The sequence below is a fragment of the Bombina bombina genome, chromosome 2 (assembly GCF_027579735.1).
Source record: "Bombina bombina isolate aBomBom1 chromosome 2, aBomBom1.pri, whole genome shotgun sequence".
Classification (NCBI taxonomy): Eukaryota; Metazoa; Chordata; class Amphibia; order Anura; family Bombinatoridae; genus Bombina; species Bombina bombina.
In genome coordinates, this window is record NC_069500.1 from 844,323,812 (window position 1) to 844,395,900 (window position 72,089).

Here is a 72,089-nt window from a genome sequence, read left to right on the forward strand (position 1 = left end):
AACCTCCTTAAGTAGTAGACAGAGGTGTTCTAGCTTAAGCCTGAAAGAAACTACCTCAGTATTAGTGAGAGGAATTACACTGTCCGAATCTGAGATTTCACCCTCAGATGCTACCGCGGTATCCTACTCTTAGGGTTCTGGGAGGGAGCATCTGCAATAGCAAAAACTCTGTCAGAAACATCTCTGGTTTTCCTCTTACGCTTTCCGTGCAACATTGGAAAAGCAGACAATGCATATGAAACTGCAGAAGACATAAGGGAAGCAATGTCCTGTAAAGTAACCCCGGCAGGAGTTATAGAGGAGGCGCAGGGCACTGCTTGTGAGGGCGGTAAACCTTGGGACGCTTAAGGAGAAAGCTGCAGCATAGATTGATCATTGGCATTAGACGTCTGAACAGCATCCTCTTTAGCAAATGATGGTTCAGTAAAATGTCTTTCCCTGTAGCTTAAAGTCAGGGGCTGACTGGCAACTTTTGGCCCAGGGGGCAAGTACAACCCAGAGGCCCATGGTGCAGCAACTCGACCCCCTGCCCGCCTCCTTCCCGAACCCGCCCCCCTATTCCCGTCCCCATGTAATTTAAAACAAACATGGCATAACCTCTTGTACATACTCATTAGGAACTAGTACATCAGAAAGTACATTAAAATAATGTGAATAATTGAAAGTTAAATTCCATGCTCTATCATGAAAAAAAAAACATTCACACAAACACACACACATTATATATATATATATACATTACATACATATATATATATATATATATATATATATATATTTCTTCTATAAGATACGACGAGTCCACGGATTCATCCTTTACTTGTGGGATATTATCGTCCTGCTAACAGGAAGTGGCAAAGAGCACCACAGCAGAGCTGTCTATATAGCTCCTCCCTTCTCTCCACCCCCAGTCATTCTCTTTGCCTACTCTAAGTACTAGGAAGGGTAAAGTGAAAGAGGTGATAAAATGATAGTTTTTATTTTCTTCAAGCAATAGTTTTTTATTTTAAATGGTACCGATGTGTACTATTTTCCCTCAGGCAGCAGATGGATGAAGACTTCTGCCTGGAGGCTGATGATCTTAGCAGTTGTTACTAAGATCCAGAGTAGTTCCCACAGAATGGCTGAGGAGTACTTAAGAAACTTCAGTGTGAGGAACGTTTTTCATGCTATAAGCAGTGAGGTATGTTCAGTCATTTTTTTCTGGAGAGACTGTGTTATTTCAGAATTGGCTGACAGTATCCCCATGAGGGAGAGGGTAAGCAGTAATAAAGAGGGGTATTACTGAGCTTGCATATATGGGCTATATAAAAATGGTTGACACTGATGTTTGAATGTTTGTGGGCAAACGTTTACATGTCTGGGAGTGCAGATAACGTTTTTAAAGGAAAGACGTTTTTTATGCTTTATTAAGAAGGGTACACATGGCTTCATTTCTGGGTTTATGAACCCACATGGCTAGGTTTTAGACCGCTCTGGTGCGGTTAATTTAGGCTGTGAGACATCGAGTGAGATGGGTGGGGCCTATTTTTGCGCAGCAGTTGTTTATCTCAAGCAAGCAGCAAACTCCAAATCCGGTGGGCCTTTGGGAGCTGTATTGGGCCAAATCGAAGGTTTAACCCAGTTTTACAGACCCCTGAGGGCAGGTAGGCACCACAGCAGGGCTGTGTCGAGGTGCAGGGGGTGTTTTTTTATTGAAATAAACGCTTTGTAATTTTCCGTTTTGTCTGGTAAGGGTTAAGTATTCCTTTCCTTGTGGGGCAAACTTAGCTGCAGAATTGGGATGCTTCTATCATAAAAGTGGGACAATTTTATTGTTTTCAAGCAGTTTTGGAAAAATTGTATGCTTTTTTTCTCTTAAAGGCGCAGTACCGTTTTTTTAAGATTGTTATTTTTGTGTTCTGTTTGTGGTCATTACTAGCCTGTTTAATATGTCTGACATTCTCATGCCTGAGATTCAGGTTTTGCCATCTACTTCTCCCCAAGTGTCACAACCTTTAACGCCCGCACAAGCGACGCCAAGTACTTCTAGTGCATTTAATTCTTTCACCCTGCAGGATATGGCTGCAGTTATGTCTACTACCCTCACAGAGGTATTATCTAAACTACCTGGTTTGCAGGGGAAGCTCAGTAGGTCCGGTATGAGAGTAAAGGCTGAGCCCTCTGACGCTTTATTAGCCATCTCCGATGTACCCTCACAATGTTCTGAATTGGGGGTAGGGGAATTGCTGTCTGTGGGAGAGCTTTCTGATTCAGGAAAGATGTTCCCTCAAACAGACTCAGATATGACGGCTTTTAAGTTTAAGCTTGAACACCTCCATGAGGTTTTAGCGACTCTAGATGATTGTGACCCTATTGTAATCCCACCTTAGAAATTGTGTAAAATGGATAGATATCTAGACGTTCCTACTTACACTAATGTTTTTCCAGTCCCTAAGAGGATTTCGGACATTGTTACTAAGGAATGGGATAGACCAGGCATTCCGTTCTCTCCCCCTCCTACTTTTAAGAAAATGTTTCCCATATCTGACACCATTCGGGATTCGTGGCAGACGGTCCCTAAGGTGGAGGGAGCTATTTCTACCCTAGCTAAGCGTACAACTATACCTATTGAGGACAGTTGTGCTTTCAAAGATCCTATGGATAAAAAATTAGAGGGTCTTCTAAAGAAAATATTTATTTATCAGGGTTTTCTTCTGCAACCTATAGCGTGCATTGTTCCTGTAACTACTGCAGCTGATTTCTGGTTTGAGGCTCTTGAGGAGGCTCTTAAGGTTGAGACCCCATTGGATGATATTTTAGATAGAATTAAGGCTCTCAAGCTAGCTAATTCTTTTATTACAGATGCCGCTTTTCAACTGGCTAAATTAGCGGCAAAGAATTCAGGTTTGGCCATTTTAGCGCATAGAGCGCTATGGCTTAAGTCCTGGTCTGCTGATGTGTCATCAAAATCTAAGCTATTAGCTATTCCTTTCAAGGGTAAGAACCTATTCGGGCCTGCACTGAAGGAGATCATTTCCGACATCACTGGAGGAAAAGGCCATGCCCTTCTTCAGGATAAGACAAATACAATGAGGGCCAAACAGAATAATTTTCATTCCTTTCGAAACTTCAACGGTGGTCTCGCTACCTCCTCCCCTACCACAAAGCAGGAAGGGAATTTTGCTCAATCCATGTCTGTCTGGAGACCTAACCAGACCTGGAATAAAGGTAAACAGGCCAAGAAGCCCGCTGCTGCTACCAAGACAGCATGAAGGGGCAGCCCCTGATCCGGGACTGGATCTAGTGGGGGGGGGGGAAGACTTTCTCTCTTCGCTTAGGCTTGGGCAAGAGACGTTCAAGATTCCTGGGCATTAGAAATTGTGGCCCAGGGGTATCTTCTAGAATTCAAAGATTCTCCTCCAAGGAGAACTTTCACGGTTGTCTGTAAACCAGACAAAAAGAGAGGCGTTCTTATGCTGTGTAGAAGACTTATATACTATGGGGGTAATCTGCCTAGTTCCAAAAGCAGAACAGGGGCAGGGGTTTCACTCCAATCTGTTCCTGGTTCCCAAAAAAGAGGGAACCTTCAGACCAATTTTAGATTTCAAGATCCTAAACAAATTTCTCAGAGTCCCATCCTTCAAGATGGAGACCATTCGGACAATTTTACCAATGATCCAGGAGGGTCAATATATGACCACCGTGGATTTGAAGGATGCGTATTTTCACATTCCTATCCACAAAGATCATCACCAGTTCCTCAGGTTCGCCTTCCTGGACAAGTATTACCAGTTTGTGGCTCTTCCTTTCTGGTTGGTAACAGCTCCCAGAATTTTCACAAAGGTGCTAGGGTCCCTTCTGGCGGTTCTAAGGCCATGGGGCATAGCAGTGGTGCCCTATCTGGACGATATCTTGATTCAGGCAACAACTTAACAACTAGCCAAATCTCACACAGATATCGTCTTGGCTTTTCTAAGATCTCACGGGTGGAAGGTGAACATAAAGAAGAGTTCACTTGTCCCTCTCACAAGAGTTCCATTCCTGGGAACTCTGATAGACTCGGTAGACATGAAAAATTTTTATTGGACTAATGGTAGTGGCAATGGACATAGTTCCATTTGCTCGCTTGCATCTCAGACCACTGCAACTATGCATGCTCAGACAGTGGAATAGGGACTATGCAAATTTATCTCCTCAGATAAATCTGGATGAAGAGACCAGAGACTCTCTTCTTTGGTGGTTGTCACAGGATCATCTGTCCCAGGGAATGTGTTTCCGCAGGCCAGCATGGGTCATAGTGACGATGGACGCCAGCCTTTTGTGCTGGGGTGCAGTCTGGAATTCCCTAAAGGCACAGGGTGTGTGGACTCAGGAGGAGGCTCTCCTTCCAATAAATATTCTAGAACTGAGAGCGATATTCAACACGCTTGAGGCGTGGCCTCAGCTGGCTTCAGCCAAATTCATAAGATTCCAGTCGGACAATATCACGACATAGCATATATCAATCATCAAGGGGGAACAAAGAATTCTCTAGCGATGATAGAGGTTTCCAAAATCATTCGATGGGGAGAGACTCACTCTTGCCATTTATCAGCAATCTATATCCCAGGAGTGGAGAACTGGGAAGCGGATTTTCTAAGTCAACAGGCTTTTCATCCGGGGGAGTGGGAGCTCCATCCAGAGCTGTTTGCACAATTGATTCGTCAATGGGGCACACCAGAATTGGATATGATGGCATCTCGTCAGAATGCTAAACTTCCTTGTTACGGGTCCAGATCAAGGGATCCCCAAGCAGTACTGATAGATGCTCTAGCAGTACCTTGGTCGTTCAACCTGGCTTATGTGTTTCCTCCTTTTCCTCTCCTTCCTTGTCTGATTGCCAGAATCAAACAGGAGAGGTCTTCACAAATTTTGATAGCACCTGCGTGGCCATGCAGGACTTGGTATGCAGACCTGGTGGAAATGTCATCTCTGCCACCGTGGAAACTGCCACTGAGACAGGACCTTCTCATTCATGTTCCGTTCCAGCATCCAAATCTAGTTTCTCTGCGGCTGACTGCCTGGAGATTGAACGCTTGATTTTATCTAAGCGGGGATTCTCTGAGTCGGTCATAGATACCTTGATTCAGGCTCAAAAGCCTGTCACTAGGAAAATTTTCCATAAGATATGGCGTAAATATCTTTATTGGTGCGAATCCAAAGGCTACTCATGGAGTAAGGTCAGGATTCCTAGGATTTTGTCCTTTCTCCAAGAAGGATTGGAGAAGGGGTTATCAGTTAGTTCCCTAAAGGGACAGATATCTGCTTTATCAATTTTACTGCACAAGTGTCTGGCAGATGTTCCAGACGTTCAGTCATTTTGTCAGGCTTTGGTTAGAATAAAACCTGTGTTTAAACCTATTGCACCGCCATGGAGTTTGAACTTAGTTCTTAAAGTTCTTCAAGGGGTTCCATTTGAACATATGCATTCCATAGATATTAAGCTTCTATCTTAGAAAGTTCTGTTTTTAGTTGCTATCTCTTCGGCTCAAAGAGTTTCTGAACTATCTGCATTGCAATGCGACTCGCCTTATCTTGTTTCCATTCTGATAAGGTGGTTTTGCGTACCAAACCTGGATTCCTTCCTAAGGTTGTTACTAATAAGAATATTAATCAGGAAATTGTTGTTCCTTCTCTGTGTCCTAACCCTTCTTCTAAGAAGGATCGTCTGTTACACAACTTGGACGTGGTTCGTGCTTTGAAGTTTTACTTGCACGTGACCAAAGATTTCCATCAAACATCTTCTCTGTTTGTTGTCTATTCTGGAAAACGTAGAGGTCAAAAAGCTACGGCTACCTCTCTTTCTTTTTGGCTGAAAAGCATCATCTGGTTGGCATACGAGACTGAAAGTTTTACAGCTCACTCTACTAGAGCGGTGGCTTCCACATGGGCTTTTAAAAACAATGCTTTTGTTGAACAGATTTGTAAGGCTGCAAATTGGTCTTCCCTTCATACCTTTTCCAAATTTTCCAAATTTGATACTTTTGCTTCTTCGGAGGCTGTTTTTGGGAGAAAAGTTCTTCAAGCAGTGGTGCCTTCTGTTTAGGCATCTGTCTTGTTCCTCCCGTCCATCCGTGTCCTGTAGCTTTGGTATTGTATCCCACAAGTAAAGGATGAATCCGTGGACTCGTCGTATCTTATAGAAGAAAAGTAAATTTATGCTTACCTGATAAATTGATTTCTTCTATGATACGACAAATCCACGGCCCGCCCTGTCATTTTAAGACAGATTATATTTTTTGATTTAAAACTTCAGTCACCTCTGCACCTTTTAGTTTCTCCTTTTTCTTCCTATACCTTCGGTCGAATGACTGGGGGGTGGAGTCAAGGGAGGAGCTATACAGACAGCTCTGCTGTGGTGCTCTTTGCCACTTCCTGTTAGCAGGAGGATAATATCCCACAGGTAAAGGATGAATCCGTGGACTCGTCTTACCTTTATAGAAGAAAACTAAATTTATACTTACCTAATAAATTGATTTCTTCTATGGTAAGATGAGTCCACGGCCCGCACTGTCATTTTAAGACAGATTTATCAGGTAAGCATAAATTTACTTATACACACATACAAATTTGCACACACACACTATATATATATATATATATATATATATACACACAGCAGGTATTGGCAGGTGCACTCTCACTAACACTTTAGTTCCAAATGCCAGGGTGCTAGAATATGGTGTAGAATATGGAAATCAGGAGACAGCACTCACTGGTCTTGAGAATACTGGATTTATTCAGTGACGTTTTGGGGAATTCACCCCTTCATCAGGGGTGTATTCCCCGAAACGTCACTGAATAAATCCAGTATTGTCAAGACCAGTGAGTGCTGTCTCCTGATTTCCATATATATACACACAAATATGCACACATACACTATACTGTATATATATATATATATATATATATATATATATATATATATATATATATATATATAAAGGCAAAGTTCAGTATCTGCACTCTCAGCACCTCTCCACAACTGCCAGGGTGCTCTCAGGAGTATGTAGCAGCAAATGATTACAAGCACTCTCTGGACTTCTGACAACAAATACAAATTTTATTATAGTAACGTTTCTGGACTAGCAGTGTCCCTTCTTCTGACCAGAAACGTTACTATAATAAAATTTGTATTTGTTGTCAGAAGTCCAGAGAGTGCTTGGAATCATTTGCTGCTATATATATATATATATATATATATATATATATATATATATATATATATATATATATATATATATATATATACATACACACACATACAGTACAAATATGCGCACACACAATATATATATATATATATATATATATACACACACACACACAAATATGCACACATACATGGAATTCCGCAGCGTATTTGTGGCGAGCCTGATTCGCCGTAGTTATCAAACCCTACAGACCGGGAAAAGTAGAATATAGTGACGTAACATACGATCCGCCGGACTCAGTCCGACACAGATCGATGGTTACATCACTACAGTTGTTCCGAACGCAAGTTCGGCACAATCTGACTACTTTTGCTAGTTATCAAAAAACTAGCAGGTACGCTCGCCACTATTCTGGCCCAGCGTACCTGGTTTTCAATGCCATAGGAATCAATGGGAGTCTGACAGCAGCAAAAATTCATGTTCGCTGCTGCCCGATATCCCATTGATTCCTATGGGAAATGTATACACCTAACACACTAACATGTACCCCGAGTTTCTGCCCTCCCTACACCGCCACAACTAAATAAAGTGTTTAACCCCTAAACCGCCACTCCCGAAGCCCGCCGCAACTAAATAAAATGTTTAACCCCTAAACCACCGCTCCCGGACCCCGCCGCCACCTACATTAAATTTATTAACCCCTAATCTGACCCCCCTACACCGCTGCCACCTACATTAAATTTATTAACCCCTAATCTCCCGCACCCAACGTCGCCGCCACTATATTAAATGTATTAACCCCTAAACCTAAGTCTAACCCTAACCCTAACACCCTCTAACTTAAAGATAATTTAAATTAATCTAAATAAATATTCTTATCATTAAATAAATTATTCCTATTTAAAACTAAATACTTTCCTATAAAATAAACTCTAATCTAGCTACAATATAACTAATAGTTACATTGTATCTAGCTTAGGGTTTATTTTTATTTTACAGGCAAGTTTGTATTTATTTTAACTAGGTGGAATAGTTATTAAATAGTTATTAACTGTTTAATAACTACCTAGTTAAAATAAAGACAAAAGTACCTGTAAAATAAATCCTAACCTAAGTTACAATTACACCTAACACTACACTATCATTAAATTAATTCCCTAAATTAAAATAAATTAATTACAATTAAATAAAATTAAAGTACAAAAAAACAAACAAACACTAAATTACAGAAAATAATAAAATCATTACACTAATTTTAAACTAATTACACCTAATCTAATCCCTCCCTCTAATAAAATAAAAAGCCCCTTAAAATAATAAAAAGCCGTACCTTATACTAAATTACAAATAGCCCTTAAAAGGGCATTGCCCCAAAGTAATAAGCTCTTTTACCTGTAAAAAAAAATACAATACCGCCCAACATTACAACTCACCACCCACACACCCAACCCTACTCTAAAACCCACCCAATCCCCCTTAATAAAACCTAACACTACCCCCTTGAAGATCACCCTACCTTGAGACGTCTTTACCCAACCGGGCAGAAGTGGTGCTCCAGACGGTCCGAAAGTTTGCATCCGATCCAGGCAGAAGAGATCCTCCAGACGGGCAGAAGTCTTCATCCAGACGGCATCTTCTATCTTCATCCATCCGGCAAGGAGCAGCTCCATCTTGAAGACATCCGACACGGAGCATCCATCCAGACCAACGACTACCTGAAAAAAGAATATTCCTTTAAATGACGTCATCCACGATGGCGTCCCTTAAATTCCGATTGGCTGATAGAATTCTATCAGCCAATCGGAATTAAGGTAAGAAAAATCCTATTGGCTGATGCAATCAGCCAATAGGATTGAGCTTGCATTCTATTGGCTATTCCAATCAACCAATAGAATGCAAGCTCAATCCTATTGGCTGATTGGATCCAGGGACGTGCAGTCATAGGAGGCAGGTGAGGCACTGCCGCACTTGCCATTTGGGGTACAAATTCAATTTAAATTGAAAAAATCTATTTTTTCCCCTGTATATTGCGCAATAGAGAGAGGCAGCATAGGAGTCGGCTTTCTCTCTATTGCAGCGCAATTGATTTGCACACTCTTTTAGTGAGCACCCTGTTACTAAGGCTCAGATTGGCTCAGTCAGCCTCCGTGATCGGCTTGCTCTAATTCTGCTCCTGTGCTGATGTTAGCACAAACATTTTTTTTAAGAATTCTGGATTTTACCATTATTAAAATACATAAATATTTGCATGATTTTTCTTATTTAATTTTTTTTATTCAGCTGAACTTTGCTGCTGTTTCACTTTCAGGCTGCTGACTGCCCAGTGGCTACAATGCTTTAGTTATAATGCAAAGGATCCATCCCAGTTCTTTTACAAAACAAACAAAAGGTAAAAATAAAAAAGTAAAATGACAGTAAAATAAAGAGTTGTACTGTTTCCTAGTGTGCAAGACCTAACCAAAACTCCTGCGCCATTGATTTAGCTTTTGGGTTAGTGTTATAGTCTCCCAACTCAAGTTCTCAGGACCCTTAAAGGGATATGTAACCCTATTATTAATTTTTCGTTGTTCTTTTGGTATCTTTAGCACTTGCTGATTGGTGGATAAATGTAGCTGCCAATCAGCAAATGCTACCCAGGGGTGCTGAACCCAAAAATGGGGCTTCTCCTAAGCTTACATTCCTGCTTTTTAAAATAAAGATACCAAGAGAATAAAGAAAAAATCATAATAGGAGTAAATTTGAACATTTCTTAAAATTGCTGCTCTATCTGAATAATGTACCTGTATGCATGTGTTGCAAATAATGCTAATTGTCCTTGTGCAACCTGCAAATTTAGTCGTATATTTAAGCTATATCTATAAGGTTCATATATGGGCTTCTTGGGCGTATCATAGCAAGTGCCTCATCAGCCTCTGACCTCACTGCATGTCACTGATTGAATCAGCCAATAGGATTTTTCCTACCTTAATTCTGATTGGCTGATAGAATTCTATCAGCCAATCGGAATTCAAGGGACGCCATCTTGGATGACGTCATTTAAAGGAATATTCATTCGTCGGGTAGTCGTCGGTCTGGATGGATAATCCGCGTCGGATGTCTTCAAGATGGACCTGCTCCGGATGGATGAAGGAAGAAGATGCCACCTGGATGAAGACTTCTGTCCATCTGGAGGTCCTCTTCTGCCCGGATAGGATTAAGACTTCTGCCCCTCTGGAGGACCACTTGTGCCCGGCTGGGTGAAGACGTCTCACGGTAGGGTGATCTTCAAGGGGTTAGTGTTAGGTTTTATTAAGGGGGGATTGGGTGGGTTTTAGAGTAGGGTTGGGTGTGTGGGCTTTAATGTTGGGGGTATTGTATTTTTTTTTACAGGTAATAGAGCTTATTACTTTGGGGCAATGCCCCCCAAAAGGCCCTTTTAAGGGCTAGTTGTAATTTAGTGTAGGGTAGGGATTTTTTTTATTTTGGGGGGCTTTTTTATTTTATTAGGGGGATTAGATTAGGTGTAATTAGTTTAAAAAACATGTAATAATTGTATTATTTTCTGTAATTTAGTGTTTGTTTGTTTTTGTACTTTAGTTAATTTTATTTAATTGTAATTCATTTATTTTAATTTAGGTAATTTATTTAATTATAGTGTAGTGTTAGGTGTAATTGTAACTTAGGTTAGGATTTATTTTGCAGATACTTTTGTATTTATTTTAGCTAGGTAGTTATTAAATAGTTAATAACTATTTAATAACTATTGTACCTAGTAAAAATAAAAATAAACCCTAAGCTAGATACAATGTAACTATTAGTTATATTGTAGCTATCTTTGGGTTTATTTTATAGGTATTTAGGTTTAAATAGGAATAATTTATTTAATCATAGGAATATTTATTTAGATGTATTTAAATTATATTTAAGTTAGGGGGTGTTAGGGTTAGACTTAGGTTTAGGGGTTAATAAATTGAATATAGTGGCGGCGACGTTGGTGGCGGGAGATTAGGAGTTAATAAATTTAATGTAGGTGGCGGCGGGGTCAGTGAGTGGCGGTTTATGGGTTAAACATTTTATTTAGTTGCGGTGGGCTCCAGGAGCGGCGGTATAGGGGGTAAACAGTTTAGTTTAGTGTGAGTGCTTAGTGACAGTATACCAAGAAAGCTGCAAATAAGCCGAAGAGCAGCGAGATCGATGACAGTTAGTTAACAACAGTCCGCTGCTCATGGCACCGTACTTGGTGCGTGGCTTTTTGACAGCTTTCTTGATAATTTTGGCGAACGTATTCAGGTCCGGGGCAGCAATGTTAGGCAAACTTAGGCGAGCGTATTGGTGCCGTTGAATGCAAGGAAATCGACGGCTTGGTAAGTAGGGGCCCATATTTTTTTTTTAAATTTATATAGCAAATCTAAAACCAACACAACATGATCATCATCCATCACTGTATAAGGTAAGTGGCGCATATCTGTTGTAAGTCCCACCCACCCCAAAACCATTGTACTAGTGATGTAGCAATCAATGTGTGGAACCACCACTGCAGCCTCCTCTGGGGGAATTGAGTTACAGTAAAAGCTGCAAAATAAATAATAAAACCACACTGCAGAGGCTCTTTTTCCTTACTACACATATATTTATTGGAAACGTCTCTCTCATTATATACAGTGATTCTGAACACCATCATTCAATCAGATAATTACCTTGGTTGTGTTAGTTTTAAACCTTGTGCTTGTTTAGCTGCTGATATAAAATCCTCTCATCATCAAAAAGAGATGTATATCATTATACTTAAGGATTACTTTCACCTAGATTGCTTAACAGACATTTATTTTTTTAAAACCAGGGGTATTGGTAGTAATCAAGAAGACACTTCAGGTCTCTAGGGTCAGCAGCAAGCGGCCAAGATTGCAAGAAATAAAGCCCATGGCATTGCTGCAGCCTGCCCAGTGCAGAAAAACAAATAGGCAGTAATTGAAATTGATTCAGATTTTCAGCCATTGCTAAGTAATTATAGAGCCTGATGAACCATCCAACCATTATGTAAATGCTATAATGTAATCCACTGGATTATTATATCGACTACTGCCTGCCTGGTGAATTATTGTGATCTGTGATGATCATGTCATCATGTTTGCTTTGCTAATTGCTTTTACATAACATTACTGTACTCACTCACCAGTGACAGTAGACAAACACCGACCTCCACCACCAGCCTAGCAGCAGCCTAAGTAATCTTGCTGCTTCTCAGCACTCCCTGACTCTGACTCTCACGAGTCACTGCAATCTTCCCGCATCACGTGGGCTGTACGCAGCTGCAATTATATGCTGCGCAGCTGCTGGGACTGACTCTCTGGGGAAGAAGATGGAAGTGATGAGTCAGGATGGAAGCGCTGAGCGGGAAATTTGGGGGCGGGCCGACAGTGGCACTGGTCTGATCTGATCATCTGCGAGTGACAGAGGAAATTAACACTCACCCCCCTGATCAGCCGGCCGGGCGGTATTTCTCTCAGACTGAGACGAGTCACTCACAAACCAAATGCTTGGAAGTCAAGCCAGGAATTAATCAATTTTAATTTAGCAGCCAGTCATAATAGCACATAAGCATTGTGCAAGCACACTGTGTCACTTATTATTTTTACTGTTTCAACATTAATTAACTGTCCCCTGCTCTGTTCAGCGGGCCAGCGGCGGCCCATTTTCACACTGCACAAAGAGGCCTGGGGGCAATTGCCCCTCCGCCCCCCGGCCCAGTCCGCCCCTGCTTAAAGTCCTCTCAATACATGAGGAACAAAAAGGGATTGGTGGTTCCACATTGGCATCAAAACATAAAGAACAAGTGACAGCTTGCAAAGACTCTTGGTCCATCTTAACTTTACAACAGGTCACAAAATTTCTAAATTTAAAAAAACAAAAAAAAAACCCTGATACTGTCTCTTTAAATGTTAAAACGTTCACTTTTTTACTTTTATTAGCGTATGTACTATAGATTTGGAATAGCCCTGCATAACACCTCTACACCTCAGCAGTACTTTGCTGAGGTTTTTACCTGTCTGGAGAAGCGACCCTCACTGCATAGAAAAAAATGGGACTCTGCAGGCTAAGACACGCATCTAAATTAGTTTCCAGAGATGCGCAGCAGAATACAAACAAGCGCTGTCTTACTAAGTGCACAGTTATGACAAACAGGAAAGGAGGCCAAAAAGAGCGCGCAATACTTTCCCCTAGAACCACCCATCGCGGACATGCCAAATTCAGCCATCTCCCGGTCGCCTGTATAATTAAAAGCGTCGGGAGATGGGAACCACCAATGGCCAATGTGTCCAGCCCCAGTGCCTGCTCCTTTACTGTCTAATAAAGTGCCCATATTCCCATGAGTCTCTTTATTACCCCATTATAAGTAAAGTGCCTCTGCCTCTGAGAACATTCCCCCAGATACTAAGTCAGCATTTACCTCCTCATCTGCCCGACAGTGAAGGCATCTCCCAGGTTTAAGAGGTCCTCTCCCTCCTATGGACCTGTGACAAAGGAAAAGACTGAGTAAGATCCCTCAGTTTTTTAGAAGTAGGGCAGCATCAATATGGGAGGCGCAGTGAGAATTATGTCCCACAAGTTCCTATCGCTCTATAGCCACCACTGCTCTACTGAAGAGACTGATATGGACTACGGCTACACCCTAGGACAAAGCAGCACAATCTTATACTACTTTAAAAATAATAAACTCTTGATTAAAGAATCTTTTTTCAACACCTAATTTACCATCTCCTTGCACTTAACGTAGGCAAAGAGAATGACTTTGTTGGGAGGGAAGGGAGGTGATATTTAACAGCTTTGCTGTGGTGCTCTTTGCTGCCTCCTGCAGGGCAGGAGTGGTATTCCCAATAGTAATTAGGATGATCTGTGGACTCACTGTGTCATTAAAAATAAATGGGGGTGTGGCTTTTGTACCAACCCCTATTTAAGAGTTTTGTATGTTCATTATCTGTACTGACATGATTAAGAACTGAGGTCCGAAACGTTGTTATTCTGTGCACCTTGGTGTTTCATTAAATTTCTGCATTTTTTGGATATGGTGAGTGCTGCTGTCTTTTGGACTGTCTCACGACACTACATATATCCAGAGGCCAAACTGACAAGGATTCTTGATAGGGTGGGGGCATCTGCGGAGTATATTAAGCCCGTGAAACCACATTGTTATAGAGGAATTCCAAAAACTCTTAAGACCGCTCCTACAGGACCTTGAGGTCAAAATGAATAATCAGATCTTATAAGGCTCTGCAAAGTGTGTAGAGGAGATGCTGCCTTACTGGATGAAAACCTGCCTTCACCGGATAGCATCCCTGTCCCCTCCTCTCCACGTGAAGTACAGACCCAGAAGGAGATCCTGTCTGAGGGACAAGGGGGGTTTTCCACTGTGCAAACATGGGGAACAGATGTATGTTACCGGCAACCGCAATGATTCACAATAGCTCAACCTCACCCGACTGGGCCCTTTGCTGACATCAGGAGTGATGTGGCCAGCCTCCCTGGCTCAAGCGGAACACTGATACATCAGATCGGCTTCCCAGGAAGCGGGATACAGCATCTCAGATTAGCCTCCTACACCTTCGGGATGAGCAGTCACTACACAGAGAAACCTGATACTCACCCTACTCTGGTGCGCCAGACCCACACCCTTCTCCTCATACTCGGAGAAACCTGACTTTTGCTTTGCCTGCTTCCCCCTTTGCCTCAACATGCTGGAGGAGTTACAGAGTCTGGACAGAACTGGTTAGATGATCGCATAAGACACCCTAAGATCAATCTATCTGGTATAGGCTGACACTCTCCTGACCACATGGTAGTCTGCATGCTCCCTATGATGGCGGCAGAAGTTAAGTGTTTAGAGCTGTTATAGTACCCTATCTGTTGCCGAGGACTTTTGTTCTTATGTTTCTGTTTTTTCTTCTAATTAGGATATTCAACCCTGAGTGTCAGTACTAAAATGTTAAAATGTGTGTTTATTAATCAGTTGCCGTTTGCTATTCTATATCTTGCATCAGTTCTAGGAGACACATCGGCTGATTGCAGGGCATCTATGTTAGTAAGTTCTTCAAGAGATTTTGACTAAGAACTCTACTGATCTGTTAACAACTTGCTGATAATATTATACAGGCCACAATACCTCTCCTGAGGATAACTCGGAGGCAAAACACTAGTTTCAATACTCTCATGCCTATTGAGATAAGTTATGTCTACTTATGAAGACATCCTATCATAATATATATCCGTATCTGAACCTCATGTCTTACATTAGTGCAACTCCTCTTTATCTGATATTCCCCAAGGCTTCCTTGATAATAACCTTTACTAAATATAACAAGGTGGACCGACAAAACCCTGATTATCCTGCTCCCCCATATTCACAGTAGCTACACAAATACCTTCCTTTATATAGCCACACTCACCTTAACGAACCCATTCAGGAGGTACATTTTTCTATCGAAAGACCTAAGTGACAGGAAAGTTCCCAGCTATGTTTAACCAGCTTCCCTTGTCTGATCTCTGTGAATGTGGGCACATATGTCATCATGTTTAGAAGGATGTCCATGTATTAGTGCTACTCTTTACTCTGGTATATTTTTCTGCTAAGGGTGGGCTTACTGCCTTTTTTACTCACATAAACTATCTCTCAGGGGCCCTAAGAATCTGGACCTAACTCCCCTGTAGGCCTATTACTCCATATAAATACCTAGCAGATACACCTTATCCCCTACTCCTTCGCTTTAAATGGCCCCACTGTGACGGAGAACTCCTATATACCCCCTCACCTCACTACCATTACAGGACCTTACTCCAAACCTCAATGTAATCCCAACCTCTTTATCCCTATTTGGTACCCATCTATCCTAGCTCATCTACTCATCGGCTCAGGTACCCCCCACCCGCTCCTTTCATTATTAATGAACTTCTCCCATAGTCCTCCTCCAGATGTCCTTATCCCACCACTACTAGACTTGATCTCTCGTATAAGCCTCTTCACACCCGTCTCACAATATTAGCTAATCCCCCAAACCACTTTACCTCCTCCCCCCGCCCCCCCTTACATAGAGCGGCCGCTGTACCATTCCCAGCTAATTCCTATTATTAGCCCGGGGTGACAGTCTTTACCAATTAAACTCCTCCCTCAAACCATTTACCATTATTAGGGTCAAAAAGTGATCTCCCATATTACAGGAGGTTTGTTAATGCTAACCCTATGAAAAACGAGATTCCACTACAGCAAGTCCATTTGCATATTCATCGATTGAAATTTGAGTTGAATATTAGATGTGCCTTCAGCACTTCTATAATTGAAAGTGGTTTTTTTTCTTTTTATACTCTGATATACAGGTATGGTTTGATACATAAAGACATTTAGTTATACTTATTTCTTAAGAAGATGCTAGTATAGTCTTGAAATTATTGTTATAGACCTACAAACCTGTTATGTAGCGAATTATCTATCATATCTCATTGTATATACTCTGTACCTTACATCTTGTTGTAAATGGACTAAGGCTTTATATTGTATCTGCCAAGAATATCAATAAAAAAATTTATTAAAAAAAAAAAAGTGAGTTAAATGGCGAAAGGGCCACATATTAGCAATATTGACTCCATAACCCTGTCTTTGGCTCTTATACATTGTTTTCGTTTTCCTGTTTTCTGTTTTTAACCTTTGTTATATTCCAATTTTAATGCTAGGATATGCTATATGAATGCACAAATAACATAAATAAGAGATAGTAAACTCACAAAGTAACTAGTAATTGTAGCTCAGAGAGCGTTTTTGCACTCAAGTAGCCTAATTTGACAAGTTTAACCTAGAGTTGAGCTAAATCATATGTGCTTATGGATTTTTTATTTTTCTGATTAGTATGGTTGAGAGGGAGGGTGGAGCACGAGGGGAAGGGAAGGGGGGTGTGTATGTGTTTTTTCTAGGGGAAACAGAACAGCCTATGTTTGGGCCGTTTTTCAATGTTCTGTTTGATTGGCGATCCACATCTGGAGCAATTTTTCAAAGTAGTGATATCTTTCTAGTTGCAAGGTCAGCAACATTTTAGGTCTCCACTCCTTAACAGTGGGAATATTATTTGTTTTCCAACTGGCTGGTATGAGGCTTTTAGCACAGGCCAGCATTAAAACTAGAAGAGATTTTTTGAGTTTGATTAGTTTCAGGTGTCCTAGGGATGTCGGTTTCTAAAATCTTATTCATTTCTGACCATATTGCTTTTTAATAGTTCTCCACTAGGGGGCAGTCCCACCATATGTGTATTAGGGAGCCCTCTGCTTCACATCCCCTCCAACACCTGCCTGATGTTGTGGGGTAAATCTGTGTCAGCCTGGCTGGTGTAAGATACCACCTGCTCAGTAGTTTGTAATGTGATTCTTGAGTATGAGCTGAGACTGAGACACTTCTTCATAGTTTAAACAAGCCTCTCCATTCCTTAGATGTACAGGTAATACCTAATTCCTTGTGCCATTGGATGGTGTATGTAGGGAGCAAGTCCTCTGAGGGTGTCAGGCGGATCTTATAAATGATGAAAATAAGGTGTTTAGGCATATGAGCCATGGTGCAAAGTGTCTCAAATGCGGTGGCGCGTCTGAACAAGTGTTTTTTACTTCTGTGTATACTAAGGTAATGTTTCATTTGTGAACATGCGAACCATGATGCTGCGAGGGTAGGGTGATCGGGTTGTAATCCTTGTGGCGTTTTGTGTCTCTCTGTTTTTGTTACTGTATAGATGTAGTTTGTTGGAAAGATCGGCAGGGTCTGTGTTGGGTTGATATGTAGAGGGAGTTTGTGATTGCCATATATTGGTGTCAAAAAGGAGGGCGGGGTAAAAATGTGGGAGCTTGTGTGCGTTACTTTGTCCCACTCTGTAAGCATTTCATCCAGAAGTGGGAAATCTGAGATGTTAGTGGGTCTGTAGTGTGCATTTGTCCATAATAGTGCGGCTAGATCCCTTGAGTTAAGGATCATGTTGTCTATGTGTTTCCATGCTTTAGGTGTTTCACTGTGGCACCATTCTTCTGCTCTTTGGAGCAGTATGGCTCGCCTAAGTGATTTTTTTTTTATTTGATCGAGTTTGGCAGTTAAATGGTGGCATGAAATATACCAAAATAGGCCTAGATCATTACTTTGGGTTGTCTACTAAAAAAAAAAGATATATACACATGTGAGTGGTTATTCAGGGATTCCTGACAGATAATACAATGTATCTTTTGCTAATTTTGAAAAAAATGGTTTGGCAACAGCAAAGTGCTACTTGTACTTATTGCCCTATAACTTTCAAAAAAAGCGAAGAACATGTAAACATTGGGGATTTCTAAACTCAGGACAAATTAAATCTATTTAGCATGGGTGTTTGTAGATGCGTAACAGATTTTATAATTTTTTATAATAAATTATATGATATAATGACAATAATGGTATCTTTAGAAAGTCCATTTAATGGTGAGAAAAATGGTATATAATATGTGTGGGTACAGTAAATGAGTAAGAGGGAAAATTACAGCTCAACACAAACACCGCAGAAATGTAAAACCATCCCTGGTCCTTAATGTTAAGAAAATTGAAAAAATGGTCTGGTCACTAGGGGGTTAAGCCACTTAACTAGAAGTAAGTGGAGATAGAAAACATTAGTCTTTTTACCTTTTTTTAGTCTGTTTAGTCTTAAAGAATAGTTTTTTCTATGTGTTGGCATGAAACAAGACAATATTTTTACACTGCAATTGGAGATACATGGATAACAACTGTGACATATTACTATTCCCTTTCTGTAATGTAGCTTTCTGTGATCTCACTGAATATGCAAATTAGTTAGCAGGTCTTGGAGAAAGGCATGCTGGGAGTTATAATATTTGAAATTCAGGATCACAAAACAGTTTTTACTGTCTGTTTTTTTCAGATGAAAATGGCCAGTTTAGCAAGTTTAATGTTGCTCTGATATAGGGTGAAATAAAACTGTTTGGAGTCTCCCTAAGTTAAAAATGTCCTGGATTGAGGACTATAAATACCAGTTAGGTTACTAAGGTTAATTGGCCAGGAAGCTTTCCTGCATTCTTGACTGGCTCAGCCTGATTGCTGCAGTATGTTTGACTCCCATTAGCTGCAGTGTTTAGAGTAGGGCAAATAACCCCCCACTGTAGATAAAGTGGCTGTTGGGTCAAAATGTGATGTTATTTCTAGAAACCCCTCCCTGAATGTGTGCAGAGTGGGTGAGTAGGTAACAGGGACAGTATAGAACCTTAAGGAGTTAGCAGTATAGGGACAGATATGTTGAATGTGGCAGTCTAATGGGGTTGAAGTCCATGTCAAGATGCTTGAAAGTGGCCATTGTTTTGTATATATCTGCAGTGAGAGACAGGGATGCTGGGAAATGTAATATTTAACATTCAGAATAGCAATATGGAAGATGTAGTGGGAGGACCTTAGGATTTACCCTTAGAATGTGACCAGAGGGTGGGGCCGCTACACTGCAGAAAATCATTTCCACAGCTGGAGGGAGTAACTTACGCTAGTATATCATCTTGCACGCGTAACTAAAAATTAAACAAATGTTCAATTCACACGTGAAAATTTAAACCGAAAAAATAAAAATAAAGCCGACACGTCAAAACACCATTCCCACATCGCAATCACTAATAAAAGTTATAAACCCCTAAACCGCAATCCCCCATCACAACCACTAATAAAAGTTATTAACCCTTAAACCGCCATCTCCCACATCGCAATCACTAATAAAAGTTATTAACCCCTAAACCGCCAAACCCCCACAACGCAAAGTATGTAATTAAACTATTAACCCCAATCCGCAAACCCCCCAGAACGCAAAGTATCTAATTAAACTATTAACCCCTAAACCACAAACCCCCCACAATACCAAGTATTAAGCTAATAACTAAGCCCCCTAACCTTACACCCCCTAACTTAACCCCAATTAAAATACACTGAAATAAAATGACAAATATATTAATTACCTTAAAAAAAAAATACAAAATTACATAAATAAAAAACCCTAATATTACTAAAAATAACAAGCATAAAAAACCCTAATATTACTAAAAATAACAAGCAGAAGGAAATCTTGGTAGCTATAGTCTGATTATAGGAGGGTAGAATGGGAATCTAGAAGAGGGGGTCAACTTGGAGGGAAAAAATAGGGTTAAGAATGGAGGAGCAGTCTGGCTAGAGATGAAAAACTGCATACCCAATCAGACTACACCACCCAATTCATTTCCTGCCTTAGCCCAGCATTACTACTCTCACAGCCACAGATTTTAACTCCACTAGCCCCTCTTTTTTCCTAATGAGCCCTCTCATTCCAGGCTCCACACCATCACATCTCTATCCTGCTTCCTAACTCAGTTCCTCCTGCTTCTATCCGGTCTACTCAAACAACTCTTCCTTCTGGATGAACATTCTATTCTCCCTACCTACCCAAACCCCCCCAGACTACTCCCGCCCTTAACAGACTCACTCCCATGTCACCTAGCCAGACTACTGCCCCACATTCACATGTCTCACTTCCAAATCCACATCCTATCTTCCCTAATCACACACCACCCAGACTTTTCCCACCTTTGCACACATCCATATACTAATCCCATCATGTTTTGCATATCACAGGACCATATTCCAGAATAATCCCATACCCACTTCAGCACACTACTTTCAGGAGAACCACTGGCATAATATTTCCAGGAGAATCACAGGAAGTCGCTCTGTAAGTAGGGTTTGCAGTGTAGATTTGAACCGCTGACCTAGTGCTTTCTAGCACAAAAACTTACCCCAGCAGCTACCTAGCAACTAACTGTGATATGACATTGGAAATAATAGGTACTTTTGTTTTCATACCATCTCACAAATCTATGGTGGCTTAGTGGGTTAAAAAGCAACCTTGTAAACACACGGTTGAGAGTTTTAATCCTGCTGGGGGAAGAGGGCTATTGTAGTGTATTGCATTCTAGAGACATATTACACATATCACACGCAACTCACTGCTTATATACTATCGCTTCAAATATTGGTCTAAAACTAGAAAAATAATGGATGCAAATCCTGTCTTCTTTTGGCATTGCAAACCATTGTGGCTCAAGTACTTATATACTTTTACTTGCTTTAATGTTCTAAATTGGTCAAAGTAATGGGTAAAAGTCCTGCAAACTCCTGACAGGGTGTGCCATTGTGGTTGAGGGGTTTCTTCTTCCAAGCCAGTGGTTGTGGGTTTGATTCCAGCTATTGGTGCTAGACCATGGCCTGTTTTATTTAAGACTACCCATTGCTTGTACGTTAAAAAAAGTTAAACAATAAAAAGGACATTTGTGCGTTGATGCAAAAAGGGTAAAAAAACAAAACAAAAACACTCGGGCACTGGGTTGTTCAAATGGAATTATTTGTTTATTCGTTTTTATTAAAGCTAGAAGAATGTCTTGGGGTGGCGAAGCTAGGGTGCTCTATAATCCTTAAAGGGATAGGAAAGTCAAAATGAAGCGTACATGATTCTGATAGAGCTTGTCATTTTAAGAGACTTTTAAATTCACTTCTATTTTCAAATGTGCTTTGTTCTCTTGGTACCCCTTGTTGAAAAGGAATACGCACATATTCTACACTAGTGGGAGCTGCTGCTAATTGGTGCCTGCACACAATTGTCTTTTGTGATTGGCTGACTAGAGGTGTTCATCTTGCTGCCAGTAGTGCAATATGGTTCCTTCAGCAACGGATAACAAGAGAACAAAACAAATTTGATAATGGACAGCTCGTTATCAAACGTAACCAGAAGGACATGCAACAAAAGAAATGGAAGCTGTAGTCGGGTACAAACTCACAACCGTTGGATTGCGACACAGTTGACCTAACCACTGAGCCGCAACAACCCCACAGATTGAGGGTTTGTTGGGCCAGTACAGATTATTTTGCTGCTTTTACTCCAGCAATGCAGGACACTGTAAATACAGTAAGTAGCAAAGAGTCCAGTTGACTAAAAGAAAAAAAGACATTTGCTAAAATACAATTCCACTACTAAACTACCAACTGTAGACAGGCAGAGCACCATGCAGAATAATAATTAAAAGAAAAAAAAATTTGAACAACTAGTTGTGAAATATTACCAGAAGAACATGCAACATAAGAACTTAGTGACTGCAGCCAGCTTTATTGAGTTGTATCAATGAACAAAATAAAATAGAATACATTTTTGAATTTTGAATAACTAGTTAAAAAGGATGTTACTAAAAGGCCCCAATGACCATGGAACCATAGCTGGATGGAAAGCCTCAACCTTTCCGATAACCACTGAGCTGCAAAAGCCCGATACGTGGAGCGCCGACAGGACCAGTAGACATCATTTTTATAAAATAATAAATAGACATAGTATATAAGCAGTGAGTCGCTTTAAGAAAATAAAATGGAATAAAATCAACAAAGATCCAGCACCCATAGCAGGAAACCGACCCACAACTCTTTGCTTGCAAGAAACCACTCCGGCACAATGGCTAGTTGTAAAATGCTACTAAAAAGCAAAGCATAACATCAGCCCTGCACCCATAGCAGGATTCAAACTCTCTACCCTATGTTTACAAGGCTGCTTTCTAACCCTCTAAGCCACAAAGGCGATCTGTGGGCAGGGCTAAAAATGACAGTACCCATTATTTCCATCTTTGACAAGGCTAGCCAGAACACAACGAACCATTGCTGTAATATATGGGATATGGGGATCAGATAGAATGGAAATGAGAAATATAGGGCTAAGATAGAATGGGGAGGGTAAAGAAAAGTAATCTGGTTGGGGGAAATATTTCAACCTAGAGGGAAAATACATGCAGGGTGTCTGGCTAGGTAATATACAATATGGGGGATGTGGGCTCTGTGAAGGAGCAGAAGTAATCTGGGTATCTATAGTCTAGTTGGAGGAGGGTAGAATGGGAATCTAGAAGATACTACAGATGCACAAACACCAACAGTGTACACAGCCTTAAAGGGACACTAAACCCATTTTTTTCTTTAATGATTCAGACAGAGCATGCAACTTTAAGCAACTTTCTAATTTACTCCTATTATCAATTTTTCTTTATTCTCTTGCTATCTTTATTTAAAAAGCAGGAATGTGATGCATAGGAGCTGATGGCAGCCGGAAGTTCGGAATTATTATTGAGATTTTAAAGGGACGCATACAATATTGACATCTCGCCAATCACTTATATATACAATACTATTGTTGATAGCCGGAAGTTCTTCAGTATTATTGCGATTTTAATGGGACGCGTACAATATTGACATCTCACCAATCACTTATATATACAGTACTACAGATGGCAGCTGTTACGTTATCGTTTACAAAAATATTGCAGCAACATTGATCGATCACATTCTATGCACATTATACACAACTATGCACTTTCATTCATGTTAGAGTGGACGTGTGCTTTTTACTATAACATCGCGTTTAATAAATATTTATTACGCATATGATCAAACATTACAAACATGCACTGTATGTGTGATATTTTACACTTTCACATTGAGATTCATTGGGGGAAAACAACATTTCAGCAAACACCTAAAAAAACGCCCACTTTGAAAGCATTCGCGCCGCTCACATACAAACAAGTGAATACAATCAGCAATCATTACAAACTCACTACCATTGGACTAATTGCCCTATAAATCCCCCAAACAACATGGCCAAAGAGTCCATGGTGATCGACATTGTATCAATTGGCTTCTGTGTTTTTGCATACCTTGTTACTCCTTGCGCTGTGTTTGCTCTGCTGTTTGGCTTTGTGCTGCTAAGCTTGGCAAATATGGATGACGATGATCTGATAGACGCTGCTGGTGGTGCTGTTGCCCGAGTAGCGGTTGATAGAATCAGGCAGCCTCGGCGGCTCCGAGTGAGACAAAGGGCTCGTCTGGTTCGAGGTCCTCGTGTATACAGGGTAAGACCCACCTTGGAAAACATGAGTGACTTTGAGGTTTATGACAAGTATAGGCTCAATCGCGAACAGCTCATTGGCCTTTACGATGTTCTTAGACCTCATCTGGAGCCACGTATAAGAATAAGGACTGCTGTCCCTGGCATCACTAAGATGCTAAGTTGTCTATACGTCCTGGTCTCCGGGAGTTTTCAATCAGGAGAGATGTACATGCATGGCCTGTCTCAAGGTACATTCTCTGGGGTGTTTGATAACTTTCTGGACGCCATGGTACGTGTCAGTAAGCATTACATAGGATTCCCTCAGAATGATGGTGATTGGAGGCGCCTGAAGAGGGAATGCTTTGCTATTGCTGAATTGCCCAATGTTTTGGGAGCGATTGTTTGTACCCACATTGCGCTGCATGCTCCAGCTGATGACTTGCCTTTCCGAAATCGCAAACATTTTCATAGCCTCAACGTGCAGTATGTTTGTGACGCACATATGAGGATTATGCAGGTGTGTGCGAATTTCGGCAGGGCTTGTCATGATGCCTGCATCCTCTCTCTGTCATCCCTGTGGCGGCCGTTTGAGGAAAGACAATTTCCCCCTGGGTATCTCGTTGGTGAGTATTTGTGCACAACATGGTTAATTAGTTAGATAATTGCCACTGTAGTCTTAAACTGTTAGTGTAATGTGCAGCTATAGGATGCAATTTAACCATTTATTTCTCTTTCCTCAAATGTCTAGTTTTAGCTTAAAACAGATATGTAGCATGTCTTACCTTAAATGGGCAGATAGAGAATGCAATTTAACCATGTCATTGTCTATTTCCGCAAATGTCTAGTTTTAGCTCAAAGCAGATATGTAGCATGTCTTACCTTAAATGGGCAGATAGAGAATGCAATTTAACCATGTCATTGTCTATTTCCGCAAATGTCTAGTTTTAGCTCAAAGCAGATATGTAGCATGTCTTAGCTTAAATGGGCAGATAGAGAATGCAATTTAACCATGTCATTGTCTATTTCCGCAAATGTCTAGTTTTAGCTCAAAGCAGATATGTTGCATGTCTTACCTTAAATGGGCAGATAGAGAATGCAATTTAACCATGTCATTGTCTCTTTACGCAAATGTCTAGTTTTAGCTCAAAGCAGATATGTAGCATGTTTTAGCTTAAATGGGCAGCTGGAAAATGCAATTTAACCATTTAACCGTTGGGGGTGGCAGATTAAGGGTTAATAAATGTAGGTAGGTGGCGGCGATGTTAGGGACGGCAGATTAGGGGTTAAGAATATTTTACTAATGTTTGCGAGGCGGGAGTGCGGCGGTTTAGGGGTTAATATGTTTATTTTAGTGGGGGCGGCAGATTAGGGGTTAATAAGTGTAGGTAGGTGGAGGTGAAATTGGGGGCGGCAGATTAGGGGTTAATAAATATAATGTAAGTGTCAGCGATTTGGGGGCAGCAGATTATGGGTTAATACTTATAATGTATGTGGCGGCGGTGTCTGAAGCAGCAGATTAGGGGTTAATAAGTATAATGTAGGTGTCGCGATGTCGGGGGCGGCATATTAGAGGTTAATACGTGTAAGATTAGGGGTGTTAGACGCGGGGTTCATGTTATTTTATTTTCCCATAGGAATCAATGGTGATGCGTTACTGAGTTTTACGCTGCTTTTTGGCAGGTGTTAGACTTTTTATCAGCTGGCTCCCCCCGTTGATTCCTATGGGGAAATCGTGCACGAGCTCGTACGACCAGCTCTCCGCTGACTTAAAGTGAATGTAAATTATATGCTTTATAATGAACATTATTAATTCCTAATATACTTGCAAAGTAAACCGCAATATTTATTTTGGAAAATAAGCATCTTGTGATATTATAATTTAATTTATAACTTATCTACGTCTTGAACGCCAACTCCTCCCATCCTTGACTTCCTGTATTGCTTATAGAGCAGTCCCTCCTGCTCTCTTACGTAGGCTTGAAGCGCGCTCCCGAGGAGACAACAATTTGCGCATGCGTTGTGAAACAGCTGTAACACCTAATAAAGTTATTAACCCCTAAACCGCCTCTCCCGGACCCCGCCGCCATCTAATAAAGTTATTAACCCCTAAACCGCCGTTCCCGGACCCCGCCGCCATCTACCTTAGCTTGAAGACATCGCCGGATAGAAGAAGACTTCTTTTCCGCTTCATTGAAGACATCGCCGGATGGAAGAAGACTTCTCTGCCGCTTGATTGGACATCGCCCGGATCGGATGAAGAGTTCTGCCCGGCTGGGTGAATACAAGGTAGGGAGATCTTCAGGGGGGTAGTGTTAGGTTTTTTTAAGGTGGGTTTGGGTGGGTTTAGAATAGGGGTATGTGGGTGGTGGGTTGTAATGTTGGGGGGTGGTATTGTGTTTATCTTTACAGGCAAAAGAGCAGTTTTCTTTGGGGCATGCCCCGCAAAAGGCCCTTTTAAGGGCTAGTAATGTAAAAGAGCTTTGAACTTTTTAAATTTAGAATAGGGCAGGGAAATTTTTTTATTTTGTGGGGCTTTATTATTTTATTAGGGGGCTTAGAATAGGTGTAATTAGCTTCAAAATCTTGTAATATTTTTTTTAGTTTTTGTAATTTAGTGTTTTTTTTTGTAATTTAGTTTATTTTATTGTATTTTAGTTTAGAAATGTGTAGTTTATTTAATTTATTGATAGTGTAGGTGTATTTGTAACTTAGGTTAGGATTTATTTTACAGGTAAATTTGTAATTATTTTAACTAGGTAGCTATTAAATAGTAAATAACTATTTAATAGCTATTGTACCTAGTTAAAATAAATACAAAGTTGCCTGTAAAATAAATATAAACCCTAAAATAGCTACAATGTAGCTAAGGTAGATGGCGGCGGGGTAGATGGGGTAGATGGCGGCGGTGTAGCTAAGGTAGATGGCGGCGGGGTAGCTAAGGTAGATGGCGGCGGGGTAGCTAAGGTAGATGGCGGCGGGGTAGGTAAGGTAGATGGCGGCGGGATAGCTAAGGTAGATGGCGGCAGGGATAGCTAAGGTAGATGGCAGCGGGGTAGCTAAGGTAGATGGCGGTGGGGTAGCTAAGGTAGATGGCAGCGGGGTAGCTAAGGTAGATGGCGGCGGGGTAGATGGCGGCGGGGTAGCTAAGGTAGATGGCGGCGGGGTAGCTAAGGTAGATGGCGGCGGGGTACATGGGGTAGATGGCGGCGGGGTAGATGGGGTAGATGGCGGCGGGGTAGATGGGGTAGATGGCGGCGGGGTAGGTAAGGTAGATGGCAGCGGGGTAGGTAAGGTAGATGGCGGCGGGGTAGCTAAGGTAGATGGCGGCGGGTTAGCTAAGGTAGATGGCGGCGGGGTAGATGGGGTAGATGGCGGCGGGGTAGGTAAGGTAGATGGCGGCGGGGTAGGTAAGGTAGATGGAGGCGGGGTAGGTGGGGTAGATGGTGGTGGGGTAGATGGGGTAGATGGCGGCGGGGTAGGTGGCGGCGGGGTAGCTAAGGTAGATTGCGGCGGGGTAGCTAAGGTAGATGGCGGCGGGGTCCGGGTTCAGGGGTTAATAACTTTATTAGGTGGCGGCGGGGTCCGGGAGCGGCGGTTTAGGGGTTAAACACTTTATTAGGGATTGCGGCGGGGGATCGCGGACCGCGGTTGACAGGTAGATAGACATTGCGCATGCGTTAGGTGTTAGGAATTGTTTGCGCATGCGCTACATGTGAACGAGCATGGATTGTCAATGACGATTTGTTAGGGAATGCATGCGCAGTTTGATCGCGTTACGTGTGCAAAAAGGGTCTGGACGCCACAGGGTATGAGCTATAATTCGTTAAAGGCAATGTCAATCAAATTAGATACGAGGGACAAGATGGCGGGCGGAGGAAGAAAGTAAGCGAATTAGGGTTATAAATCCTTCGATTATGGTTTTAGTCTTAAATTATAAAAAAATGATGACTTAAACTAACGTTTATTTAAGGTAATTAACAAGATGAGGAAGAGTGGTGAACGTGACTTGACATTCACTTTAAGCAGCGCTGGTATTGGAGTGCGGTAAGGAGCACAATTTTTTTATTTTTTTTATTTTGGGGGGCTTTGTTATTTTATTAGGGGCTTAGAGTAGGTGTAATTAGTTTAAAATTGTTGTAATATTTTTCTATTGTTTGTAAATATTTTTTTATTTTTTGTAACTTAGTTATTTTTTATTTTTTGTACTTTAGTTAGTTTATTTCATTGTATTTATTTGTAGGTATTTTATTTAATTAATTTATTGATAGTGTAGTGTTAGGTTTAATTGTAACTTAGGTTAGGATTTATTTTACAGGTAATTTTGTAATTATTTTAACTAGGTAGCTATTAAATAGTAAATAACTATTTAATTGCTATTGTACCTGGTTAAAATAAATACAAAGTTGCCTGTAAAATAAATATAAACCCTAAAATAGCTACAATATAATTATAATTTATATTGTAGCTATATTAGGGTTTATTTTACAGGTAAGTATTTAGCTTTAAATAGGAATAATTTATTTAATAAGAGTTAATTTATTTCGTTAGATTTAAATTATATTTAAGTTAGGGGGGTGTTAGGGTTAGACTTAGCTTTTTATCTTAGCTTATTATAGTAGCAGTGTGGTCCGGTCGGCAGATTAGGGGTTAATAATTGTAGGTAGGTGGAGGCGACGTTGGGGGCGGCAGATTAGGGGTTAATAAATATAATATAGGGGTCGGCTGTGTTAGGGGCAGCAGATTAGGGGTACATAGGTATAATGTAGGTTGCGGCGGTGTACGTAGCGGCAGATTAGGGGTTAAAAAAATATGCAGGTGTCAGCGATAGCGGGGGCGGCAGATTAGGGGTTAATAAATATTATGTAGGTGTCAGCGGTATTAGGGGCAGCAGATTAGGGGTACATAGGGATAACGTAGGTGGCGGCGGTGTGCGGTCGGCAGATTAGGGGTTACAAATTTTTAATAGAGTGGCGGCGATGTGGGGGGGGCCTCGGTTTAGGGGTACATAGGTAGTTTATGGGTGTTAGTGTACTTTAGAGCACAGTAGTTAAGAGCTTTATAATCCGGCGTTAGCCCAGAAAGCTCTTAACTCCTGGCTTTTCTCTGCGGCTGGAGTCTTGTCGTTAGATTTCTAACGCTCACTTCAGCCACGACTCTAAATACCGGCGTTAGAAAGATCCCATTGAAAAGATAGGATACGCAATTGACGTAAGGGGATCTGCGGTATGGAAAAGTCGCGGCTGGAAAGTGAGCGTTAGACCCTTTCCTGACTGACTCTAAATACCAGCGGTAGCCTAAAACCAGCGTTAGGAGCCTCTAACGCTGGTTTTGACGTCTAATGCCAAACTCTAAATCTAGCCGTATGTGTAGATTTTAATTATTTGAGTAGGGTTAGGTGTTTAAATATATAATATAGTTAATTTAATTTGTAGTTTAATGTAATTTTAGTATAAAAGTTAGGGTAGATTAATTATTAATTTAACATTTAGGGTAGGTTAATTATTAGTTTAATATAGTTTAATGTCATTTTAAAGGTAAGTTTAAATTTATTATAAGATAGGGATGAGTTAATAATTAATATAAAGTTAGCGGGTTGTTAGGTTTAGGGGTTAATAGGTTCATTTAGTTTATGGCGATGTGGGGGGCTGGCAGTTTAGGGGTTAATTACTTTATTTAGTTGTGGTGGGCTCCGGGAGCGGTGGGATAGGGGTTAATAACATAATGTAGGTGGCGGTGGGCTCCGGGAGCGGCGGAATAGGGGTTAATAACTTTATTAGAGTGGCGGTGGGCTCTGGGAGCAGCGGGATAGGGGTTAATAACTTTAGTTGAGGCGGGGTCGGGGAGAGCGGCGGGATAGGGGTTAAACATTTTAGTATAGTGGCTGTGTTTATTGACAGTATACAAATAAAGCTGTGAAAAAGCCGAATAGCAGCGAGATCGATGACTGTTAGTTAACAACTGTCCGCTGTTCATCGCCCCGTACTTGGTGCACGGCTTTTTGACAGCTTTTTTGTTAAATATGGAGAGTGTATTCAGGTCTGCGGCAGCGATGTTAGGCGATGTCAGACGAGCGTATTGGTGCCGTCGAATGCAGCACAGCTGACGACTTGATAAATAGGCCTCAGAGCCTTAAACGGAGAGCTCATTCTACACTCACAGTGTTAAAGAGACAGACACACACATAATGCACACTGCCATAAAAGAACAAGGAGAACTCATGCCACATGCACAGAAAGCACACAATAAAACAGACATTAAATGGCCAACTCACACATTAAACAGGCACACACAATGCATTCTTAAAGGGACAGGCACAAACACAACACATTATTAAAGGGACAGACACACATAAAGCACACACACTTAAATGTATAGATCCCACTCACATTTTATTAAAGCGATAGGCACACAGATAACACAAACAACATTTAAAGAGATATATCATGCAACATGTACACTTAAAGAGATAGTAAACTCAAATATTTTCTTTCATGATTCAGATAGAGCATGTAATTTTAAGCAACTTTCTATTGTACTCCTATTATCAATTATTCTTCGTTCTCTTGCTATCTTTATTTTAAAAAAAGCAGAAATAAAAGCTTGAGAACCTGGGTTGAACTTGCTGAATGGATGGCTAAATGTAGCCACCAATCAGCAAGCCCCATCCAGGGCACTGAACCAAAAATAGGCCAGCTCCAAAGCTTTCATTCCTGCTTTTTCAAATAAAGATAGCAAGAGAACGAAGAACATTTGATAATAGGAGAAAGTTGCTTAAAATTGCATGCTCTATCTGAATCATGAAAGAAATTATTTGGGTTTAATATACCTTTAAGTATAAGCTTAAAGGGACCGATCAGAGTACAAACAAACACACACACACACACACACACAATTAACACTGACTAAAAGGGAAGAGGACAGCTCATATCCTATGCACAGAAAACACACACAGCCTTAAAAGGGAGAATAAAATTTATGTTTACACCTAACACCCTAACATGTACCCCGAGTCTAAACACCCCTAATCTGCAGCCCCGCCACCGCTGCCACCTAAATAAAAGTTATTAACCCCTATCCCGCTGCTAACGGACCCCACCGCAACTAAATAAATAAACCCCTAAACCCCTGGCCTCCCACATCACTAGCACTTACTAAACCTATTAACCCCTAAACCGCCAGCCCCCCACATCGTCATAAACTAAATTAAACTATTAACCCCTAAACTTAACAACCCGCTAACTTTATATCAAATATTAACTCATCCCTATCTTATAATAAATTTAAACTTACCTTTAGATTTAAATTAAACTATATTAAACTACTAATTAATTTACCCTAACTTTTATACTAAAATTACATTAAACTATATTAAACTATTAATTAATCAACCCGAAATTTTATACTAAAATTACATTAAACTATATTAAATTAATAATTAATCTACCCTAACTTTTATTCTAAAATTACATTAAACTACAAATTAAATTAACTATATTTTATATTTAAACACCTAACCCTACTCAAATAATTAAAATCTACACTAAAAAATTACTAAGTTACACAAAAAAAAAAAATACTAAGTTACAAAAAATAAATTATCAAAAATTTAAACTAATTACACCTAATCTAAGGGCCCTATGAAAATAAAAAAGCCCCCCAAAATAAAAAAAAACCCTAACCTACAATAAACTACAAATAGCCCTTAAAAGGGCCTTTTGCGGGGCATTGCCCCAAAGAAATCAGCTCTTTTACCTGTAAATAAAAAATACAAATACCCCCCCAACAGTAAAACCCACCACCCACACAACCAACCCCCCATATAAAAACCTAATCTAGAAAAACCTAAGCTCCCCATTGCCCTGAAAAGGGCATTTGGATGGGCTTTGCCCTTAAAAGGGCATTTAGCTCTATTGCTGCCCAAAGCCCTAACCTAAAAATAAAACCCACCCAATACACCCTTAAAAAATCTTAACACTAACCCCAGAAGATTCACTTACAGTTTTCAAGATCCGACATCCATCCTCCAAGAAGCCGGCAGAAGTCTTCATCCAAGCGGCCGAAGTCTTCCTCCAAACCCGCAGAAGTCTTCATCCAGACGGTTCCTTTAAATGACGTCATTCAAGATGGCGTCCCTTAGATTCTGATTGGCTGATTGAATTCTATCAGCCAATCGGAAATAAGGTTGAAAAAATCCTATTGGCTGTTGCAATCAGCTAATAGGATTGAGCTGGCATTCTATTGGCTGATTGGAACAGCCAATAGAATGCAAGCTCAATCCTATTGGCTGATTGGATCAGCCAATAGGATTAAAGTTCAATCCCTTTGGCTGATTCCAACAGCCAATAGGATTTTTTCAACCTTAATTCCGATTGGCTGATAGAATTCTATCAGCCAATCGGAATCTAAGGGACGCCATCTTGGATGATGTCATTTAAAGGAACCTTTATTCCAAAGAAGCCGTCGATTGAAGAGGATGCTCCGCGTCGGATGTCTTGAAGATGGAGCCGCTCCGTGCCGGATTGATGAAGACAGAAGATGCCGTCTGGGTGAAGACTTCTACTGGCTTGGAGGAAGACTCGGCCGTTAAGAAAAAACTTAAAGATAATCACCTGGTCTTTGTTACTGAGTACAATGATTTAAGTCATGAGATTCTCAAAAGCCTCAAAAAACATTGGCACATTTTAGGGGTATATGTAATCCCCTTGTTAAAGAATTCCAAACCCCCTTTATGCCAGCTTTTAAAAGAAGCAACAATCTAAAAGACAGATTGGTAAAAGCCAACATTGGTCCCTTAAAGGGCAAGATTCAAAGATAAAAATAAGGGCTGCTATCCTTGCTTAGGGTGTTCCAGCTGTAACAGCATGATTAAAGGCACATATTTTTTTCATCCTAGAACAGGAAAAACGTTTTTTATTAAGGGTTTCTATACCTGTGTTACAACGTATGCCATCTATATGCTCAAATGTCCATGTGGGCGGAGATATATTGGAGAGACCACTCGGATGGTCCGTGATAGGATGACGGAACATAGGTCAGATATTCTCAATAAAAAAATTAAAACCCTGTAGCTGAACATTTTGTTAACGCTGGCCACAATATTAATCAATTAAGATTCCAAATCATCGATCACATTGGCTGCCTGAGGCACGGGGGTGATAGGGAGTTATATCTTAAACAAAAAGAGATGTTTTGGATAGATAGATTGGAGATCTTGAGTCCAATGGGTCTTAATAGAGATTTTGACCTGTCTTTATTTTTATAATATTAGGTTCAATATAGTAAGCAAGTTTAATCAATTATTGTGTTAAAACTAAAAATTGTATGTTAAACGCATAGATACAATTTCCATATGGAGCCTTTTTATTTTGAATATTTCTTGGAGTGGATAGCATTCTATAAATAATAATACTATTATTATTATATTGTTGATATCCTGTATGCATTTGTTAGATGTAGGAACTAGACATTTATTTGTAAGGATACTAGCATTCAGCCTCATTATAGTATTGCACAGGTGTGTTGTAAAAACGAAAAATTATGCTTACCTGATAAATTTATTTAATTTTTGACACGATCAGTCCACGGATCATCTTAATTACTATTGGGAATTACCTCTCCTGCCCTGCAGGAGGCGGCAAAGAGCACCACAGCAAAGCTGTTAAATATCACCTTTCTTCCCTCCCAACCCAGTCATTCGACCAAAGTAAAGGAGAGAAAGGAAGTAACAAGGTGCAGAGGTGTCTGAAGTTTATAACCTACAACCTGTCTATCAAAACCAGGGCGGGCCGTGGACTCATTGTGTCAAAAAAGAAATAAATTTATCAGGTACGCATACATTTTCTTTTCTTTTTAATGACACAATGAGTCCACGGATCATCTTAATTACTATTGGGAATCAATAACCAAGTTAGAGTACACAGATGATCTGAGAGGCACAAGACAGGTAACCTAAATGGAAGGCACCACTGCTTGAAGAACCTTTCTCCCAAAAGCAGCCTCAGCCGAGGCAAAAGTGTCAAATTTGTAGAATTTTGAAAAAGTGTGAAAAGAAGACCAAGTTGCAGCCTTGCAAATCTGTTCCACAGAAGCTTCATTTTTGAAAGCCCATGAGGAATCAACTGCCCTAGTGGAATGAGCAGTAACTCTCTCTGGAGGCTGCTGTACAGCAGTCTCATATGCAAAACGTATGATACTCTTCAGCCAAAAGGAAAGAGAAGTAGCCCTACCTTTCTGACCCTTACGTTTTCCTGAGAAAACCACAAATAAGGCAGAAGACTGACAAAATTCCTTAGTCGCCTGCAGGTAAAACTTTAAGGCACGAACCACGTCCAAATTGTGCAAAAGGCTTTCCTTCTGAGAGGTAGGATTAGGACACAATGAAGGAACAACAATCTCCTGATTAATCAGAAACAACTTTAGGAAGAAATCCTAATTTAGTACGTAAAACTACCTTATCTGAATGAAAAATAAGGTAAGGAGACTCGTACTGCAAAGCCCAGAGCTCTGACACTCTGCGAGCAGAAGAAATAGCAACAAGAAATAAAACTTTCCAAGATAACAACTTAATATCTAAGAAATGCATAGGCTCAAACGGAGCCCCTTGAAGAACTTTGAGAACTAAATTAAGAATCCACAGAGGAGTAACTGGCTTGAACACAGGCCTGAGCCTGACCAAGGCCTGACAAAAAAGACTGTACGTCTGGAACATCTGCCAGATGCTTGTGTAGCAAGATCGATAGGGCAGAGATCTGACCCTTTGTCGATAATACTTTCTCCAAACCCTCTTGGAGAAAGGACAAAATTCTAGGAATCCTATCTCTACTCCATGAGTAGCCCTTAGATTTGCACCAATATAGATATTTATGCCATATCTTATGGTAAACCCTTCTAGTTACAGGCTTACGAGCCTGAATCATGGTCTCTATGACTGAGTCTGAAAAGCCCAGCTTGGATAAGATTAAGCGTTCAATCTCCAAGCAGTCAACTTCAGAGAAACTAGAATTGGGTAAAGGAAGGGTCCTTGAATTAGAAGGTCCTTCCTCAATGGTAGTCTCCATGGTGGCAGAGACGACATGTCCACCAGATCTGCATACCAAATCCTGCGAGGCCAAGCCGGTGCAATGAGGATCACTGAGGCTCTCTCCTGCCTGACTCGAGCAATGACCCGAGGAAGAAGAGCAAATGGAGGAAATATGTATGCTAGATTGAAGGTCAAAGGGCATCTATCAGTTCCGCCTGGGGGTCCCTGGACCTCGACCCATACCTCGGGAGCTTGGCATTCTGTTGAGATGCCATGAGATCTAATTCCGGCTAACCCCACTTGAGAATCAAGCTGGAGAATACTTCCGGATGGACTTCCCACACCCCCGGATGAAAGTTCTGCCTGCTCAGGAAGTCATCCTCCCAGTTGTCCACCCCTTGGATGGGGATCACCAAGAGACAGCAAGAATGGGTCTCTGCCCACTGAATTATTTTGGTTATCTCTGTCATCGCTAAAGAACTTCTCATTCCTCTCTGATGATTGATGTAAGCCACTGAAGTTATGTTGTCCGACTGGAACCTGATAAACTGGACAGAGGCTAACTGGGGCCAGGCCAGAATCGCATTGAAGATCTCTCTCAGCTCCAGAATGTTTATGGGGAGAACAGACTTTGACTGAGTCCAAGTTTCCTGAGCCTTTAGGATGCCCCACACTGCTCCCCATCCTAGAAGGCTGGCGTCTGTTGTCACAATCACCCAAGATGGTCTGCAAAAGCAGGTCCCCTGAGAATGATGATCCCGAGACAACCACCATGGAAGAAAATCCCTTGTCTCCTGCTCCAGTAGTATTCATGGAGACAAATCCCCATAATCTCTGTTCCACTGCCTGAGCATGTCTAACTGTAGAGGTCTGAGGTTGAACCGAGCAAACGGGATGAAGTCTATTACTGCCACCATCAGCATTATTACCTCCATGCACTGAGCTACTTATGGCCGAGGAGTGGACTGAAGAGCTAGACAAGTATTGAAAATCTTTGATTTCCTGACTTCTGTCATAAAAATATTGAGATATGGAATCTATTACTGTTCCTAAGAAAGATACCCTTGTGTTTGGGAATAAGGAACTCTTTCCTAGATTTATCTTCCAATCTTGAGATCGCAGGAAGGACAGCAAAGTTTCTGAGTGTGATCTTGCTTGTTGAAGGGATGGCGCCTACACCAGCATGTTGTCCAGATATGGCGCCACTGCAATGCCCCGTAAGCGAATCACCTCCAATAGCGAACCCAGAACCTTTGAAAAAATTCTAGGAGCTGTGGCAAGACCGAAGGGAAGAGCCACGAATTGGAAGTGTTTGTCCTGAAAAGCAAACCTCAGAAACTTGTGATGATCCTTGTGAATGGAAACATGCAGGAACGCGTCCTTTAAATCCACAGTTGTCATAAACTGACCCTCTTGGACCAAAGGGAGAATGGAACGAATAGTTTCCATTTTGAAGGACGGTACTCTGAGGAATTTGTTTAGACTCTTGAGATCTAAAATCAGTCTGAAGGATCCCTCTTTTTTGGGGACCACGAACATATTGGAATAAAAACCTAGACCCTGTTCCTGGTTCGGAACAGGAACTATAACTACCATGTCAAAGAGGTCACTTACACAGCGTAAGAACGCCTCTCTTTTTGTCTGGTCTACAGATAATCTTGAAAGCAGAAACCTGCCTCTGGGAGGAACATTTTTAACTCTATCTTATATCCCTGGGACACTATGTCTACTGCCCAGGAATCCGGAACGTCTCAAGCCCAAGCCTGAGCGAAGAAGGAAAGTCTGCCCCCTACAAGATCTGGTCCTGGATCGGGGGCATGCCCTTCATTCTGTTTTAGATTCAATAGCAGGCTTCTTGGATTGTTTTCCCTTATAACAAGATTGATTGGGTCTCCATGCAGGCTTAGACTGTTCCTGCTTGGAGGAGGAAGAGAATGAATTCCCCTTGAAATTTCGAAAGGAAATAAAATTACTCTGACGTCCCTTTTGTTTGTTTCTCTTATCCTGCGGGAGAAGATGACCCTTACCTCACGTAATATCAGAAATTATCTCCGTCAATCCCGGTTCAAACAAGGTCTTCCCCTTGTAAGGGATCGCTAAAAAACTTAGACTTAGAGGACTTCTGCAGACCAAGGTTTTAACCATAAGGCCCTGCAAGCTAGAACAGAGAAACCTGAAATCTTTGCTCCCAGCTTGATAACTTGCAGGGAAGCATCTGTAATAAAGGAATTAGATAATTTAAAAACTTTTATCCTGTCCTGGATCTCGTCTAGGGGAGTTTCAGAGCATCAGATAACGCATCAAACCAATATGCTGCCACACTGGTGACAGTAGCAATGCACACAGCTGGTTGCCATTGCAAACCCTGGTGTACATACATCTTTTTGAGCAACCCCTCTAGTTTCTTATCCATAGGATCTTTAAACGCACAATTATCCTCTATAGGAATAGTAGTTCTTTTGGCTAGAGTTGAAACTGCTCCTTCCACCTTAGGAACTGTCTGCCAAGCCTCCTTGACAGCGTCGGCTATGGGAAACATCTTCTTAAATATAGGAGATGGAGAAAAAGGGATACCCGGTCTCTCCCACTCCTTAGTAATAATCTCAGAAACTTGGTTTGGAACCGGAAAAACATCTATTGAGGTAGGAACCTCAAAATATTTGTTAAGCTTACTGGATTTTTTAGGGTTAATAACGACCGTAGAGTCGCTGTCATCCGAAGTAGCTAAAACCTCCTTAAGTAGTAGACAGAGGTGTTCTAGCTTAAACCTGAAATAAACTACCTCAGTATCAGTGAGAGGAATTACACTGTCCGAATCTGAGATTTCACCCTCAGATGCTACCGCGGTATCCTACTCTTAGGGTTCTGGGAGGGAGCATCTACAATAGCAAAAACTCCGTCAGAAACATCTCTGGTTTTCCTCTTACGCTTTCCTTGCAACATTGGAAAAGCAGACAATGCATCTGAAACTGCAGAAGACATAAGGGAAGCAATGTCCTGTAAAGTAACCCCGGCAGGAGTTATAGAGGAGGCGCAGGGCACTGCTTGTGAGGGCGGTAAACCTTGGGACGCTTGAGGAGAAAGCTGCAGCATAGATTGATCATTGGCATTAGACATCTGAACAGCATCCTCTTTAGCAAATGATGGTTCAGTAAAATGTCTTTCCCTGTAGCTTAAAGTTAGGGGCTGACTGGCAACTTTTGGCCCAGGGAGCAAGTACAACCCAGAGGCCCATGGTGCAGCAACTCGACCCCCTGCCCGCCTCCTCCCCGCACCCGCCCACCTATTCCCGTCCCCATGTAATTTAAAACAAACATGGCATAACCTCTTGTACATACTCATTAGGAACTAGTACATCAGAAAGTACATTAAAATAATGTGAATAATTGAAAGTTTAATTCCATGCTCTATCATGAAAAAAAAAACATTCACACAAACACACACACATTATATATATATATATATATATATATATACACATTACATACATATATATATTTCTTCTATAAGATACGACGAGTCCACGGATTCATCCTTTACTTGTGGGATATTATCGTCCTGCTAACAGGAAGTGGCAAAGAGCACCACAGCAGAGCTGTCTATATAGCTCCTCCCTTCTCTCCACCCCCAGTCATTCTCTTTGCCTACTCTAAGTACTAGGAAGGGTAAAGTGAAAGAGGTGATAAAATGATAGTTTTTATTTTCTTCAAGCAAGAGTTTTTTATTTTAAATGGTACCGATGTGTACTATTTTCCCTCAGGCAGCAGATGGATGAAGACTTCTGCCTGGAGGCTGATGATCTTAGCAGTTGTTACTAAGATCCAGAGTAGTTCCCACAGAATGGCTGAGGAGTACTTAAGAAACTTCAGTGTGAGGAACGTTTTTCATGCTATAAGCAGTGAGGTATGTTCAGTCATTTTTTTCTGGAGAGACTGTGTTATTTCAGAATTGGCTGACAGTATCCCCATGAGGGAGAGGGTAAGCAGTAATAAAGAGGGGTATTACTGAGCTTGCATATATGGGCTATATAAAAATGGTTGACACTGATGTTTGAATGTTTGTGGGCAAACGTTTACATGTCTGGGAGTGCAGATAACATTTTTAAAGGAAAGACGTTTTTTATGCTTTATTAAGAAGGGTACACATGGCTTCATTTCTGGGTTTATGAACCCACATGGCTAGGTTTTAGACCGCTCTGGTGCGGTTAATTTAGGCTGTGAGACATCGAGTGAGATGGGTGGGGCCTATTTTTGCGCCGCAGTTGTTTATCTCAAGCAAGCAGCAAGCTCCAAATCCGGTGGGCCTTTGGGAGCTGTATTGGGCCAAATCGAAGGTTTAACCCAGTTTTACAGACCCCTGAGGGCAGGTAGGCACCACAGCAGGGCTGTGTCGAGGTGCAGGGGGTGTTTTTTTATTGAAATAAACGTTTTATAATTTTCCGTTTTTTCTGGTAAGGGTTAAGTATTCCTTTCCTTGTGGGGCAAACTTAGCTGCAGAATTGGGATGCTTCTATCATAAAAGTGGGACAATTTTGGGGCGGAGCCAGCCATCGTGCAGTATGGTTGTAAAATCCTAACGCTCCGTAACTGCATAAGCTCGCAAACCATGATTAAAGCTTGTTTCTAGCGCTTTTTATGCAACAATGCCTGAAATAAAAACCTCATAACCCGGTGGCTATGTGGATCTGACCCCGGTTTCACTGACAGCAAGTAGCGCTGAGATCGAGTATGGGAGGTAATAGACGCTACTAGGCCCCTGCATAATGGCATAGGAGACGGAAGCAACTCCGACAAAGCACAGAGGCATTTGGAAAACGCCAGCTTACTACATCTCTCCCTTACCCCGCACCGATCCCGCCCGCGTCACCTACAACACAAAAGAGCCGGTGGCCACAGCCAGAACAGGTGACGAGGGGATTAGTGCGAGGCCCACACCGCACCGCAAGCCACATGGTGGCGAGACACAGCAGAGGGGATATCAGCGCACATGAGACTGCAGCCCATTTCAACGCCCCCGCAAGCAGGTAAAGGGCCATAAAATGTAAGCAAATATGCTTTAATAACAGTGAGACTTATACATATACAAAATGGGCATAACAAGCTGAATTCACGGGGGCCTGGCACAACGTAAGGGGCACACACGGAGGGACATTACCAAAACTTAATTACCCCACTGCAATAATTGGGGGAAAAATAAACAAAAAATACAAAAAACAAAAAACTGGTAACCAAGCAATACCACCCCAAGACAGATTAAAGAGGGATTTACACAACATCAGAGGCACTGCACTGCCGCCACCACGTGGGAAAGCAAATACCGCTAACCACAGCTGTAGTATTAAAACATAGCAAAATGGCCTCTAAACGCTTATCTAAGCTAGACAAACCCAATAAAAAACCGGGCACAGCGGCACCTAAATTGGATAATTTCTTTAAGGTGCTTGAAACGCCAGTAGCTCCTAAATCTCCCACCTATGTACAAGAAACTACAAATTCTGATGCAGAATCCTCAGACACAGGTCTATCAATAAGGGAGCCCCTCACGAGAGCAGACATAGATAATCTCCCTACGAAAGCAGACTTTGCATCCCTTATCACTCAAGTGGGAAAAATGATCAAAGATGGCCTCAAAGAGGTCAGGAAAGATGTCACTGAATTGGGAGAAAGAGTAGTACACGTAGAAGAAGATCTTGAACAGCTCCAACAAGATGCAGATATACACAACAGAACCTTGGAGGCCCAAGATTCAATCATACAGCAAATGCAGCTGCACTTGGAGGATCTCGACAACCGAGGAAGACGAAATAACGTCAGAATCCGCGGTGTACCTGAGAGCACCACGCCTCAACAAATACCACAATTCCTACAGAGACTATTCCAATTCCTACTACAAACATCAGAACCCCCGAATATGCCCATTGAAAGAGCTCACAGAGCCCTCAGGCCGAAACCTCCTGATAATAAACCGCCCAGAGACATTATACTAAAATTCCAGTCTTTTCTAGACAAAGAAAAAATCATGGAAGCCTCCAGGAAACTCAGACAAATCACCTATGAAGGTGACAACTTACAAATATATGCCGACCTAAGCTCCATTACCCTAAACAGAAGAAGAGAAGCCAGATACCTGACGCTGCACCTGCAGGATCTGAAAATACCTTACAGGTGGGGTTTTCCATTCAGCATAAAAGTATCACGAGGCTCCATGATAGCAATATACAGATCCCCGGAAGATTTGAAAGAATTCTGTAAACAACTAAACATCCCAGAACCATCTCTCCCCAGATTGGAGAGCACCACACCTCAGAAAAAATCTACAAATCCTGTTGAACCTAAATCTCAAAGACCCTCCTGGACCAGAATTAACAGGAAAAGATCCCAGCCAAATCTCCACACTGAAGAGCTGGACTTCAAGCCAACATGAAACTGGGGGCTGTTATGTAAATCTGCTGAGCTACTGGACAGGTAGCCCCTTGACTAGAAAACTCTGCAGGATGGTAACTATACCCACGTTTATATGTCCTGTCTACCTACTTTGGTTGTGTTACACCTACCACATTAGACTTTGGAACTCTTATCTAGAGACCAACCAAATGTATTATACATGGGACTACAACTATGCAATGTTTTATATGTTCCCATCCCCATGCAGCCAGTTTATATTTCTCATGCACTTGTCCTATAGTTGCCTTTGTTTGCCATAACGGAAAACTAACTTTCTGCTAGAAATGCACTACTACTGAGAGTTATTGATACTATCATGCCCACAGTTTTGTGTGGACGGGATAGTATCCCCCATAGTCACCCATATTGTGTATGCTCATATGCAATAGTTAAGTTTATGTTGTATGTTCAATTTTGTTTTGTTATGTTTGTTATAATGTTACAAATGGTAGTATATGATTTAACCAGGTATGCAAGATCCGGTCACAGTAGACCCAGCGATGTGCAGAGGGCTCAGGATGGGCTCCCACACATAATAACCTATACTTTCAAACCACACAAACGACCACACTGTTCCCCAAAAACCCAATGTTGAGCAATAGACATATAAATATTACAACACAGAACACCAAAGGCCTGAATTCTCCAGCTAAGAGGTCAGTGGCCCTCAACTGGTTTACTAAACAGAAGGGGGAACTAGTGCTTATCCAGGAAACGCACTTTAAGAGAGACTCTGAACCTAAATTCTCATCGAAACACTACCCTGTAGGATATTTTAGCTCTCACCCAGACCAGAAAAAGAATGGAGTCGGTATCCTTCTCCACAAATCTATCAACATGCAAAACATCACCACATATACCGACACGGAGGGGAGATATATAATATTAGTCGGGGACCTGTACAATAGACCATTCACAATAGCAAATGCGTATGCCCCCAATAGAGGCCAAGCCAAATTTTTCAAAAAACTCATAGGGAAGCTTCTAGAGGTGTCCAAGGGCACTACAATTCTAGCAGGTGATTTCAATGCGACTTTAAACCCCAAGATAGATAGTTCCCAAGCCAAGAGTTATCTGCCTGACCACACTATTAGAACAATAACACACTGCCTACGATCCTCATCGCTTATCGATGTCTGGAGGGTCCAACACCCAGGCCAAAGAACATACTCGTTCTTCTCAAAGCCAAACAACTCACACTCCAGGCTAGATTACATATGTATAGACCAAATAGGCCTTACACTCGCAAAAGATTCCGATATTGTTCCAACACCCTGGTTGGATCATTCAGCGGTCACATTAAAATTAGACTGGCCAAATAGGCCAATCACAGACTTTAGCTGGAGACTAGACGACACACTCCTGTTACAAACGCATATCACTAATAAGATAACTCGATCCCTAACTGAATACTTCAGGCACAATCACACTCCGCAATCTAGCCCCAGCGTAGTGTGGGAAGCTCACAAAGCAGTCATAAGGGGGGAATTCATTAAGCAAAAAGCCATCCTCACTAAATAATATAATCAAGAGTACTTGCAATTAACACAACAACTTAACGAAGCAGAAAAATCACATATGGCTTGTCCTGATTCTATTGAGTGTCAAGACAGGCTCAAAATAGCAAGGCAACAGTTGAATAACCTACTAACTAGGGAAACCCATAAGCAGGCATTCTATCTAAAAAAACTTTACTTTATTGAAGGAAATAGACCTGGGCCTCTGCTGGCTAGAACACTTAAGAAACGAACACTTGAGAACTTCATTCCCAAAATGATAGATGAAACAAATAGAGCAGTATATGATAGTAGAAAGATAGCGAACGTTTTTGATAACTACTACAAAACACTATACAATCTCTTGCCAAACGAAGGCTCGCGCTCACAAGATAAGATAGACGAATACATTCATAAAGCAGAACTACCCACAGTCCCAGACACCCTGTCTAAACACATGGAGGAGCCTATCCTAGAACAAGAGGTAGCGGCAGCAATAAAAAGCCTCCCCGCCAGGAAGAGCCCAGGCCCTGATGGGCTAACAAATATGTATTATAAAAAATTCCAACAAATCCTAGTCCCTGACTTAACGAAAGTATTTAATTTCCTTGATGAGGAGCACCACTTATCCCCTTTGCTCCTAGAGGCCCATATCACTGTTATACATAAGGAGGGCAAACCCGAGACAAACCCTAGTAGCTATAGGCCCATCTCCCTGCTTAATAGCGATATTAAGATCTACGCTAAGATATTAGCTAAAAGAATAAATTCAGTGTTACCATCAATAGTACACCTTGACCAGGCAGGCTTTGTTCTGCACAGGGAGGCCAGGGACAACACAATCAGAACAATACGTTTGATTGACTATGTAACAACCCATAAAGTCCCGATGGCCCTGGTCTCCACTGATGCGGAAAAAGCGTTCGACAGAGTGGCTTGGCCATTCCTCAGAAGTACACTGCAGGGATTTGGTTTCGGAACCACTATGATAAATAGAATATTCCAACTGTACCGGTCCCCATCAGCTAGAGTTAAAGTCAATGGAGTCCTTTCTCACGGATTCCAGATCAGCAATGGCACAAGGCAAGGTTGTCCGCTCTCGCCAATTTTATTTGTATTGGTTATGGAAGTCCTAGCATCCCAGATCCGCGCTAACCCAGAAATAGTGGGAGTACAGGTTGGTCCAAATCAGTATAAAATGTCGATGTTTGCGGACGATGTCCTATTAACCCTAACTTCCCCCAAGCGCTCCCTCCCAACACTCATGATGGAATTTGAGCAATTTAGTACCCTATCCAACTTTTTAATAAATCAACAAAAATCAGAGATAATGTACGTGTCCATGACTCAGCCAGAGACTCAACTCCTTAACACTCTATGCCCATATAAACCACAATACACAAAACTGAAATATCTGGGAACATATTTACCACCCAGGGTGTCACAGCTATTTGAGTTAAATTATAAACCGCTGCAAAATGCAATAACACACATGCTTCAAAACTGGAGAGACAAACCTTTATCATGGTGGGGTAGAATCCAAGCTATAAAAATGTCTATCCTTCCAAAAATATTGTATATCATTCAAACAATACCCATCACACTACCCAAAACATATCTATCTCAGCTTCAGTGGGTAGGATAAAACCACGTATAAATGCATCAACTTTATTTAGATCACTCCAAGATGGGGGCCTGGGTGTCCCTAAGGTGGAGTCGTATTATCAAGCAACAACCCTACAACAAATCCTTGACTGGCACCAGAAAGCAGAGTCAAAGGCCTGGATATCACTAGATTCCCAGATACTCAGAGCTCCGAAACCCGGATCTATATGTTGGATGGATAGAAATCTTAGGCCCACTATATGCCATACATCCCCACTCTATAAACATATATTCGAGGCATGGGACACTATAATCCAAAAGTACCCTAAAATCTCCTCGCCACAATCCCCACTTACACCTATTTCACCTAATATGGAACTCACAGGGGGCTATGAACCCTTGCAAAATCCTAAAGCCACGTGGGAACTATCTGAGTCCATACCTTTTTTGACTCTACTAGATAAGGGTAGGCTCAAGCCTAGACAAGAAATGTCACATATACTAAATGGGGCCTTTGCCTCATGGCTAAAATACTCCCAACTATCCCATTTTTTACGCAATAGCCACTACCAAAAAGATCTGACGAGACCCCTTACACCCTTCAAAAACTTATGTACAATAACTACCCTGACCAGAGGCACACTATCTCTCACAAAAAAAATATTGGAACATGCTACCCAAACCACACTCCCAGCTTTCACCACACACTGGCAGCAAGACCTAAATACCCAAATAGATGAAGAAACATGGAAGGCAATCTTTGTTAACACTTATAAATCTTCAATGTCCACAAGAATAATAGAGATGAATTTTAAAATCCTGATGAGATGGTACCTGACACCGCATAGACTCCATAGAATATACCCGGCCTCTTCAGCATTATGCTGGAGAGGCTGTGGCAAAACGGGCACCATGGCGCACATATGGTGGCATTGCCCAAAGCTTGCTCCTTTCTGGAAATTAGTTGAAAAGGCCTTACAAACAGTAGGGGGCTCTGAATTTAAACTAACACCTCTAGTAGCTCTAATGAACCTACCACCGAATTGCAGATGCAAAATACGCCAAAAATTAATAAGATTGTGCCTCAATAGCGCCAAGGTGCTAATAGCATTAAACTGGAAGTCTACGCAAATTCCATCCATCCAGCAATGGAAAATAAGAATAGAAGATACCCTACCACTAGAACAGTATGGTTATTACAGGAGAGGACAATTGAATTTGTTCCTGAATATAAAATTTTATTGGGAACAGTTAATGCAGACAATAGACTCAGGCGGATTAAATGCTTGAGGGAAAAGGGAGACACATCATAATAACCACACTAGTCCCGACACTGGGGACAACAAGACACACATAGTAACCTATAGGGCCCTACATCCACCACCAATCGAGCTCATCCTGCCGCGCTCTAGTATTTACCTTTCCGATAGACCGCAACGCCCCAACGAATCTAAAAATATATGGATATACCTATTAGCCCTTTATTCTTGCTACCTAAGTATATGTTAAACTCTTGTTATTGGATTGTTTGTTTTGTTTTTATTGGTCTCACGAGACCCTGTGTTAGTTATGAGACTATAACCAGGTGAAGAATACAAGACTGGTCTCACCTATCACCTACTAGAATCTTATCTTCACAACAGTTAAGACACTGAATCAAACAGAACCATGACTAGATGGAACTAAAGTGGAACTTTGCTTTTTGCTTGGTCACCTTAATGTCATGAAGTCAGTAGACTCTGTTAACACTTGATCCTACTATGTTTTACCCGCTTCTTGGATCGCTTTTATGTACCACGAACTAAGCAAACTGTAAAACCTTAACCTTGTTATGTTTAAAAAAACAATAAAAATGATTTAAAAAAAAAAAAAAAAAGTGGGACAATTTTATTGTTTTCAAGCAGTTTTGGAAAAATTGTATGCTTTTTTTCTCTTAAAGGGGCAGTACCGTTTTTTAAGAATGTTATTTTTTCACTAAATAAAGTGTTTTCAAGCCTGTTTGTGGTCATTACTAGCCTGTTTAATATGTCTGACATTGAGGAAAGCCAATGTTCCATGTGTTTAGAATCCATTGTGGAAACCCCACTTAAAATGTGTCCCTCATGTACTGAAAGGGCCTTACATTGCAAAGAACATATTTTAGCTGATAAAAGTATGTCTCAGGATAATTCTCAGTCAGAAGAGAATCAGGTTTTGCCATCTACTTCTCCCCAAGTGTCACAACCTTTAACGCCCGCACAAGCGACGCCAAGTACTTCTAGTGCATTTAATTCTTTCACCCTGCAGGATATGGCCGCAGTTATGTCTACTACCCTCACAGAGGTATTATCTAAACTACTTGGTTTGCAGGGGAAGCTCAGTAGGTCCGGTATGAGAGTAAAGGCTGAGCCCTCTGACGCTTTATTAGCCATCTCCGATGTACCCTCACAATGTTCTGAATTGGGGGTAGGGGAATTGCTGTCTGTGGGAGAGCTTTCTGATTCAGGAAAGATGTTCCCTCAAACAGACTCAGATATGACGGCTTTTAAGTTTAAGCTTGAACACCTCCGGGAGGTTTTAGCGACTCTGGATGATTGTGACCCTATTGTAATCCCACCAGAGAAATTGTGTAAAATGGATAGATATCTAGACGTTCCTACTTACACTAATGTTTTTCCTGTCCCTAAGAGGATTTCGGACATTGTTACTAAGGAATGGGATAGACCAGGCATTCCGTTCTCTCCCCCTGCTACTTTTAAGAAAATGTTTCCCATATCTGACACCATTCGGGATTCGTGGCAGACGGTCCGTAAGGTGGAGGGAGCTATTTCTACCCTAGCTAAGCGTACAACTATACCTATTGAGGACAGTTGTGCTTTCAAAGATCCTATGGATAAAAAATTAGAGGGTCTTCTAAAGAAAATATTTATTCATCAGGGTTTTCTTCTGCAACCTATAGCGTGCATTGTTCCTGTAACTACTGCAGCTGATTTTTGGTTTGAGGCTCTTGAGGAGGCTCTTAAGGTTGAGACCCCATTGGATGATATTTTAGATAGAATTAAGGCTCTCAAGCTAGCTAATTCTTTTATTACAGATGCCGCTTTTCAACTGGCTAAATTAGCGGCAAAGAATTCAGGTTTGGCCATTTTAGCGCATAGAGCGCTATGGCTTAAGTTCTGGTCTGCTGATGTGTCATCAAAATCTAAGCTATTAGCTATTCCTTTCAAGGGTAAGAACCTATTCGGGCCTGCACTGAAGGAGATCATTTCCGACATCACTGGAGGAAAAGGCCATGCCCTTCCTCAGGATAAGACAAATACAATGAGGGCCAAACAGAATAATTTTCGTTCCTTTTGAAACTTCAAAGGTGGTCCCGCTACCTCCTCCCCTACCACAAAGCAGGAAGGGAATTTTGCTCAATCAAAGTCTGTCTGGAGACCTAACCAGACCTGGAATAAAGGTAAACAGGCCAAGAAGCCCGCTGCTGCTACCAAGACAGCATGAAGGGGCAGCCCCCGATCCGGGACCGGATCTAGTGGGGGGCAGACTTTCTCTCTTCGCTTAGGCTTTGGCAAGAGACGTTCAAGATTCCTGGGCATTAGAAATTGTGACCCAGGGGTATCTTCTAGAATTCAAAGATTCTCCTCCAAGGAGAACTTTCACGGTTGTCTGTAAACCAGACAAAAAGAGAGGCGTTCTTATGCTGTGTAGAAGACCTATATACTATGGGGGTAATCTGCCTAGTTCCAAAAGCAGAACAGGGGCAGGGGTTTTACTCCAATCTGTTCCTGGTTCCCAAAAACGAGGGAACCTTCAGACCAATTTTAGATTTCAAGATCCTAAACAAATTTCTCAGAGTCCCATCCTTCAAGATGGAGACCATTCGGACAATTTTACCAATGATCCAGGAGGGTCAATATATGACCACCGTGGATTTGAAGGATGCGTATTTTCACATTCCTATCCACAAAGATCATCACCAGTTCCTCAGGTTCGCCTTCCTGGACAAGTATTACCATTTTGTGGCTCTTCCTTTCGGGTTGGCCACAGCTCCCAGAATTTTCACAAAGGTGCTAGGGTCCCTTCTGGCGGTTCTAAGGCCATGGGGCATAGCAGTGGTGCCCTATCTGGATGATATCTTGATTCAGGCGTCAACTTACCAACTAGCCAAATCTCACACGGACATCGTGTTGGCTTTTCTAAGATCTCACGGGTGGAAGGTGAACATAAAGAAGAGTTCACTTGTCCCTCTCACAAGAGTTCCATTCCTGGGAACTCTGATAGACTCGGTAGACATGAAAATTTTTTATTGGACTAATGGTAGCGGCAATGGACATAGTTACATTTGCTTGCTTGCATCTCAGACCACTGCAACTATGCATGCTCAGACAGTGGAATAGGGACTATGCAAATTTATCTCCTCAGATAAATCTGGATGAAGAGACCAGAGACTCTCTTCTTTGGTGGTTGTCACAGGATCATCTGTCCCAGGGAATGTGTTTCCGCAGGCCAGCATGGGTCATAGTGACGATGGACGCCAGCCTTTTGGGCTGGGGTGCAGTCTGGAATTCCCTAAAGGCACAAATATTCTAGAACTGAGAGCGATATTCAACACGCTTCAGGCGTGGCCTCAGCTGGCTTCAGCCAAATTCATAAGATTCCAGTCGGACAATATCACGACTGTAGCATATATCAATCATCAAGGGGGAACAAAGAGTTCTCTAGCGATGATAGAGGTTTCCAAAATCATTCGATGAGGAGAGACTCACTCTTGCCATTTATCAGCAATCTATATCCCAGGAGTGGAGAACTGGGAAGCGGATTTTCTAAGTCAACAGGCTTTTCATCCGGGGGAGTGGGAGCTTCATCCAGAGCTGTTTGCACAATTGATTCGTCAATGGGGCACACCAGAATTGGATATGATGGCATCTCGTCAGAATGCCAAACTTCCTTGTTACGGGTCCAGATCAAGGGATCCCCAAGCAGTACTGATAGATGCTCTAGCAGTACCTTAGTCATTCAACCTGGCTTATGTGTTTCCTCCTTTTCCTCTCCTTCCTCGTCTGATTGCCAGAATCAAACAGGAGAGGGCTTCGCAAATTTTTATAGCACCTGCGTGGCCATGCAGGACTTGGTATGCAGACCTGGTGGAAATGTCATCTCTGCCACCATGGAAACTGCCACTGAGACAGGACCTTCTCATTCAAGTTCCGTTCCAGCATCCAAATCTAGTTTCTCTGCGGCTGACTGCCTGGAGATTGAACGCTTAATTTTATCTAAGCGGGGATTCTCTGAATCGGTCATAGATACCTTGATTCAGGCTCGAAAGCCTGTCACTAGGAAAATTTACCATAAAATATGGCGTAAATATCTTTATTGGTGCGAATCCAAAGGCTACTCATGGAGTAAGGTCAGGATTCCTAGGATTTTGTCCTTTCTCCAAGAAGGATTGGAGAAGGGGTTATCAGTTAGTTCCCTAAAGGGACAGATATCTGCTTTATCAATTTTACTGCACAAGCGTCTGGCAGATGTTCCAGACGTTCAGTCATTTTGTCAGGCTTTGGTTAGAATCAAACCTGTGTTTAAACCTATTGCTCCGCCATGGAGTTTGAATTTAGTTCTTAAAGTTCTTCAAGGGGTTCCATTTGAACCTATGCATTCCATAGATATTAAGCTTCTATCTTAGAAAGTTCTGTTTTTAGTTGCTATCTCTTCGGCTCAAAGAGTTTCTGAACTCTCTGCATTGCAATGCGACTCGCCTTATCTTGTTTTCCATTCTGATAAGGTGGTTTTGTGTACCAAACCTGGATTCTTTCCTAAGGTTGTTACTAATAAGAATATTAATCAGGAAATTGTTGTTCCTTCTCTGTGTCCTAACCCTTCTTCTAAGAAGGAGCGTCTGTTACACAACTTGGACGTGGTTCGTGCTTTGAAGTTTTACTTGCAAGCGACCAAAGATTTCCATCAAACATCTTCTCTGTTTGTTGTCTATTCTGGAAAACGTAGAGGTCAAAAAGCTATGGCTACCTCTCTTTCTTTTTGGCTGAAAAGCATCATCCGGTTGGCATACGAGACTGAAAGTATTACAGCTCACTCTACTAGAGCGGTGGCTTCCACATTGGCTTTTAAAAGCGATGCTTTTGTTGAACAGATTTGTAAGGCTGCGACTTGGTCTTCCCTTCATACCTTTTCCAAATTTTCCAAATTTGATACTTTTGCTTCTTCGGAGGCTGTTTTTGGGAGAAAAGTTCTTCAAGCAGTGGTGCCTTCTGTTTAGGCATCTGTCTTGTTCCTCCCGTCCATCCGTGTCCTGTAGCTTTGGTATTGTATCCCACAAGTAAAGGATGAATACGTGGACTCGTCGTATCTTATAGAAGAAAATTTAATTTATGCTTACCTGATAAATTGATTTCTTCTATGATACGACGAGTCCACGGCCCGCCCTGTCATTTTAAGACAGATTATATTTTTTGATTTAAAACTTCAGTCACCTCTGCACCTTTTAGTTTCTCCTTTTTCTTCCTATACATTTGGTCGAATGACTGGGGGGTTGAGTCAAGGGAGGAGCTATACAGACAGCTCTGCTGTGGTGCTCTTTGCCACTTCCTGTTAGCAGGAGGATAATATCCCACAGGTAAAGGATGAATCCGTGGACTCGTCTTACCTTTATAGAAGAAAACTAAATTTATGCTTACCTAATAAATTGATTTCTTCTATGGTAAGATGAGTCCACGGCCCGCACTGTCATTTTAAGACAGATTTATCAGGTAAGCATAAATTTACTTATACACACATACAAATTTGCACACACACACTATATATATATATATATATATATATATATATATATATATATATATATACACACAGCAGGTATTGGCAGGTGCACTCTCACTAACACTTTAGTTCCAAATGCCAGGGTGCTAGAATATGGTGTAGAATATGGAAATCAGGAGACAGCACTCACTGGTCTTGACAATACTGGATTTATTCAGTGACGTTTCGGGGAATACACCCCTTCATCAGGAGTGTATTCCCCGAAATGTCACTGAATAAATCCAGTATTGTCAAGACCAGTGAGTGCTGTCTCCTGATTTCCATATATATACACACAAATATGCACACATACACTATACTGTATATATATATATATATATATATATATATATATATATATATATATATATATATATATAAAGACAAAGTTCAGTATCTGCACTCTCAGCACCTCTCCACAGCTGCCAGGGTGCTCAAAGGAGTATGCAGCAGCAAATGATTCCAAGCACTCTCTGGACTTCTGACAACAAATACAAATTTTATTATAGTAACGTTTCTGGACTAGTAGTGTCCCTTCTTCTGACCAGAAACATTACTATAATAGAATTTGTATTTGTTGTCAGAAGTCCAGAGAGTGCTTGGAATCATTTGCTGCTATATATATATATATATATATATATATACATACACAAACACACATACAAATATGCACACACACACATTATATATATATATATATATATATATATATACACATACATATATATATACACACATACAAATATGCACACACATTATATATATATATATATATATATATACATATATATATATATATATATATATACACACACATACAAATTTGCACATACACACTATATATATATACACACACACAAATATGTTCACATACACTAAATATATATATATATATATATATACACACACACACAAATATGTGCACATACAATATATATATATATATATATATATACACATACACACACACACAAATATGCACACATACATGGAATTCCGCAGCGTATTTGTGGCGAGCCTGATTCGCCGTAGTTATCAAACCCTACAGACCGGGAAAAGTAGAATATAGTGACGTAACATACGATCCGCCGGACTCAGTCCGACACAGATCGATGGTTACGTCACTACAGTTGTTCCGAACGCAAGTTCGGCACAATCTGACTACTTTTGCTAGTTATCAAAAAACTAGCAGGTACGCTCGCCACTATTCCGGCCCAGCGTACCTGGTTTTCAATGCCATTGGAATCAATGGGAGTCTGACAGCAGCGAAAATTCATGTTCGCTGCTGCCCGATATCCCATTGATTCCTATGGGAAATGTATACACCTAACACACTAACATGTACCCCGAGTTTCTGCCCCCCCCTACACCGCCACAACTAAATAAAGTGTTTAACTCCTCAGTGACGTATGGGATAATGACTACCCAAGATGTGGATCTTTCCACGCAAGAGTCACTAGAGAGGGAGGGATAAAATAAAGACAGCCAATTCCTGCTGAAAATAATCCACACCCAAAATAAAGTTTAATGAAAAACATAAACAGAAGATTCAAACTGAAACCGCTGCCTGAAGTACTTTTCTACCAAAAACTGCTTCAGAAGAAGAAAATACATCAAAATGGTAGAATTTAGTAAAAGTATGCAAAGAGGACCAAGTTGCTGCTTTGCAAATCTGATCAACCGAAGCTTCATTCTTAAACGCCCAGGAAGTAGAAACTGACCTAGTAGAATGAGCTGTAATCCTTTGAGGCGGAGTTTTACCCGACTCGACATAGGCATGATGAATTAAAGATTTCAACCAAGATGCCAAAGAAACGGCAGAAGCTTTCTGGCCTTTTCTAGAACCGGAAAAGATAAAAAATAGACTAGAAGTCTTTCGGAAAGACTTAGTAGCTTCAACATAATATTTCAAAGCTCTAACAACATCCAAAGAATGCAACGATTTCTCCTTAGAATTCTTAGGATTAGGACATAATGAGGGAACCACAATTTCTCTACTAATGTTGTTGGAATTCACAACCTTAGGTAAAAATTCAAAAGAAGTTCGCAACACCGCCTTATCCTGATGAAAAATCAGAAAAGGAGACTCACAAGAAAGAGCAGATAATTCAGAGACTCTTCTGGCAGAAGAGATCGCCAAAAGGAACAAAACTTTCCAAGAAAGTAATTTAATGTCCAATGAATGCATGGGTTCAAAAGGAGGAGCTTGATGAGCCCCCAGAACCAAATTCAAACTCCAAGGAGGAGAAATTGACTTAATGACAGGTTTTATACGAACCAAAGCTTGTACAAAACAATGAATATCAGGAAGATTAGCAATCTTTCTGTGAAAAAGAACAGAAAGAGCAGAGATTTGTCCTTTCAAAGAACTTGCGGATAAACCTTTATCTAAACCATCCTGAAGAAACTGTAAAATTCTCGGAATTCTAAAAGAATGCCAAGAAAAATGATGAGAAAGACACCAAGAAATATAAGTCTTCCAGACTCTATAATATATCTCTCTAGATACAGATTTACGAGCCTGTAACATAGTATTAATCACAGAGTCAGAGAAACCTCTTTGACCAAGAATCAAGCGTTCAATCTCCATACCTTTAAATTTAAGGATTTGAGATCCTGATGGAAAAAAGGACCTTGCGACAGAAGGTCTGGTCTTAGCGGAAGAGTCCACGGATGGCAAGAGGCCATCCGGACAAGATCCGCATACCAAAACCTGTGAGGCCATGCCAGAGCTACCAGCAGAACAAACGAGCATTCCTTCAGAATCTTGGAGATTACTCTTGGAAGAAGAACTAGAGGCGGAAAGATATAGGCAGGATGATACTTCCAAGGAAGTGATAATGCATCCACTGCTTCCGCCTGAGGATCCCGGGATCTGGACAGATACCTGGGAAGTTTCTTGTTTAGATGAGACGCCATCAGATCTATTTCTGGAAGCTCCCACATTTGAACAATCTGAAGAAATACCTCTGGGTGAAGAGACCATTCGCCCGGATGCAACGTTTGGCAAGTGAGATAATCCGCTTCCCAATTGTCTATACCTGGTATATGAACCGCAGAGATTAGACAGGAGCTGGATTCCGCCCAAACCAGAATTCGAGATACTTCTTTCATAGCCAGAGGACTGTGAGTCCCTCCTTGATGATTGATGTATGCCACAGTTGTGACATTGTCTGTCTGAAAACAAATGAACGATTCTCTCTTCAGAAGAGGCCAAGACTGAAGAGCTCTGAAAATTGCACGGAGTTCCAAAATATTGATCGGTAATCTCACCTCCTGAGATTCCCAAACTCCTTGTGCCGTCAGAGATCCCCACACAGCTCCCCAACCTGTAAGACTTGCATCTGTTGAAATTACAGTCCAGGTCGGAAGAACAAAAGAAGCCCCCTGAATTAAACAATGGTGATCTGTCCACCACGTTAGAGAGTGTCGTACAATCGGTTTTAAAGATATTAATTGAGATATCTTTGTGTAATCCCTGCACCATTGATTCAGCATACAGAGCTGAAGAGGTCGCATGTGAAAACGAGCAAAGGGGATCGCGTCCGATGCAGCAGTCATAAGACCTAGAATTTCCATGCATAAGGCTACCGAAGGGAATGATTGTGACTGAAGGTTTCGACAAGCTGAAATCAATTTTAGACGTCTCTTGTCTGTCAAAGATAGATTCATGGACACTGAATCTATCTGGAAACCCAGAAAGGTTACCCTTGTCTGAGGAGTCAATTAACTTTTTAGTGAATTGATCCTCCAACCATGATCTTGAAGAAACAACACAAGTCGATTCGTATGAGATTCTGCTAAATGTAAAGACTGAGCAAGTACCAAGATATCGTCCAAATAAGGAAATACCACAATACCCTGTTCTCTGATTACAGACAGAAGGGCACCGAGAACCTTTGTAAAAATTCTTGGAGCTGTAGCTAGGCCAAACGGCAGAGCCACAAACTGGTAATGCTTGTCCAGAAAAGAGAATCTCAGGAACTGATAATGATCTGGATGAATCGGAATATGCAGATATGCATCCTGTAAATCTATTGTGGACATATAATTCCCTTGCTGAACAAAAGGCAAGATAGTCCTTACAGTTACCATCTTGAACGTTGGTATCCTTACATAACGATTCAATATTTTTAGATCCAGAACTGGTCTGAAGGAATTCTCCTTCTTTGGTACAATGAAGAGATTCGAATAAAACCCCAGCCCCTGTTCCAGAACTGGAACTGGCATAATTACTCCAGCCAACTCTAGATCTGAAACACATTTCAGAAATGCTTGAGCTTTCACTGGATTTACTGGGTCACGGGAAAGAAAAAATCTCTTTGCAGGAGGTCTTATCTTGAAACCAATTCTGTACCCTTCTGAAACAATGTTCTGAATCCAAAGATTGTGAACAGATTTGATCCAAATTTCTTTGAAAAAACGTAACCTGCCCCCTACCAGCTGAGCTGGAATGAGGGCCGCACCTTCATGTGGACTTAGAAGCTGGCTTTGTTTTTCTAGAAGGCTTGGATTTATTCCAGACTGGAGATGGTTTCCAAACTGAAACTGCTCCTGAGGATGAAGGATCAGGCTTTTGTTCTTTGTTGAAATGAAAGGAACGAAAACGATTATTAGCCCTGTTTTTACCCTTAGATTTTTTATCCTGTGGTAAAAAAGTTCCTTTCCCACCAGTAACAGTTGAGATAATAGAATCCAACTGAGAACCAAATAATTTGTTACCCTGGAAAGAAATGGAAAGTAGAGTCGATTTAGAAGACATATCAGCATTCCAAGTTTTAAGCCATAAAGCTCTTCTAGCTAAAATAGCTAGAGACATAAACCTGACATCAACTCTGATAATATCAAAAATGGCATCACAGATAAAATTATTAGCATGTTGAAGAAGAATAATAATATTATGAGAATCATGATCTGTTACTTGTTGAGCTAAAGTTTCCAACCAAAAAGTTGAAGCTGCAGCAACATCAGCCAATGATATAGCAGGTCTAAGAAGATTACCTGAACACAGATAAGCTTTTCTTAGAAAGGATTCAATTTTCCTATCTAAAGGATCCTTAAAGGAAGTACCATCTGACGTAGGAATAGTAGTACGTTTAGCAAGGGTAGAAATAGCCCCATCAACTTTAGGGATTTTGTCCCAAAATTCTAATCTGTCAGACGGCACAGGATATAATTGCTTAAAACGTTTAGAAGGAGTAAATGAATTACCCAAATTATTCCATTCTCTGGAAATTACTTCAGAAATAGCACCAGGAACAGGAAAAACTTCTGGAATAACCACAGGAGATTTAAAGACCTTATCTAAACGTTTAGATTTAGTATCAAGAGGACCAGAATCCTCAATTTCTAAAGCAATTAGTACTTCTTTAAGTAAAGAACGAATAAATTCCATTTTAAATAAATATGAAGATTTATCAGCATCAACCTCTGAGACAGAATCCTCTGAACCAGAAGAGTCATTAGAATCAGAATGATGATGTTCATTTAAAAATTCATCTGTATAAAGAGAAGTTTTAAAAGATTTTTTATGTTTACTAGAAGGAGGAATAACAGACATACCCTTCTTGATGGATTCAGAAACAAAATCTCTTATGTTATCAGGAACATTCTGAACATTAGATGTTGATGGAACTTCAACAGGTAATGGTACATTACTAAAGGAAATATTATCTGCATTAACAAGTTTGTCATGACAATTAATACAAACAACAGCTGGAGGAACAGCTACCAAAAGTTTACAGCAGATACACTTAGCTTTGGTAGTTCCAGCACCAGACAGCGATTTTCCTGAAGTATCTTCTGACTCAGATGCAACGTGAGACATCTTGCAATATGTAAGAGAAAAAACAACATATAAAGCAAAATTGATCAAATTCCTTAAATGACAGTTTCAGGAATGGGAAAAAATGCCAAGGGACAAGCTTCTAGCAACCAGAAGCAAAGAAAAATGAGACTTAAATAATGTGGAGACAAAAGCGACGCCAAAAATGACGCCACGTCCGGAACGCCGACATTTTTGGCGCAAAAGAACGTCAAAAATGACGCAACTTCCGGCGACACGTATGACGCCGGAAACAGAAAAGATTTTTTGCGCCAAAAAAAGTCCGCGCCAAGAATGACGCAATAAAATGAAGCATTTTCAGCCCCCGCGAGCCTAACAGCCCACAGGGAAAAAAGTCAAATTTTTAAGGTAAGAAAAATAATTGATTCAAGTGCATTATCCCAAATATGAAACTGACTGTCTGAAAATAAGGAATGTTGAACATCCTGAGTCAAGGCAAATAAGTTTGAATACATATATTTAGAACTTTATTAAAAAAGTGCCCAACCATAGCTTAGAGTGTCACAGAAAATAAGACTTACTTACCCCAGGACACTCATCTACATGTTTGTAGAAAGCCAAACCAGTACTGAAACGAAAATCAGCAGAGGTAATGGTATATATATAAGAGTATATCGTCGATCTGAAAAGGGAGGTAAGAGATGAATCTCTACGACTGATAACAGAGAACCTATGAAATAGACCCCGTAGAAGGAGATCACTGCATTCAAAATAGGCAATACTCTCCTCACATCCCTCTGACATTCACTGCACGCTGAGAGGAAAACCGGGCTCCAACCTGCTGCGGAGCGCATATCAACGTAGAATCTAGCACAAACTTACTTCATCACCTCCATAGGAGGCAAAGTTTGTAAAACTGATTTGTGGGTGTGGTGAGGGGTGTATTTGTAGGCATTTTGAGGTTTGGGAAACTTTGCCCCTCCTGGTAGGAATGTATATCCCATACGTCACTAGCTCATGGACTCTTGCTAATTACATGAAAGAAACACTAAATTACAGAAAATAATAAAATAATTACAATAATTTTAAACTAATTACACCTAATCTAATCCCTCCCTCTAATAAAATAAAAAGCCCCTTAAAATAATAAAAAGCTGTACCTTATACTAAATTACAAATAGCCCTTAAAAGGGCCTTTTGCGGGGCATTGCCCCAAAGTAATCAGCTCTTTTACCTGTAAAAAAAATACAATACCGCCCAACATTACAACCCACCACCCACACACCCAACCCTACTCTAAAACCCACCCAATCCCCCTTAATAAAACCTAACACTACCCCCTTGAAGATCACCCTACCTTGAGACGTCTTCACCCAACCGGGCAGAAGTGGTGCTCCAGACAGTCCGAAAGTCTGCATCCGATCCAGGCAGAAGAGATCTTCCAGACGGGCAGAAGTCTTCATCCAGACGGCATCTTCTATCTTCATCCATCCAGCAAGGAGCAGCTCCATCTTGAAGACATCCGACACGGAGCATCCATCCAGACCAACGACTACCTGACAAATGAATATTCCTTTAAATGACGTCATCCACGATGGCGTCCCTTAAATTCCGATTGGCTGATAGAATTCTATCAGCCAATCGGAATTAAGGTAAGAAAAATCCTATTGGCTGATGCAATCAGCCAATAGGATTGAGCTTGCATTCTATTGGCTATTCCAATCAACCAATAGAATGCAAGCTCAATCCTATTGGCTGATTGGATCAAGGGACGTGCAGTCATAGGAGGCAGGTGAGGCACTGCCGCACTTGCCATTTGGGGTACAAATTCAATTTAAATTATAAAAATCATTTTTTCCCCCTTTATATTGCGCAATAGAGAGAGGCAGCATAGGAGTCGGCTTTCTCTCTATTGCAGCGCAATTGATTTGCACACTCTTTTAGTGAGCGCGCTGTTACTATGGCTCAGATTGGCTCAGTCAGACTCCGTGATCGGCTTGCTCTAATTCTGCTCCTGTGCTGATGTTAGCACAAACATTTTTTTTAAGAATACTGGATTTTACCATTATTAAAATACATAAATATTTGCATGATTTTTCTTACTTAATTTTTTTTATTCAGCTGAACTTTGCTGCTGTTTCACTTTCAGGCTGCTGACTGCCCAGTGGCTACAATGCTTTAGTTATAATGCAAAGGATCCATCCCAGTTCTTTTACAAAACAAACAAAAGGTAAAAATAAAAAAAGTAAAATGACAGTAAAATAAAGAGTTGTACTGTTTCCTAGTGTGCAAGACCTAACCAAAACTCCTGCGCCATTGATTTAGCTTTTGGGTTAGTGTTATAGTCTCCCAACTCAAGTTCTCAGGACCCTTAAAGGGATATGTAACCCTATTATTAATTTTTCGTTGTCCTTTTGATATCTTTAGCACTTGCTGATTGGTGGATAAATGTAGCTGCCAATCAGCAAATGCTACCCAGGGGTGCTGAACCCAAAAATAGGGCTTCTCCTAAGCTTACATTCCTGCTTTTTAAAATAAAGATACCAAGAGAATAAAGAAAAAATCATAATAGGAGTAAATTTGAAAATTTCTTAAAATTGCTGCTCTATCTGAATAATGTACCTTTATGCATTTGTTGCAAATAATGCTAAATGTCCTTGTGCAACCTGCAAATTTAGTCGTATATTTAAGCTACATCTATAAGGTTCATATATGGGCTTCTTGGGAGTATCATAGCAAGTGCCTCACCAGCCTCTGACCTCACTGCATGTCACTGATTGCATCAGCCAATAGGATTTTTCCTACCTTAATTCTGATTGGCTGATAGAATTCTATCAGCCAATCGGAATTCAAGGGACGCCATCTTGGATGACGTCATTTAAGGGAATATTCATTCGTCGTGTAGTCGTCGGTCTAGATGGATGCTCCGCGTCGGATGTCTTCAAGATGGACCTGCTCCGGATGGATGAAGATAGAAGATGCCACCTGGATGAAGACTTCTGTCCATCTGGAGGTCCTCTTCTGCCCGGATAGGATTAAGGCTTCTGCCCCTCTGGAGGACCACTTGTGCCCGGCTGGGTGAAGACGTCTCACGGTAGGGTGATCTTCAAGGGGTTAGTGTTAGGTTTTATTAAGGGGGGATTGGGTGGGTTTTAGAGTAGGGTTGGGTGTGTGGGTTTTAATGTTGGGGGTATTGTATTTTTGTTTACAGGTAATAGTAATGCAGGAGGCGGAAAAGAGCACCACAGCAAAGCTGTTAAATATCACCTCCCTTCCCTCCCAACCCAGTCATTCTCTTTGCCTATGTTAAGTGCAAGGAGATGGTAAATTAGGTGTTGAAAAAAGATTCTTTAATCAAGAGTTTATTATTTTTAAAGTAGTATAAGATTGTGCTGCTTTGTCCTAGGGTGTAGCCGTAGTCCATATCAGTCTCTTCAGTAGAGCAGTGGTGGCTTTAGAGCGATGGGAACTTGTGGGACATAATTCTCACTGCGCCTCCCATATTGATGCTGCCCTACTTCTAAAAAACTGAGGGATCTTACTCAGTCTTTTCCTTTGTCAAAGGTCCATAGGAGGGAGAGGACCTCTTAAACCTGGGAGCTGCCTTCACTGTCGGGCAGATGAGGAGGTAAGTGCTGACTTAGTATCTGGGGGAATGTTCTCAGAGACAGAGGCACTTTACTTATAATGGGGTAATAAAGAGACTCATGGGAATATGGGCACTTTATTAGACAGTAAAGGCGCAGGCACTGGGGCTGGACACATTGGCCATTGGTGGTTCCCATCTCCCGACGCTTTTAATTATACAGGCGACCGGGAGATGGCTGAATTTGGCACGTCCGCGATGGGTGGTTCTAGGGGAAAGCATTGCGCGCTCTTTTTGGCCTCCTTTCCTGTTTGTCATAACTGTGCACTTAGTAAGACAGCGCTTGTTTGTATTCTGCTGCGCATCTCTGGAAACTAATTTGGATGCGTGTCTTAGCCTGCAGAGTCCCATTTTTTCTACGCAGTGAGGGTCACTTCTCCAGACAGGTAAAAACCTCAGCAAAGTACTGCCGAGGTGTAGAGGTATTATGCAGGGCTATTCCAAATCTATAGTACATACGCTAATAAAAGTAAAAAAGTGAACGTTTTAACATTTAAAGAGACAGTATCAGGGTTTTTTTTTTGGTTTTTTTAAATTTAGAAATTTTGTGACCTGTTGTAAAGTTAAGATGGACCAAGAGTCTTTGCAAGCTGTCACTTATTCTTTATGTTTTGATGCCAATGTGGAACCACCAATCCCTTTTTGTTCCTCATGTATTGAGAGGACTTTAAGCAGGGGCGGACTGGGCCGGGGGGCGGAGGGGCAATTGCCCCCAGGCCTCTTTGTGCAGTGTGGAAATGGGCCGCCGCTGGCCCGCTGAACAGAGCAGGGGACAGTTAATTAATGTTGAAACAGTAAAAATAATAAGTGACACAGTGTGCTTGCACAATGCTTATGTGCTATTATGACTGGCTGCTAAATTAAAATTGATTAATTCCTGGCTTGACTTCCAAGCAATTGGTTTGTGAGTGACTCGTCTCAGTCTGATAGAAATACCGCCCGGCCGGCTGATCAGGGGGGTGAGTGTTAATTTCCTCTGTTACTCGCAGATGATCAGATCAGACCAGTGCCACTGTCGGCCCGCCCCCAAATTTCCCGCTCAGCGCTTCCATCCTGACTCATCACTTCCATCTTCTTCCCCAGAGAGTCAGTCCCAGCAGCTGCGCAGCATATAATTGCAGCTGCGTACAGCCCACGTGATGCGGGAAGATTGCAGTGACTCGTGAGAGTCAGGGAGTGCTGAGAAGCAGCAAGATTACTTAGGGTGCTGCTAGGCTGGTGGTGGAGGTCAGTGTTTGTCTACTGTCACTGGTGAGTGAGTACAGTAATGTTATGTAAAAGCAATTAGCAAAGCAAACATGATGACATGATCATCACAGATCACCATAATTCACCAGGCAGGCAGTAGTCGATATAATAATCCAGTGGATTACATTATAGCATTTACATAATGGTTGGATGGTTCATCAGGCTCTATAATTACTTAGCAATGGCTGAAAATCTGAATCAATTTCAATTACTGCCTATTTGTTTTTCTGCACTGGGCAGGCTGCAGCAATGCCATGGGCTTTATTTCTTGCAATCTTGGCCGCTTGCTGCTGACCCTAGAGACCGGAAGTGTCTTCTTGATTACTACCAATACCCCTGGTTTTAAAAAAAAAAAATGTCTGTTAAGCAATCTAGGTGAAAGTAATCCTTAAGTATAATGATATACATCTCTTTTTGATGATGAGAGGATTTTATATCAGCAGCTAAACAAGCACAAGGTTTAAAACTAACACAGCCAAGGTAATTATCTGATTGAATGATGGTGTTCAGAATCACTGTATATAATGAGAGAGACGTTTCCAATAAAAATATGTGTAGTAAGGAAAAAGAGCCTCTGCAGTGTGGTTTTATTATTTATTTTGCAGCTTTTACTGTAACTCAATTCCCCCAGAGGAGGCTGCAGTGGTGGTTCTGAACCCTGACAATTCAATATTCCACACATTGATTGCTACATCACTAGTACAATGGTTTTGGGGTGGGTGGGATGTACAACAGATATGCGCCACTTACCTTATACAGTGATGGATGATGATCATGTTGTGTTGGTTTTAGATTTGCTATATAAAGTTTTAAAAAAAATATGGGCCCCTACTTACCAAGCCGTCGATTTTCTTGCATTCAACGGCACCAATATGCTCGCCTAAGTTCGCCTAACATCGCTGCCCCGGACCTGAATACGTTCGCCAAAATTATCAAGAAAGCTGTCAAAAAGCCACGCACCAAGTACGGTGCGATGAGCAGCGGACTGTTGTTAACTAACTGTCATCAATCTCGCTGCTCTTCGGCTTATTTGCAGCTTTCTTGGTATGCTGTCACTAAGCACTCACACTAAACTAAACTGTTTACCCCCTATACCACCGCTCCTGGAGCCCACCGCAACTAAATAAAATGTTTAACCCATAAACCGCCGCTCACGGACCCCGCCGCCACCTTATTTATATGTATTAACCCCTAAACCGCAGCTCCCAGACCCCGCCGCAATTAAATATAATGTTTAACCCCTAAACTGCCACTCACGGACCCCGCCGACACCTACATTATATGTATTAACCCCTAAACCGCCATTCCTGGACCCCACGCAACTAAATAAAATGTTTAACCCCTAAACCGCCACTCACGGACCCCGCCGCCACCTACATTAAATTTATTAACTCCTAATCTCCCGCCACCAACGTCGCTGCCACTATATTAAATTTATTAACCCCTAAACCTAAGTCTAACCCTAACCCTAACACCCCCTAACTTAAATATAATTTAAATACATCTAAATAAATATTCCTATGATTAAATAAATTATTCCTTTTTAAACCTAAATACCTATAAAATAAACCCAAAGATAGCTACAATATAACTAATATTTACATTGTATCTAGCTTAGGGTTTATTTTTATTTTACAGGCAACTTTGTATTTATTTTAACTAGGTACAATAGTTATTAAATAGTTATTAACTATTTAATAACTACCTAGCTAAAATAAATACAAAAGTATCTGCAAAATAAATCCTAATTTAAGTTACAATTACACCTAACACTACACTATAATCAAATAAATTACCTAAATTAAAATAAATTAATTACAACTAAATAAAATTAACTAAAGTACAAAAACAAACAAACACTAAATTACAGAAAATAATAAAATTCTTACATGTTTATTAAACTAATTACACCTAATCTAATCCCCCTAATAAAATAAAAAAGCCCCCCAAAATAAAAAAAATCCCTACCCTACACTAAATTACAACTAGCCCTTAAAAGTGCACAGCTTTTTGACAGCTTTTTTGTTAAATATGGAGAGTGCATTCAGGTCCCTGGCAGCGATGTTAGGCGATGTCAGGCGAGCGTATTGGTGCCGTCGAATGCAGCACAGCTGACAACTTGATAGATAGGCCTCAGAGCCTTAAACGGAGAGCTCATTCTACACTCACAGTGTTAAAGAGACAGACACACACATAATGCACACTGCCATAAAAGAACAAGGAAAACTCATGCCACATGCACAGAAAGCACACAATAAAACAGACATTAAATGGCCAAATCACACTGTTACGGTTGCCTCCAGGCTGGCTGGAAGTTGGACCGTAGAAAAGGATGCTCCTAGCGCTCACCAAAGGATCATCAGCACCGTAGACACTATAACTACTGCGTAGCCACCATACGTAATGCAGACTCTACGAACCACCGCTGCTGGGCTGGTATCTCGCCATCTGCTCTGCGCCCTGGACCTATGACCAGGCTCCAGTAGGTGAACCTCTTCCTTCTGTACAGCGAAGCAGGATCAGGAACAAGAGCTCTTACAAGAGCTCAGTAGCTAAGGGAGTATAAAGAGCATAGCAATCCCTGTAGTGATTATAGCTGTCCCCTACAAACATGAGTCAAGGCTGCAAGTTAGAGGGTCAGAATAGGTCTGATGTGCTGGAACACACAGCCTGCTTTTTATTGAGGTTACATGCAAAAAAGACACTCTCAGGGGGAGGCATAAAATCCTCAATCACACATTTGATACATTTAGATAGAGACAACGCCCTTTGACAGGCCACAACATTACTTCAGCAGATAACAAGTTACACACAATAAAACAATGCAGTCCACCTTATCACTACTAGCAGTCTGATTAGACAATGGGAATGTTTATCACTAAACTTAATTAGAGCTGATCCCAGCAAACTTGTATTTAGAATAGGTTCTTGAAGCTGAACAAAATTAACTCTTAATGGCACACAATGAAAACTAATGCTTTTGTAACAGTGCTCCCTTTCTGTGGAACACTCTGCCTGTGTGGTACTTGGTTCAGTAAGCCCTATTTACTGAACCAAGTGGGAGAAAGCCAGGGACAAGTTATTTTACAGGTCTGGGGACATAGTCTTAAAGGGGCATTGTTCACCAAAGTCACAATATGTCCCCAGAAGGTTCTTAAAGGGCCATACACACCCAATAAAAGTTAATAGGTTTTCAGGGGCACAATCTTCCAGGGGCCATAGTCATGAGGAAGGAGGCTGGCAAATAGGCTTCTCCACGATCCATGGAAGCAGGGCAACTTTTCATTTAAAGGGCCAGTTACAAATAGCAGTTTGTAACATATCTCCCCTTTTGGAGGGAGACTAACCAGGCACCTGACCTTCTGTCGGTCAGTGCCTAAGTTAGTCTCGCAACCCACACACAAATAAACATTAGCAGCAAAGTAGCCCCCCCACAATAAGTAGTACTGGCCTCTAGGTTCCAGGTTGTAGGATGAAAGTGTAGCATCCTCGGCCTTCCTGGCGCAGCTGGGCAAATAGCTGGTGGTACTTGGGGGGCAGAGGCCAGCGGCACTCTGCCCTGGTGCCAGCGCTTCTGCTGGGGTGAGGGGTTTGCAGGCCAGTCCTGTAACAAGGGGGTCTGTAGGGCAGAGGCCAGCAGCGCTCTGTCCTGGTGCCAGCTCTTTTGCTGGGGGAATTGGTGCATAGTCCTGCCCGGTGGCAAAGGGAACGTGGGGGTCAGTGGGGGTTAACATCTCCACTGTTAACCCTGGGCCCAAGTTAGGAGTTAGCTGGGGAGGGGGAGATTGGCTTACCTCCTCCTCCTGATACTCCGGCGGCCGTTGAGAAGGGAGGTCGATGCTCTCCGCTCCCTGTGGAACATGCTGCGGCTGGGGAGAGAGACCAGTTGTCTCCTCTCCCTGGAAGGCACACTCCGGCTGGGGAGGGAGGTCGATGCTCTCCCCTCCCTGTAGCTGGGTCTGTCGCTGGGGATCTGGGCCGCCTGCCCAGCATCCCTGTCGGGCCGGTAGAGAGACTGAGGTCCCATCTCCACCTGCCTGCTGGGGGTCCTCCCAGGACCAGTCTATGAGGCCTGCTGCCTCGGGTATCTCTGGTTGGGGTTGGGGAAGGAGACCGGTTGCCTCTTCCCTCTGCACGGTATACTGCCGCTGGGGAGGGAGGTCGCTGCTCTCCTCTTCCTGTAACTCCCTTTCTCGCTGGAGACCAGGTGTCCATACCCTCAAACTCCACAGTTGGCGCTCAAAGGCTCGTGCCGCTTCGTTATCAGTATCCAATTCCCGGATGATTCGACTGACTACCTCCTGCGCCGGGTCTGGACCATATCGGACTAGCCGCCTCTTTACCTCTGGAACGAAATCAGCGCCCTCATAGCGACGGATCCGGTTGAGGTGCTCTTCACAGGGTTCTGACCAGTGTCTTGTCAGCTCCATGCTGCTGTAGGTAGGGACGCTGCGCAGTGGCTAACGTTGCCCTCAATTACTCTCCTACAATACCAGTGCTGTTGGGGTGCTGCTCCTTTCGCTAGGACGCCATCCCACCGCTGCCGCCAAATGTTACGGTTGCCTCCAGGCTGGCTGGAAGTGGGACCGTAGAAAAGGATGCTCCTAGTGCTCACCATAGTATCATCAGCACCGTAGACACTATAACTACTGCGTAGCCACCATACGTAATGCAGACTCTACGAACCACCGCTGCTGGGCTGGTATCTCGCCATCTGCTCTGCGCCCTGGACCTACGACCAGGCTCCAGTAGGTGAACCTCTTCCTTCTGTACAGCGAAGCAGGATCAGGAACAAGAGCTCTTACAAGAGCTCAGTAGCTAAGGGAGTATATAGAGCATAGCAATCCCTGTAGTGATTATAGCTGTCCCCTACAAACATGAGTCAAGGCTGCAAGTTGTCTTGCGAGGGTCAGAATAGGTCTGATGTGCTGGAACACACAGCCTGCTTTTTATTGAGGTTACATGCAAAAAAGACACTCTCAGGGGGAGGCATAAAATCCCCAATCACACATTTGATACATTTAGATAGAGACAACGCCCTTTGACAAGCCACAACATTACTTCAGCAGATAACAAGTTACACACAATAAAACAATGCAGTCCACCTTATCACTACTAGCAGTCTGATTAGACAATGGGAATGTTTATCACTAAACTTAATTAGAGCTGATCCCAGCAAACTTGTATTTAGAATAGGTTCTTGAAGCTGAACAAAATTAACTCTTAATGGCACACAATGAAAACTAAGGCTTTTGTAACAGTGCTCCCTTTCTGTGGAACACTCTGCCTGTGTGGTACTTGGTTCAGTAAGCCCTATTTACTGAACCAAGTGGGAGAAAGCCAGGGACAAGTTATTTTACAGGTCGGGGGACATAGTCTTAAAGGGGCATTGTTCACCAAAGTCACAATATGTCCCCAGACGGTTCTTAAAGGGCCATACACACCCAATAAAAGTTAATAGGTTTTCAGGGGCACAATCTTCCAGGGGCCATAGTCATGAGGAAGGAGGCTGGCAAATAGGCTTCTCCACGATCCATGGAAGCAGGGCAACTTTTCATTTAAAGGGCCAGTTAAAAATAGCAGTTTGTAACACACACATTAAAAAGGCACACACAATGCATTCTTAAAGGGACAGGCACAAACACAACACATTATTAAAGGGACAGACACACATAAAGCAAACACACTTAAATGTATAGATCCCACTCATATTTTATTAAAGCGATAGGCACACAGATAACACAAACAACATTTAAAGAGATATATCATGCAACACGTACACTTAAAGAGATAGTAAACTCAAATATTTTCTTTCATGATTCAGATAGAGCATGTAATTTTAAGCAACTTTCTATTGTACTCCTATTATCAATTATTCTTCGTTCTCTTGCTATCTTTATTTTTAAAAAAGCAGAAATAAAAGCTTGAGAACCTGGGTTGAACTTGCTGAATGGATGGCTAAATGTAGCCACCAATCAGCAAGCCCCATCCAGGGCACTGAACCAAAAATAGGCCAGCTCCAAAGCTTTCATTCCTGCTTTTTCAAATAAAGATAGCAAGAGAACGAAGAACATTTGATAATAGGAGAAAGTTGCTTAAAATTGCATGCTCTATCTGAATCATGAAATAAATTATTTGGGTTTAATATCCCTTTAAGTATAAGCTTAAAGGGACCGATCAGAGTACAAACAAACACACACACACACACACACACACACACACAATTAACACCTACTTAAAGGGAAGAGGACAGCTCATAAGGGATTAAAGGAGCAATGTTGTGCGACCCTGTAAGAAAAAACCCAATCTCCCCCACTTAACCATCTGCTTAATCTAATAAATAAAGACACAACAACAACAATTGGGATTTAAAGACCCTTGGGTCATTTATTAACTCAAGGCACCCCTGGATGTTTATTTAACGAAACATCCGGGCGTTTTACCTAACTTAACTCTGACTCATTTACATGGTTACATGTAAACGTTATAACTTCAACTTGAACACATTAAGCGGCAAACAAACTAACTACCTAACTCACATGAAGCGGGAAGCAGGCCCAGGCAGCTGACACAAAGCGGAGCCCGGCTACAACGCATAACGGATAGAAGGATTTACTCAAGCTGTTCGGCCCACCGCAAAACCAGGAGAAGCTTTCCCCAGGCACGCGCCTGGCTACGTCACTCCTCCTGCAATGGCCGTCACTCCTCCCCGCTTTCTATCTGACGCCTGGGTCGCTACCGCCCGCCACAAGAAACAACAACCCCCTGATTCTTGCCGCCACTAAACCTATAACCAAGTACCCCTACAACTTACATAACTGCAGCAACCAAACCTTTCCTAATGTTCTCTATAAACCTGTCTAACCCCAGGTCCATTAGATGGACCCCATCCTGCCTGTACAAGCTCCTGTCCCCTGCTGATATGTCGGGGTGCCTCACTATAAAACCTCCCAATTCTCTGATAACCTTCCCTACGTCCCTGTTGACTTTCTTCCTTACTCCAAATGTGGCCTTATGGCAGACCATGTTCCGCCAGTGCAACCTCGGAATCACTTGCGACCATCCTACTTTCACCCCAGGCAACCATGCGTGCAACCACCTAACGTCAGCGCACATAATTTGAATCAACTCTAGGGCAGGCATCGCCCCTAGGTCGTTGCCCCCCAGATGTATCACTATCACGTCAGGACGACCCCACCTTCTGTAGGCCTCCTGTATCAATGCAGGCATGTCGTGCCAACATAGGCCTCTTCAGCCGAGCCACCTAACAGACGCCCGGGAGGGGTGAAAGCCCAATCGGCTCCCAGCCGGGAGTGTTGACGCACGTATAGAGGCCCAGGCCTTCCTGAAAAAACACAAAACTTTGTTAAACTATGTAAATCATCAACTGATCTCCCCAATGATCCCCTTACCCTTGCGGATAGCACAAAACCCCCACCCCCAAGGCATCGTCCCTTCATTTCACTCAATCTACGGGTGCCTTTGAAGGCCTCACGTATGTTTTATAGCGCTGCGAGCTCCACCGACCCAGCGCCTTGATTCTATCCGCCAACCAACCTAACGCTGCCGTGCTGGTCGCTGCGCCCACCCTAAAAGAATGTGGCGCTATGCGTGACGCGTCCAGGCCGGCCCTCTCAGCCGCCATCGCCAAAACCCTACGAAATTGGAATCTTGAAAGCACCGACCCATCCTGATGGATTAGATACGGGCCTGTCCCTTGAGGGCGTAAACCCTCATAGGCTGTCAAAAGCGAGACCGGACAAATACTGGCATCCCCTAACTTTGGTAGGTGTAGCCATACTCCTCTCCCAGAGGGAGGGGAACAGAGAGGAGAAAGAGGAGAGCCCCAATACCAAAACCAACAAGCGAAAAGAATGAGATAAAGCAAAATGGCATCTTTAATCTTAGCAAAGTCACTCTAAATTCATCCCAAATAGAAATCTTGAATAAAGGCCTCTCTTTTGCACCAAAAAGAAAACTAAATAAATTTGAAACATATATAGACGCCAGCAAATTTATTAGGAAATTAACCCTAAAAAATATTTCCAGAAGACCTCTCTCGAAAGAGAAATAACTAATGACATCACAAACACCCAAACAGCCAACTTCATACACTCAGGGCTAAAAGAAAAATCTAACTTTTATCCTAAACATGAAAAAGGCAACTACATAGAAACCTTTGAGAAACTGATTTTAGAAGATATAAGCAACATCGCACAAAAGAAAATAAAGCATAACATCACACTAAAACAAAAAAACCTTATAAAAGAACTAGAAGAAAACAACGAAATCACAATAAAGCCAGCGGATAAGGGAGGAGGGATAGTCATCTTAGATACAAACAAATACAAAGAAATGGTACATTCACTTATACAAGATGTTAACACCTACAAAAAATTACGGTGTAATCCAACCATCATTTACAAAGTATTTCTAAAACACCTTCTGTATAAAGCATCTAATATAGGTATTCTTAATGAGAAAGAACACAACTACCTTCTCCCTAACCACCCTATTATTCCAGTCATATACGTCCTTCAAAAAATCCACAAATCACTTACTAACCCACCAGGCAGACCAATTATTTCAGGGATTGACTCACTAACGTCAAATTTATCAGCCTATATCGACAAATATCTTCAAAAATACGTCATAAACTTAGACTCATATTTAAGAGACTCAACAAACCTATTAATAATGTTAGATAATTTCAAATGGACTGATGAATATATACTAGTGACATGCGATGTTCAGGCACTGTATACCTCCATTAGACACGAAGATGGCCTCCATGTCATCAATAAATATTTAAGAAATGACCCAACTATGTTAAAAGAACAACGAGAATTCATAATAGATTGTATAGAATTTATTCTAACCCATAACTTTTTTATGTACGAAAACACATACTATGAACAGATTTGCGGAACAGCTATGGGCACTAAATTTGCCCCTAGTTACGCAAATCTGTTCATGGGATTATGGGAAACACAATTCCTACAAGAGAGCCCCTTCAAAAATAATTTCATCATGTATAAAAGATTTATTGATGATCTCTTCTTTGTCTGGAAAGGCACAACACAAGATTTAAATACCTGCTTAGAACATATGAACAACAATCAACTTAATCTAAAATTCACTGCAGACTACAGTACAGAGAAAATACATTATCTAGACCTAGAAATTAGCATAGAAAATAACGAGCTTCTCACAAAAACCTATTTCAAAGAGGTCGATGCAAACAACTTCATACACGAAACAAGTGGTCACCTCAAGCGGTGGAAACAAAATATACCAAAGGGTCAGTTCCTTAGACTCAAAAGAAACTGTAAAAAAGACACAGATTTTGAAATCCAATCAAAGAGACTTAAAGAGAAATTCATAGAAAGAGGATACACAGAGGAAGAAATAGAAGTGGAAAGACTTCAAGTACAAAAAACCAACAGAAAGGACATGCTCAAATATAAACCCAAAGATAAAACTAACACTATAGAAGAATCTAAAGAATGGTTCATCCCTTTCATCACAGAGTACAGTGAGGATAGAGGTGAAATAGAAAAAATTATCAAATCACACTGGAAAATACTACAACAAGATCCACACTTAGGAGAAAAATTACCACAAAACCCAAAATTCATTTACAAAAAGGCCAAAAATCTAAAAAGTTCACTAGCTCCAACCATAAAACATAACAAACCGAAAATCCAAAAAGGAGTTCAAGGTGAAACATTACAGGGATTTTATCCCTGCGGTTTCTGCAAAGCATGCAGACATGCAAAAAAAGCTAAATCATTCAAATCCAGCATCACAAACAAGGAATATAAAATAAAAGAGACTATAAGATGTACAGACACAAACATAATATATCTTATAACATGCACAAAATGTGACAAACAATATATAGGTGAAACGGAAAGGATGATAAAAGAACGAATAAGGGAACACATATTATCAATAGAAAAATCG